Source organism: Heterocephalus glaber, unplaced genomic scaffold (genome assembly GCF_053883595.1).
Source record: "Heterocephalus glaber isolate CG9 unplaced genomic scaffold, H.glaber_assembly_v1.0 deba00001757, whole genome shotgun sequence".
In the NCBI taxonomy this organism is placed as follows: domain Eukaryota; kingdom Metazoa; phylum Chordata; class Mammalia; order Rodentia; family Bathyergidae; genus Heterocephalus; species Heterocephalus glaber.
In genome coordinates this window covers 670,000-742,088 of record NW_028258454.1, presented here as the reverse complement: position 1 = coordinate 742,088, position 72,089 = coordinate 670,000, and the positions used below count along the sequence as shown (strand labels likewise).

At 40.0% G+C, this 72,089-nt stretch overlaps 1 non-coding gene and 1 pseudogene across 1 annotated transcript; both read right to left on the bottom strand.

Annotated features, from left to right (window-relative positions):
• Nucleotides 1-17,453: 17,453 nt before the first annotated feature.
• On the bottom strand, nucleotides 17,454-17,566 carry LOC147821230 (small nucleolar RNA SNORA70; annotated as a pseudogene).
• An 18,426-nt stretch (nucleotides 17,567-35,992) lies between these two features.
• LOC147821229 (U6 spliceosomal RNA) lies at nucleotides 35,993-36,099 on the bottom strand. Its single transcript, XR_015447418.1, has one exon. It is a non-coding gene; the product is annotated as a U6 spliceosomal RNA (small nuclear RNA).
• Nucleotides 36,100-72,089: the final 35,990 nt, after the last annotated feature.

Here is a 72,089-nt window from a genome sequence, read left to right as displayed (position 1 = left end):
TCAGCTTTGCATCACTGTAACAAACACTTGAGATAAACAGATTATAAAAACCAAAGGTTTAATTTTGGCTCACAGTTTTAGAGGATTCCGTCTATGGTCAGTTGATCCTGCTTCTCTGGGCAAGGTAGAATGTCTGGGTGGGAAGGCATGGAAGAGCAAAATTACTTACCTAATAGTCAGGAAGTGAAAAAGAAAGAGAAAGAAGGGTCTGGGAACCCACAATCCCCTTCAAGAACAACTCCCAGTCATCTCAAGACCTCCCACTAGGTCACTTCTTCAAGTTTCCTCCATCTCCCAGTCACAACGAGCTGAGGAGCAAGACTCCAGATGTGGGCCTCTGGGGGACATTTAAAATCCAAACTATAGCAAGTATAAAATAAAAGGGAAAATATATGGGATGAAGAAAATTGAAGTTCTTTAAAAAAATTTTTTTTCCTGTACCGAAGATTGAACCCAGGAATACTCTACCCTTAAACTAACATCGCCAACCCTTTTTACTTTTTATTTTGAAACAAGGTCTTCCTAAGTTGCCCAGGGTATTCTTGAACTTATGATCCTCCTGCCTCAGCCTCCAGAGTAACTGTGATTGTAGACATGTCCCACCATGTCTAGCTAATTTTTAATAGAGAAATGGGTAGTAGAAAAAGAGGCTAAGGAGGAAACAGAGTCAATAGGAAAATCCAGTGAGTACCAGTTCCTGACATTGCTCCTGCCTCTTCTGAAGTGTGGGTTCGAGTTGTAGGGGTGCCTTTTAGTTGAGGAGGGTGAAAAACCAGTGGGAACTTCTCCTCTATTCTGTCCTGGACATGGTCCTCAGGGCTTCTGAATTGGTCTGACCCCAACAGTGACTCTCCTTGCTCCTTCACTCACTGTGGTCCTGAACGAAAGCAGTCTTCCAGAGCCCTGCAGGCACAGGTCAAAGAAAAGTGCACATCTTGCTGTCCCCACCCCATGGGAGAGTGGATGCAGAAATGAGTGAAGAAGAAATAAAATAAGGATGGGGGTACAACGTCCAGAACCGGAAACCATTTGCTAACACCTTCTTTTCATGTCCTCTGCACCACAGCATAAATACCTGTGGCAGGAAGTTCATCTCCTATAAAGTTGCTAAAACTACCCCATATGTAATTATATATTCTTACTGTATCGGTTCAAATTTTTGCAGAATAAAGTATAACCTAAAGAGAAGCCAGAAATAGTTCTTGGTTTCCATTGCCAAATTTCTTTGCAAAATGTAAGTGTGTGAGAATTTAAAATTAGATAATCAGCTAACAAGTATTTGCTGAGTATCCTGTGTTCAGGGCCTGGCATACTTTCCTGGAAGCAATGAGGACAACATCCTAGCCTTGGCTGGCACCCGAGGGCTGCTGGGCTGAATCTGGGCTTGTGTTCATGACTTCAGCCTCCTTCTCATCAGTCTGTTAGCCAGACAATGTGTCTGGGGAAGGTGTGCTCTTCCTGAATCCTTCTATAAAAACATCCAGGTGTGTTTGGATTTTTTCCATCTTTTTGAGGTTTTTAATGCTGTGGTTCATTTCTACCCCCTGAACTCAATTTCTTCTGCCTAAGATCTGACTGCACCCTATGGAGCAGCAGATAGGATACTCTGGAAAATCTTGGAGTGGCATTTTGAGATCAGTTTCAGATTTTCACATCTCAATTACCATGTATCTCAGCCTGTTCAGGCTGCTATACCAAATGCTGTAGACTGGGTTACTTATAAACAACAGAAATTTATTGCTCACAGTCCTGGAGGCTGAGAAGTCCCTGATCAAGACACCAGCAGATCTGACTCATAGTTGGCCCCTTATTGCTGTGTCCTCACTTGGTGGGAGAAGCAGATGAGCTCCCTCAGGCCTCTTTTGTAGGGGCACTAATCCCATTCAGGGCATAGCCCTCATAGTCTACTCATCTCCCAAGGGTGCTGCCTTTGAAACCATTGCTCTGAGGAGAGTGGCTTTCAAACGTGTGAATTTTGGTGGGACACAAACATTTGGAGACAGCACCATGTGACTCAGTTTCTCCAACCCTTATCAGCCTATCGGCAACGGAGAAGTCTTGTGAACAAAAATAACCCAAGTGTCACTCCCTGTCCCCCCAACCCCAACTAAGGTAGGATATTGAGTCCCAAGTGCACTTCTAAGTCTTATTCTGTCATAATTTTAATTTTATTAGTATGTATTTGCAGTGCATTATTATTGCATTCATCCAGGGGAGTTGGTACATGTACAGTCTTAATTCTTTCTTTTTAATCTCCTTCCCCACCCCCTCCATCTCTTGTAGTGTCTACAGCATCTCACACAATGCCACTGTGTCCTTTGCTCTCCCCTGGCTTCCATTTGACCTTCTCATTGTGAGTCCTCTTGAGGCCTGTGTGCTACCATCACTGGTGACCTGTCAGTGGCAAGTGTGACCTGGGCAGGAGCCTATATCCCCTCCTGAGCCTCAGGCTGAGATGGACGGACCTGCAAAGATGTGGCCTTCTCAGGAGCTCCCTCTAAAGGGCCAACCCTGTACTTTGTCAGAGCTGTACTTCACCTCTGGCCAGGGCCCCAGCACGTTCCACACAGGCCTAGAAAGAACACCTACTTTCGGCACTGGGCCCTTTGTCGTTACCTGCCTTTGGAAACAATGTGCTGAGCCCCTTTCTGAATTTCTGCCTGGAGTCCCTTTCTCCACAAGACTAGGACACAGAACCCTGGCACTGCCTCCTTGGTTGGGTCGGAGGCTACTGTGTAACACAGACACCATGCTGTTCTCCCAGAAGGATGGGAACTCTTTTCCCGCCCTTTTTAGGACAAATGATGCTTATCCAAGTCATCTGCTGGGAAGCCTGCCCATCACTCAGAAGTGATACCAGTGCTTTATCTTGCTGGAGCACCAACCTTGGAATCCTGCTCCTGGTGGAAAAGGAATTCTGTGATCATTAGCAAGGCATTTGTCCATCCTGAGCCTCTGTTTTTTCATCTATAAAATGTGACCTTCCCTGTTCATGTTCATTTGTATCAAATGAGATCATTGAACACCACTATCTTCTAAAAAGGGTAAAGTGAATTGGAGGAAAAGCAGGAGTTGATTGCTTTGTTGTCCTTCAGTCTGGAGTGGCATATTTGTGGGAAACATGGTTTCCCTTTCCCTAATTAAATCTCATTGGTCTTGCTTAGTTTTTGTTAAACCAAAGATTAAACTTTATATAATTTACATGTGTATTTTCATATTTATGGAGAGACTAAAGTGTCACAGATGTTGGAAAAACAGAGAAAGACAATAACAAGATATTGGGTAGGTAAAGTTAATGAGTTCACTAGTTATTGAAGCAAAGCTATAAGGCAGATGGGCCATGGGGTTGGCTAATAGGAGAACCAGAGCCATAATTTCATCTGTGGCTACAGCTCAGGCAGACATTACAAATGGATTATAGTTTTCTGACTAAGCTGAAACTTGAGTCACATTTCTTCTCGACATAATTCTTACCAGTTTGGATTGGAGTTAGTATGGTAGAGGAAACTGATTTTTTATGCTTGAAGGCTTGAAGAGTATAGTTAGATCAAGAAAGTCCACCTAACAACAGTAGCTGGGAGCTATGATCATTAAAAAAAAAAAAAAAAAAAAAGCTATGTGGCCATATGCCAGAGGAAAGTGCTTCTTGAGATGCTCAGGTAGTTGGTGGTGGTTTGTGGAAGGGCCAGGACTAAAAGGTCAAGATGGAGGGAGGTGATCAGAGCTTGTGCTATAGGACTAAGCTATGCCTCTGTCCCCTGAAGCCTGCCTACACACACACACACACACACACACACACACACATTCAGCCCCAAGCTGTGTCACATATTTATATATCTGGATATTTAAATTTAGATGTAGATTTAAGTTAATTAAAATGAAACGCCTTTTAAAATGTGGTTCCCTAGTTGTATTAGCCACATGGCAAGTGCTCAGTAGCCACATGTGGCCAGTGGCTACTGTATTAGACAGCACAGATGTAGAGCATTTGCATCACACGGAAAGGTGTCTGTGCAACTGAGGCAAAGCCCACAGTCTGCCTTCTAATTCTGCTTCACAGCCCACATGACGGACTCACCCTGTCCTGGTGGAAGTTAGTCATGCTGATGCATTAGGAGAAACTAACCTCTTGCCGTCCTCCCTCACCTATGCAGACAGAAGGATCAGAGAGAAAACACACAATTTAGAAAATCAAAATTGTTTTTCTTCTACCCAAAAGTTACAGGAAGAACAGATGGCATTTTTAAAAAATGAAAATCTGAGATCAAAGAGAAGGAAAGAGCCAAGAATGAGTCTCAGGGTTGCTGTTGATTTTTCCTGACCACACAGCCAACTCCACATGATCATTGTTGTTTCTGTTAAATACACAAATGTTCTTAGTTTGAAGATTTGGGTTGTGGAAAAAAATATTACTTTAACATTCAGTAGAAAAGGAGATACTTGTTTTCACCCAAGTATCTTACAATCCTGTGCTTTCCATCCTGCCTGCTTGTCAGCTGTTTTGTGTATGAGGCAGAACAGATAGCTTTGACCTTGGAGCTGCTCCTTGGGGTTTTCTACAGATGGCTCTCAATAATAAGGTGTTTGCTCATTTGTTTCTAGGTTCTTTTATTTCAAAATAAAAGTGGAGCCAAATTGACCCACAGGGAGAAAACAGATTAAGCAAAACATGGTATCTCTTTAGATTTCTTATCCTAATGCACTGATTCCATCTCCCCGTGAAAGTGTCCCACCAGGATTCTGGCAATCACAGAACAGGGCAGGCCAAGAGGACGTTAAGCAGAGACATTAGTTCTGGGCAGGCACATGCTGAGGGCTAGGAAAGTGAGCTGAGGCTGACAGGACAGAGTGAGAGTCCAGGAGGTCAGCAAGAGGGTGAGCCTGAGATGTCTCAGTAGGTGAGATGGCACCTTGAGTCCGGCACAGGGCACTTCCCCTCTAGCCTTGTCCTTCTTCGGGTGGCTTCCAGCCTACTGGGTTATCTGGGGGTGGTTCCTGCCCTGATGGGCCAAAAAGAGATGGAGTCTACGTGTATTGAGCTTAAGGACATTTAGGATCATTTCCAGTATCCCTTCACAGAGTTTGAAGACACACCTGTGTGCTCGCTCAGCACAGACCCCTGAAGCCTGAACCCCACCTGTTGGTGCCTGGTCACCTAAGATATTCAATAAGCCTCTAACCTCAGGAAAGTCTAGGAAATACTCATCTACCCATTGGCTGACAAAGTGGGATCACAGAGCCCTGAGATCTCTTCATGACTCTTTCGGGCTGCCGAATTGGTAGAGTGGGGATGATGGGGGTGAACTGAACCTGTGAAACTCAATGTCCCCACTTCCGCTGACTCCTCATAATGAAAAGATAGCAGCAAATACTGATAGGAACCCTCTAAGTGCTATCCATGGACAGTCTCATAAATTTTTAACTCCATGCAGTAGGTATTATTATGATCCTTCTTTGATGGATGAGAGGCTAAGGCTACTTAGATAAGTAGAAAACTTCCCCAAGGTCACACAAGTAATAAGTGGCAGAGCTGAGGTGTAAATTGTAAAGCTCCTTACCATCGCACTACTCTAACCTTGAAAAAGCTACACTTATATTTGTCATGTATGTTTTTGGATGTCTGTTGGATATAGTTTTCAAAATAGGCTCCATTGCTTTAAAAAGTTTGAAAACACACATCTAGATGGATTGTCTACCTTTTATATCAGGAGAATCAAAAGTCTAGAGAGATAAAATAATTTGTGGCCACAAGGTCACAAATGGGGGTTGATGTCTTTCCCCAGAAAGGCCAGCTCTCATTTGCGAACTCTCCTGAGCCAGGAGAGTGCCTGGCCCAACACTGCACCATTCCTACCTGCAGAGAGGAGGCTTCTGCCGATCTCCCAAGGCTGTGGAAATCATCTGCTGAGGAATTATGGCTCCTGCTGAGGACTGGATCCAACATGAGGGACACTTAGCCAAAGGAGAAAGCAGAGGTCACAGTTTGGTGTGGCTAAATGTATCTTGTTACCAGGCACCATGACTTTGTTGGCCTGGAGTCCTCTCCTGAGTCTGACCTCTTTCAATCCCATTCTTCCATGCCTGGGTGGCTTGTGGCTTCTTGAACGACTGAACTGTTTTCTTCCTCATGTGGCTGTGTTTCAGATGCTGGTGACATTTATTTCTTCTCTGGATGGGCTCATCAATCACTTAGAGATGTTTTGCAACCAAAGGGCAAATGTATTTCTCAGGGGAGCAGCCTCCACCCCAGCACCCCCAAGTCAAGGCCAGGTCAGAAAAGGGCTTGGAGAGCAGCCAGCCCTGTCTTCCAAAACCAGACATCTGGGAAGTCAATGAGCTCTCTTTCTGGCCCCCCCGGGGTCAGACACCTGTAAGATGCCTGTGAGTACTGCTCCTGGAACATGATTCTGCCAGACTGCTGTCACTCCAAGAAGGGAGGATTATAGCTGCACACTTCTTCTGTGGGAACCTCGCTGAGCCTCCAGGGTGATTTATTTGATTGTATTTCCAAGACCCAGTGTTTTTTTTTCCAGGGTACTGTCAAAATTATTCTTCTGTGTTGAGGATTCCATTTTTTTTCACTTGGCTGAAATGGATTCACATAAAACACATTTGAGAGAAGCCCTCAATCTAGAGGATGCTCCTTGAATGATGTGACCGTTTGCACTCCTTTCTTTCGGAGAGGATTGGTCAGATGGGAGAGGCTTGGCTTCTCTTATGGGGTTTGGTCCTCTCAGGTTTCTAAGAAGCTGGATCCACCAGGTAGCCTTTAAATATTGCTTCTCACTGCATGGCAGATGGGTAGTTGAGAATTTCTGTCTACATCTTTCACAATAGCTATGCCCTTGATATGTCTTAGCAGAAAATCCTGCACCAGGCACATCTGACCAAGGCAGCCTGACATTCACATTAAGAGGGATCCTGCAGCACCATGCATCTGTCCCTAAGGTCCAGGGAGAGAGATGAGTGGATAAAATGAGGGTGGGAGGAAGCAGTCTGAATGGTGACAGCACAGAGTGGTAGATAAGACCATCAGACTTCCAAGCCACTTGGGTTTGAGTCTTGGCCATGCCACTTTCCAGCTGTGTCCCTGAGTGAGTTTTGGTGGCTTGTTCTGAAAATAAAAACTAATGGAATTGCTAGCATTAAGTGAGTTAATAAACATGAAATATTTGGGATGCATCTGGTAATAGTGTGTGCTCAAGTGTTAGCTGTTATTATTTATTCCGTGTTAGGAAACACTTGTGGGTCCCCTGGCCTAGTGTGGGGACCTGACCAGTGAGGGTTTGATTTACTCTAACTGATTTTTTTCACTGTTGGGCCTCCATGTTTTCCAGGATCCTGGAGGTGGGACAGACCATTCTAACCTGCCCTGAAACATGGGGCTCAGTTTCCAAAAGGCAAGGAGGCTGGAAGGAAAATGATTTCCTCAGGGTGAAGAGCCTCATGTTACACCCAGTGAGAGAGAACCAACCAGAGACCAATATTAAATCCACACAGGAGTTTACTACCGGCCGGACCGAGCTGAGCATCAGACTTGAGCTGAGCAATGGACTCGAGCCCTGACTAGGGGGAGATTGACATATTTTATACACCTTTGAGGTCAGCAGTTTCTAGGCCCCCCTATGGGATAGAGCTAGTAAAGCAAGCAAAAGGTACAGAAGCGGAACATCCTGCTGTTAGAACATTTGTAAAACAATAGTTGTTTAATTGTTATTTCTAAAGAGATTTTCTAAGGGGAGGAGATTTTTAAGCTTCCTCCTTCTGAGTTCATCTAAAGGGCAGGCAGGTGGGTCGTTCAGCAGCAATATGGAGTCTGTCTTGTTAGCTAGGGTCCTTCACCTCACACACCTGCTCATGCCTTCCACCTTTTCAGAAGGGATTGTTCAGAGAAAGAGAAAAGAGGCCAGTTCCACCCAGCCCTGGTTTGTGAAGAGACCCTGCCTCCTTCCAGCCCTTCTTCCGCTCCTCCACTCCCTGGGGCAGAACACCTTGGTGTCTCTTTCAGCCTCCCCAAGAGGAGGATGAAGGACTTTCAGATAACATCTACAGATGGAAAGGATAATAACATCTGGCAGGCACGAGGTAGGGCTCTGGCTTGTGACTGTCCTTCTGTCCCCTGCAGGCCACTCACTCCAGCCTGCGAAGTCCTCAAGCAGAAAGAAATAACCAAGTCCTGGCACTGTGCATGGGTCCAGCCAACTGTGTTTATGAACCGCAGGGGGCATCCCTGCTGGAGTCTGTCTGTCCTGAGGGTTGGTGCAGCTGTCTAATAAAAGGCCATTTTCATAATCAATGTTTAGTACAAACATACATTTTCATTTATAGAAACAACGAAGCTACCTGCTATTTAAAGGCCCTCTCCTCCTCCTCTTCCTCACCCAGTGCTGAATGTTCCCACTCACTCTTCAGCTGGCTCTGTCTGTCAGAGCTCCAGTTTCCTCCCTGGGAAACGGGACTCTCTCTGACCCTCCATGCCATGTGCCCTGCTTGTGATACTCTCCCTGGAGTCTAGGATAACGATCTCCCCCACAAAAATAGCATTAGTGAGTGGTCATCTGAGGAGGAACAAGGTGTACCGAGCCACCAGAGGGTGATCGGGTGATGCATCTCCTCAGTCTCAGCTCCCTGATTCACTCCGCACCAGTTCCCACTCAGCTCTGGCTGAGTCAGGCTCTGAGAGGGAGGGAGAGGAGCACAAGGAGGGCCTCGAGGAAGGAGCCAAACTCGGGCACTGCCAGCCTACAGTTAGCCAGACACTTTGGAGAGGGGGCATGTTGGTTAATGGAAGTTTCCAGTTAACTGTGAATGAAGCCCAGAGCTCTTTTGGTTTTAACTGCATTTAGAAAAGCTTTCCACAAATGTTAGTTCACTTTCTTATCTCTTTTACAGATGAGAAACATGGACTATTAGAGCATCTCAAAGGGCAGCAGTCTGAAGATGAATACCAACTCACAATAGAAGGAAGTCTTCCCATTTAGGGGAAATAGGTGCTAAATCCTCTGCTTAGCCTAAAAGCAAAATCCTTGGCATAAACTTTATTTTTTTCAGGATTTGGGATTGAACCCAGAGCCTTTGCATTGAGCTGTATCCCTAGCCCTTTCACCACACCCAGTTGGCTGATTTATTTTAATCATGAATTGCTGAGAATTTTTGTTCAAGCTTAACTGCACAGTACACTCCTATTTATCCTTCAGATGTCAACTCAATATCCTTTGCTCCATGAAACCTTCCTGATTACTTCTTCCAACAGGCACTTCCCTCTCTGCTTAGCATGCTTTGTTTAAATAATTTGTTAACATGGAATGTAGGGGGCAGACGGTTGAGGAAGGGCTTACTCTATAGTCTGTTTGTTAAGAAACTGAGCTCCAAGTCTTTGCCTTGTGGTAAAAATCAATCCCAAATACTTGCAAACCCTCAAAAGCAAGAAAACAAGTCCTGTTTCTTCTTGTGCCCCCAGCTCATGCCCCAAAACAAAGAAGAGAATTAAGGAAGGAGAAAAGAGGGGGAAATTCTATAAACAAGTCAGAAAAGGAGTTATAATTTACAGGCATGGTAATTTAATCTTTTTTTTTTTTGCTTAAATTCTTTTATTGGTACATTTTAGGTACACAATACATTTACATTTATCTTTGGGTGTTTGTACCTGTACATGATGTATCTTGGTTCTTATTTTTTCCCCATTCCCTGTTCTCCCTTTATCCCCTCCACCATTCCCTATTGACAAAGACTTTGTTTCCATTTTTTCCTTTTCTCATAATTTTTCCTTTCTCTTCTTTCCTTTCCCCTTCCCCTCCCACTTCCCCTACCCCTTTGTAACTTTTCTTCCTATTTCAAATTATCAATTATTCATTTTAATCCTTATTTATACTTTCAGTTTCTCACACCAGAGAGAAACTATTTGATATTTACACATGTGTGTCCTATTTATTTCACTTAAGAGTATGGCCTCAATAGGCATCCATTTAGCTATAAATGTCTCTAGTTTCTCATTCTTTATGGCTGAGTAGTACTCCATTTTATAAAAAACCCCATATCTTCTTTATCCAGTTTCCAGTTGATGGGCACTTGGGCTGTTTCCAAGCTTTAGCTATTATGAACTGTGCCACTATAAACATGGGTGCACATATATCACTGTGGTATGGTTCTTTTAATTCTTTTGGGAAGATCCCCAGCAGGGAAATAGCTGGGTCAAATGGGACCTCTAGTCCTAGTTCTTTGAGGTATCTCCACACTGATTCCCACCATGTGGTAATTTAATCTTAATTCTGAGAAGACTCAATCCATTTCTGTTTCCCTCTCATCTGTAAAACAAATGCTTCTTCTAGTATTTATGAGTTTTGCAACAACTCTGAAACATGTTTTTGTTTGCCACAAGACAATACATTCTTTAAATATACCATAGTGGACAAGGATGCAGTGGAAATTTAGGAAAGATAATCAGTAAGAGCTAAACAGACAGTGTTATATCTAGAGAAGTTGAGCCTAAGGATAGGTTTTAAACCAATCAAAAGATAGATGGTCTATTCCACTCAACATTTGCAGAGTTTCTATTTGGTAGGCCATAATAGAAGGTCATAGGAACAGTTCTTACTGGTCCATGACTTGTGAAGAATAGAAAATCAGAAGTAGAATAAAATAAGGGGGAAGGACATTGGCCTTGCATCCAGTAGCACAGCCTGGTTGTGCCATGTCTCTGAAGTAGGATACAGCTGCCTGGCCACTGGGCCTTGGAGCATTCACAGTGGAGGACCCATAAAGGACCAGGCAGGGTTTTTACTGGTGGATTAGCTCCACCTATCCTGAGTTCAGTGGAAACCTCCTGTCCTTCCTCTTCCCTGGGCCTCCTGCTGGAGTCTGCCCCCAGCAGCCTCATTTCCACCTAGCCGCGATGTCAAGTTTTAGTTAAAGCAAGGGCCTGGTGATCCTTTTAACTATTTAGGCTCTTCAGGGAGGCCTACATGTTGCTTCAGAACAAATAAACCAGCAGCCCTCTTAATCCATGTGTTTCACAGAATGGGGTTGCATGGTCTGGCCTGTCACAGGGCTCACAACACCTTATCCTTTAGGGTTCCTGAAGTTGTGTGTATACCAAATGTGGACCAGCTACTCACCACATCTGCCAGTGGGGTGAGTAGACTTGCCCCATGGGCACAAATCAGGACACTGTAAAGACACTTCCTCTGCAAGCCCTCCTTCTGGACTTGTAGAACTGTTCTTATTTCTTCTATATTCTCAGTATCTTGCACAGAACCTGAAAAAGGTAGGTTCTCAACAGATGATTCCAAAATAAATGTACCCACATTTCTCTGAAAATAAGACTTAACTAGAGACCCAAAATGCCAGCCCCAATCAGCCTATGCTTACCTTACTTGCCTTAAAGAGTAGCCACTGAGCAAGAGAATAGAGAGGTGTAATCTTCTGCATGACACTAGTCCTCACCATGCTATGACCAGCTATTAATTACAGGTGAAGTTTATTTTCTGGTTGGGTCTTATTATCAGGGAAATAAGATAATAATTATATCTTCAGGATCCAATTATGACTGGATAAAGTCTGGCCCAATGTTTCTTTGCTTCTTTACAGGGATGAGATCATTAAATTTCCCCCCAGTTCCCAATAACTTGCCTGTTACTCGGCTGCCACTCCTCAGCAGAAAGGCAACACCTTCTCAGGGCAGCAACTCAGAGCTCAGGAGCACTCTTCCCCCAGGCCTACCTTGGACCTAATTTAATTCAGCCCTTCTTCCCTCTTTGTTGGCTGCCTTCCTCCATCCCTCTTTCCCTCTCTCTCCTTTCTAATCAAGGTGACCAATTATCTTGTTTGCTCAAGTCTGAGGAGTTTCCAGGACACAGGCTGTTCAATGCTAAAGCCAGGAAAGTCCTAGACAGATATGGATGGGTTGGTCATACTGTACACCCTTTCCTTTCCAGAAACATTTAATGAACCATGGTGTGAGACTTGGGGGACATATCAGGAATAAGACACAACTCTGCTCTCAGCAACTCGCATTCTGTGGCAGACAAGGTCAAGATGTTATGGCAGGCAGAGGAGAGGCCCCGTCTCAGCTGGAAGATAAAAGAAAGGATAAGGCAAAGTTAGAAAAGCCTTCCTTCCTTCAGGAAGTGATATTAAAAAGCATCAGAATCAGAAAGTTGTTCAGATTAGTCACATTTCTTAAGGGATAGGAGGTTACTCTGTAACAGTAGCCACTTATGCAGGGACCGTAGTGTTCCTGAGAAATCAGAGGGGATTCGTGTAGGCTGACCGTGTCGTAGAAGAGGTAATGTTACTACAGTAAGGCAAGTAAAGACCTAGACCCTGGCAGGCCGTGTTGATTGACTTTTTTTTTGGTACCGGGGATGGAACCTGGGACATTGTGCTTGCAAGGCAGGCAGCAGAACCTCTGAGCTAATCCTCGGCCCATTTTGTTTGACCTTCTTAAGGGAAGCAGAGTTAATTACAGAACCAAATTCCCTTTCCTTGGAAGTGAGGAAATGTTCATTGCATTTCCTCCCCTCCTCATCAGTGTGGTCTCTTCCTGTTCTTATGTCTACCTACCCCACATCAAAAACATATGTATGTATATGGGGCTAGGGATTTAGCCTGCAAGTGCAAGGTCCCAAGTTCAATCTCTGATAAAAAAAAAAAAATCTATCTATCTATCTATCTCTTGGCTGAGTCACAAGATATGAGATCATTTCAATTCCTTTCTTCTTGTACCTTAAGCCTTAATTTCCACTACTTCTTGAACTCAGAGCCTGCTAATGCTGGGGTTGGGAGTCACTGGTGCCCTGTGCCTACCATTTCAGATTCTGAGCTCCACACTGGTATGCAGGCCATCTTGAGAGCAAACTCAGGGTCTTCGAGTCCTCACTTCCATCCCAGTCAAAGCTCTGTTCACAGCTGCTTCTTGGTCAATATTCATACTCTGCTCTTGAAATCATGATAAAATCTGGACTTTCTGATTTTTCAGTCTTTACAGACTCCTTGCCCTGGGAATCTTTGCTAGCCCTGGTGGTTGCTTCCTAATTTGAATGCTATGGCCATCTTTCAAGTTTGTGGTGGGCTAAACTACCCACCACAGGTACATGTATCAGTAGCACTAAGCATGGTACCACTTGTGTCTCTCCCTCATGTTAGCTTGGCTGTCCAGTGCAAACTGAATAGAGTACTCCCTGGTAAGTTTGTTCATTTCCACAGAGCAGTCTGCATTTACTTATGGTTCAAGACCTTTTGAGATTCTCTAAATTTGACTGGGTCTATTACTTCTATGTAGTACTGAGTTCAGGGGGCAATTAAAAGTGATGGCTTATGATCAGATTTAGAATGTTTATCCTATTCCCTATTATTATTATATTCAAATTTAGGATTTTTATTCTGCTCATTAGATTTTAATTTTTCCATATTCTACATCTACCTACATCTTAACAAAGTATTCTGCTCTGTATTAGTAGTCACTTTTTTGTCACTGGGACTGACACTAGCAACTTAAAGGAGGAGAGGTTTATTTTGGCTTACAGTTTCAGAGGAGGGTTCAGTTCACAATCAGCTGGTGCTAAGGCACAAGCAGCATGATGAAAGGGGATGGGAGAAGAAAGCTGTTCAACCCATGACAGCCAGAAAGTAGAGAGAGAAGGGAGGAGATAGGGATAAGAATGTACCCTTCAGTGTCACAACCCCAGTGATCCACTCCTCTAACCAGGCCCCACCTCCCAACAGCACATACAGCTACTAAACTCATCAGTGGACTAATCCACTGATCAGTATAGTGTCCCCATGACCCAATAACCTTTCAAAAGGCCCACTTCTGAACACATAAATCTTTTGAGGGACATTTTAGATCTGAACCATAACATCTGACTTGCACCTTAGAGAAACATTGGTATGAACAGAGTGAGATGTCTTTATCCGGTAAAGAGATGGGTTCCCATGAATCTTTTATAGGGTAGCAGGTAGTTACATCTGTGGCCCACCAGCTTTGATGGTTGCATTATCTAGGATTTGTTAAGTGGTACTAGCAGAGCCTAGTTCTATAGGAGGTGGGGCTGGGTTCCCTGTTTTCTCAAGAGCCAGGAAGCTCCCTGGAGCCCTACTCTTTTCATCTGTACACATAGCTGCTGGTTCTCTGGAATAGCCCACCTTGCCAAGAATGAGGTCACCAAGCCAGAAGGACAACTTGGACTTGGGCAGGTGCTTCTTTCCAAGGTACTACACCAAGAGGCCAAGGAGAAATGAAAAGGTAGGGAACTTCTATACTATGGGACCTGTTCTACCTTCATTATGAAATGCTGCCCTCCTATAGGAGCCTCCCTTTCCCTTTCACTTTTCTCTTTAGCTGAGTTCTGTAGTAATTTCTTATAGAACTTCTTCCTAGCAGATATTTTCCCCAGAGCAATTTCAATGTCAGTAACCTGTTCCTTATGGATCAAAGAATTCATCAAGACTCTGAACTGGGTTTGTGATATCACTACTATTATGGGCAAAGACTCTGTCCCAAAGGGACAATGCATATAGCTTCTCTTTTTTTTGAAATATGTTTAGCTGTGATTAGAACTGAGAGGGCAATGAAGGAAAAGATTATGCTGAAGTCATAAGGAAACAGGTTTATCTCCTGACACTGTAGCACAAAAGTATGGAACAAAGGGCTCCCATGGCCTGGGTGAAGTCCAGCATCAAAACTAAGTGGCTTTCAATGAAAATAACTAAAACTTGTGCTTTGGTGACATGTTACAGTGGCAGTATTGGTGATGATGATGAAGAGGAATATGTCACTTGTGGTACTTGGTTTGAATGTTTGACCAAATGCTTTGTGCATTGATTAGGTTACTGACACCTTTATACCAGGAATGTCTGACACTTTCATGGCCACTGATATCTTGGATTGATTGGTAGCAGCTGCTTAAATCAAAAGAATTCTGGAACTGCATCCAGGGTCATCTTTAAACTGTGAAATAGTCAATTAGTGGTGTTGGATATTGATTAGGAAGGAGGGGACAGAGAAGCCAGGATTTCTTATACTTAACCATCCACATAGCTTAAACTAGAGTTTATTTGTACCTTTCTTCATTTTGCAAGGAGGTGAGTCATAGTAGCAGTGGGCTCTTGTGTAAGGCTATTGATGAGAGAACATCCTTCATTGCTCGACAACTTTCTGCGGGGTACTCTGTCTTGTTCTCTGACTACATTATCTTTAATACTTCAGCAGGACCCAGTCAGTGGCCTTTCTCAGAGAAACCTTGGATCTTATCGCCCACCCTTCTCCTTGCTTTAGGGTGGGTGCATAACCAGTTTTTCAGCAACTGGGCTGATGTCATGATGATTTCAAGTGATTTGGCCCAAAGACAACACCTACTCCCTGAATAATATCCATGAAAACTTAACACAGTAACTTGAGTGAGTCACATTTTCCTTGTGGATGTGATTTGCAGATGTCGAGATGGAACCTCACCAGTGTTTCCTTTTGAAATGGAACTTCCAGAAAGCAGCAGTCAGACAGCTGACCATCCTTCCCAGAAAAAGAAAAGCCTCCTATAGACTAGCAAGAGTGCTGCATGCATGCAAATGAGATTTCCAAAGAAATAAAAATGGCAACTTAGAGAATGAGGACAGAAAATGTATTTTGAGGAAAGATTAAAATCCACAGTATGCCTGACCAAGAGATACCATAACTTACATTTTAAAAATCAAACTATATTCTCAAATACTGACTTATTTGATTCTCTTAATGGCCTTTGGGCCTGCACCAATGTGAAGACATAATCTTCTGTTTTATAATTGGAAGGAGGGAGGACATCAGTGGTTTTGTCTCAGGTCACCTCCCCAGTGAATGATGAGGGTGCCCAGGTCTCCTGGTTACTCTTAGTATAGGGCATATGAATTCCACCTTTGTTTCTTTCAGGGAGAAATGCCTCTTTAAAAGAATGAGTATCAAAAATTGTTTTAATTCTATTTTGAAATACATTTGAAGTTTTTTAAGGTTAAAAAAATCAAACTGAGAGGCAGAGGAAAAAAGAGATGAAAAGAAACAGGATAAGACACATACAAAGTACCACATGTGCCCAAGATGGGCACAGAGTAATATTCCCACAGTGTGCCTTGTTAGGGGGGAAAAATATGCTTACATTTTTCACAAATATAAGTAGAAATAAGGGAAGCATTTCTTCTGGGACCTGGTGACACTGAAAATAAAATATGGGCCAGGAACTAGGTCCCGGAGCACTGGCCTAAAGCCAGGGAGATACATTGTTTTGGTGGTGTAATCTTTAACTTGCAGGGCCAAGCTCTTTCCCTGGCTGTCATCTTTCTTTTGGTGCTATAGTGACTGGAGAGCACATAGAATCCAAAGAGTAAGGGATAGCAAAACTGGGTGAATGGAACCCTAAACCACAGCCCGGACTCTCAGCCTTCCCATACATTCAGTCATCTGGGAAACAAAGCATGTGTGAGTTAGATCCCAGAGTGATTCTAAGGTACCACAAGGTTAAAACCCTGATTTAAGAGTTTTGCTTGAAAAGCCTTGTTGAAGTGAGTTAACGCCAAGACTGGGGAATGCCACCCAAGCTTTCCCCTGGAGAAGAGGTTGGAAACCAAAGATGGAGAGACGCCAGGGGCCAGAATGCAGGCCCTGTGGTGGCCAAGAGTGGCCTCTCTTTGATTGCAATTCTGTGGGGAAAGGTAAAGGGATTGTTGAGGGACTTCACTGGAAAGCTTAGTGTAAAACATCATCTTCTGGCCTTTTGTCTTAACTTATCTGTATTCCATATGAAACATTCTGAGAGGTAGAGAAGAGGGAGAGCCTCCCTCCATTTCGGTTTTGGTGCCCCTGGGCCTTACCTAGCAGGAGTATGGGAGGAATTCTCACTGAAGGAGCATACTTCTATGTGGAACTCCTAAACTGGCCCTCCTCTTCAAGAAAGAAAGCAACTTCCCATGAGTAGGACAGCCATATGATGGCAGAGGTGACCAGAAAAGACTGGAGAAAGTAGCCAGAAAGAGAGCCAGAGCAAGGCCGCTCTCTCTGACAACATGCAGTTGATGTGGTCATGACATAGAGGCCACTACAGTGACAGAGGACAAATAAATTCCTGGGTCTTTAACTTGTCACCCATTAAAAGCATAATTTGTAGTTTTAAAAGTAGTCTGTGGATGTATTTGACCCCACAGTTTCTGAGATGAGCCATTTGTCAGCCACCATGTCTTAAAATCACCCACATTAAACTTGGTAAAACTCTACTTCTTGGAGACCTGGATATTTTGGCAGCCAGAGAACTTAGAGTTGATCCTGTGTCGACCTTGACCACATGCTCCTTGTTCTGCAACGTGATGCCAATAAGCATGACAAGTTTGCCAATCGGGATCCTGACCACTGTACCACAGATCTCTCCAAAGACACCCATCTGCCTGTCTGGCCCCTGGGTCAGGGAGCACAAGGTTGAGACACGAACGTCCATTGATGACTCACAAAATGACAGCCTGTGTGTGCTGCTGAGGAGGCTGATGTTTGCAGACATTTCACATCAGTTCTCCATGAAGGAAGGAGAATGGTGGGCTTAATTGGCAGCAGAGTCTAGAGCAGTTCTCAAAGCAACATTTAAAATTAAACCCTTGGAGATACAGGGCGGGAGGCCTACGAACAAGAGATCTCACAGGCTGATCTCATCCTTCGGGTAAAGAGACAGCAGTCTCAGAAGGGGGTCAAGGGACCACAGCACTGGCTGTCTCTGCTTCTGAGAAAACATAGCTTGACACCCAGGGAAAAGATTCTGTGATGCTTACGTCCCTTCTGAGAGGCCTGTATCTTTCTGAAATTGAGTGTCCAAGTAGGCCTGAGGATAGGATTTTTCTACTGATGAGAAAATTGTTTCCTCAAGCAGTAGGTCTTGAGTAAGCTTTTGGAGTGCATCTGGAGCCTCAGAAAGCTTGCCACCCTCTGAACAAAGCATTCTGCACCTACCTTTAAGAACAATGACTTGAAAACTCATGTCTCCTTTGCTCAGAGTTGGGCTTTTTCTCCCCCTAGCATATCAAAAGTTTCCAGTCTGCATCTCTCCTGCTCTGATGCTGTTGATTAATCACATTCCAAGGGAGAGCTTGGAGCCTGGCCTGGCCTGAGCTGTCAGTGAGAGGAGGCAGATATATTGGTCAGGACAATTATAGAGATGGGTCAGGGTATTAGAGGCTTTGGCTGCTTGCTGCAAGTGCTGGCGATTAGGTTAGAATCCTTTGGACAAGTCGTGCAGGCTGAATAGACTCACTTCAACAAAGGGAAATAAATGACAACTTTAATCAAGACTAAGCCTCATTGCCCAGCCAGGCGGCAGCGTCAGTGCCTAAGAATGTCTGTTCTGCACGGCGCTGGTCCAGCTTGCCTTAGGAGACAGGGCTCTGCACCTGCACGGGACGAGCGTGTGGGCAAAAGATGGAGGCCAAAGAGGAGAAAATCTAGGTCAGCTCCTGTTGCTTTCTGAGGATTTCAAGTTTTTTGTTTGTTTTTGCACTTCCGGGGATGGAACATAGGGCTACACTTCCAGCCACAAAGATTGCAGTTGTGTGAAGTGAAGTGTACTTTTCATTTGGGTCAAGATAACAGCTTGGGCCCAAGTTTATGAACTTAAGTACTTTTAGGTAACCTCAGTGCCTGCTAAGGATAAGTGGTTAGTCCAAAGGTCCAGCTGTGTTTGGGTTGACCATGGTTTTTAAGCTCTGTTTCCCTCCAAGGCTCAGCTGATGGGCCCTGGCCTTTCTATAGAATAAGAAACTTGTCAGTGTGGGCAGGGGCTGTGGCTTGGTGACCCTCCTGCCATGTGCTTCTCCTCCTTTGTTTCCTACAAAGAGGACTTGGTCTGAAGTTTGTATGCTTCTTTGATGGAAGCACCAGGACCTTTAGAATAATCAAAAACATTTATTCCTTCTGGTTGGGGAAATCAAGGGAAGCAAATTGACCTCTGTCTTTAAAGAGAGGTAAGATGTCAAGTTTCTCAAACCTGATGACATCTTGGAATTGTAAATGGGAAGCAGTTAAAAATAGTAATATCTGGGCTCTGCCCAGAGATCTCTCACTGAGTTGCCTGAGGTGTGTCTTAGGCATCAACTTCATCTCTCCAGGTGAAGCAACATGTGGCCAGAGCCGAGACTCCTGCTAGCAGGCCTCAGCTGGAAGGAAGGTGTGGGGTGTGCATGTGTACCTCTCTCCATGGTGTAGACTTTGACCTCCTGCAGAGCTGGGCAGTGCTGAGCATCCTGCCATCTTCTTCTGCAGCTGTGGTACAGGGGAGTTCTCCACAATATTTTAATATGTGTGCTTGGATGCATGAAAAATAGCATCATTCCCTTAGACATCTCATCCCCTTGAGGCAGGGACTACTATTTTAAATATGCTGCAATGCAGAAGCCCTTTGAGGAAAATCAGGGCCAGCTGGACCTGTTGCGATTACACTCAGGGCCATCCTAACTTCTTAAGGAATGTCTAGACAGAAACACTGTCCAGACAACCCAAAGCAGAAGGTGTTTAGGATGGAGATCTTTGTTTTTGTTTTTGATCTAGGTTCTGAGAAAGAAAACAGAGAAGCCTTCTCCTAGGCAGATTATCTGGTTCTGTGACTCGCAGGGGAGAATTCTCTCATTATCTTGGATCACTTGTCTGAATACTTCTGGAAGGATTCTGTGCCATTATCCCCCATACACATTATGATTCAAGTACCTATAATCTGAGTGCTCTGATAAGAAAGGTTTATTAAGAAAACTAATAAAATCTCCAGAAAAATACAGAGGTAACAAGAAGAACCAGTCAGCAGAGTTCAGAATGAAACCTTCCAATACAAGCCACTGTTTCTAAACAGCACTCTTGTCCATGGAGTTTTACTTTAAAAGAAAAATAAAAACAATATTGAGAAGCATTGTGATTTTGAAAATTAGCAATGAAGGATGACAACCAAGAGTATGATGAAACTGGATGGAGCTTCACTATTCAGTGCTTAAATTTCTATGAAAAGTACATTTCTTTACTTCTTCTCTCCTCTCTTTTCTTTTCTTTCTCTTTTCCACTCTTTCAAATAAACTCTGATTGAGGTAAGAAGCAAAATTCACAATTCATGTTTACATGAGGTCACAATATAATAGTGATGACAGGAAACTGCTGCAGAAGCTGGCACAGGTTAGCATGTGGAGTGTCCTGAAGCAGAGCGGGAGGGAAGGAGACAGCGAGGTCTAAAGGCGAGAAGCATTTGTAGAGGAACTTGGAACAGGCTCACACAGTCTGAAAGGGCATTTAGGGCCCTTTTCTGCAGAGTTGCTCATGGAATCCTTAAACAATCAGGCATTTCATGACCTTTCTTAACTGTCGTCATTCCATTGCCAGGTAGCTCAGGCGTGCAATCAGACAACAGACAAAATCTGTATCAGTCAGTAGCAATCAGGACTGCGCTGGTTATGAAACAGACTTGTTTGAGTGAGTGAGGTAATTGAGTGTCCAGACAGGCTTCAGCAAGGATTGATGCAGGGGTTCACACGACCCCATCCACCTTCTGTCTCAGGCTATGTTTCCTCAGGCTTAGCCTTACTCTCAGTAGGCCTTGCAGATTGACAGCTCAAAGCTCCAGTGTGCTCAGCAGCCCAGGTAGAGGACAAGGCTATTTCCTGCTTGTCTTTGCAGCTCTCCGTAGCCTGACTTGAGTCAGTGTGATCCCCAAACTCATCACAGTGGCTGAGGATGGACCTGACTGGTAGACAAGGGCCCTGGGACCACTGCAAGTGTCTCTGTGGGTCGTCCCCAATGCAAAATTAAGGGACCATGACCAGAAGAAGGGGCAATGGGCTCTTAGCGGTTACAAATAACTGACATCTACTTTAGTACAAAGCATGTACTTCTATAAGTCAGAAGCAAGAAAGTTCACAGTGAAAAATAAAGGAGAAAAATGAAAATTCCCCAGTAATCACACCACACAGATGCAATGAATATATTTGCATTCACATTTTTTTCCTGTTTCCAAGCTAAAATGTACCTAAAATGTAGACAGTTTTTATCTAGTGACCCCATTCTTTGTGCTTTCCTTAGCTACACAACAGGATAAACTCTTTTCAAAAAACAGTCCTTCAAGTGTTTGAAGATGACTTTCATGTCCCTGCTAAGCCATTTTTTAATCCAGTGTTCCAATGTGCAACAGTTGTCCTAGTTCCAACTGAGTTGGGACAGTCATCCATGGAGAGTTTATGACCCTCGACCATCCCAGGTCATGGAAGTGACTCTCCTCAGGGCTTGCTCCAGTTTTTCCAGATCATACCTCAATCCTTGACTAGTATGGATGGGCAGCAGGAGGAAGCCACTTCCCTTGCTCCACACACCATATCTCTGTTCATGTAGCCTACCATGATATCATTCTCTTGGCAGCTTGGACCCTCTGCTGGTTCAGATGGAACCTATTAGGGTTATATCTATGTGCCCCCCCCACCAAGCCACATTTGCTCATAGATGGTGCTTTTGAGAGGTGACTGGATCATGGGTGTGTGATACTGGATTAGTCCACTGGTGGGTTTAGCATATTCTGGGTGTGGATAATGGATTTACTGAGGAGAAAGACCCATCCTGAATGGGGGTAGCATCAACCAATAGGCTTGTAGCCTGGATGGACTAAAAAGGGAAAGAAGGAAGGCTTATTGTTTTCTGCCTGCACTGCCATGAACTGTTTCTCCTCTACTATGCCCCTCTGCCATGCCACTCTGCCTTGTAGCCAGATGACTGTGGACTGAAACCTCTACAAATTGTGAGCCCAAATAAACCTAACCTTGTTTAACTTGTGGGTGTCAGACATTTTGCTCCAGCAATGAGAAAGTATCTAAAATAGAGCCCAAAGTTCATCCAAACTCCTAAAAGCTGAGGTCCTCCCTAATAGTTTGGGTCTATCCCTTTGAATTCATACTTTGAACATCAATATCTGGTTTTTGCCAAGCTTTTTGGCTGGCTGTTTTGTTGTGTTTTTGCATTTGTTCCAGCCTGAGAGGTCATTTAGAACTCTCTCCTGCCATTCACACATCTGCTTTCCCTACAAATGGTGGGCCAGAGGCATGTCACAGGTGGCCTGATCAGACCAAGAGCTGCAGCTCACCTACAGTGTTTATTTTGAGTGGTATTGATCTGTTAATCAGAGCTCTTGGATTATGATGATAAGACCAGTTCAGTGAGCTGTAACTCTGGGCCATGCACTCTGTACTTCTCTGTCTTGACCACTAGAGGCAGGAAGATAAGTTACACTGGGTTAAAAGTGGATAGAATTTCAGTGCAGATAAGGAGAATGTTCTAGGGGCCAGAGCTCCACAGATAGGACATGAGATAGGGGAAAGGCAGCCCCTTGGAGAAAGAAACCCCCGGAGCTGAGGACGGGTAGGGAAGAAACAGATTGTGCCAGATTCCTGAGAGCCTAAATGTCATGTAGAGGAGTTGCCCTTTTGGGAATTTGTGAGGAGCTTCCCATGCAAAGATTCTAGAGCAGAACCTGAGAGGTTCTGAGAGGAAAACTTTCCCTGCAGGACACCCAGCTTCAGAGAAGAGAAGCTGGCTCAGAAGAACACTGGAGAATCCAGATAAGGGCAGGTAAGATCCCCAAGCCAAGATGTAACGGTGGAGTGGATGAGCACAGGAGAAGGGAGAGAAGGCATTTCAGAGATCAAGTCAACAAGACTTGGCAATCATGTGTGTTGAGTTAGTTGGGAAGAGAAGGCACAGGGTGTAGGACAGCAAGAAAGAAGGACTAATGAAGGGTAATCCCAGGGCTTCAGGCTAGGGGAGACTCAAAAATGTGAATGTCTTGATCAAAATTAGAATAGTCAGAAAGAGTAATTGATATGGAAAGAGAAGAATTGAGAAAGAAGCATTTGATTTTAGATAAGTTAGAGATACTGAGGGGATTCTAATGAAGGTGGAATTGTAGGTGAGAATTTGGATTAATGTATTGAAATGAGAATCAAAGCTACAGAATTGGTTGTGTTTTGTATAGAAGAGTGTGTAAAGATGGATGAGGGCTCTGGATCGGCAAGTTTAAATTACAAAGCAACCTACAGTGCAGATTTCTATTACAGAATTACACGTATGGGACAGGAGAATAACAACAACAAAGCATTGAAGGAGAAGGAAAATGTAGGGGGAGACCTAAGCAGATCATAATGACTATAATTAGGATTCTATTTTTTTTCAAGTTATGGGAAATGCAGTTCAAACTGGTTTAATAAAAAATGAGTATATTCTTCCACTTGATGGGTAAATCCAGGCTAGCCCAAGCTCAGAAGCATTCAGGAGCTTAAAGATGTTGACTTATTTTTGCTCTTCTCACTTCATTTTGCTTTCCTATGTTGGCTCAGGAGTCTTTACCTTACGGTGACAAAATAGTTGTCAGGAGCTCTACTCTATTTTCTCCAGCAAGAGGCACAATTTCCCTCCCAACAGTTCCAGGGAAGGTCTCTGCAGAGGGCTGACTAGCTCTGGTGTAGTGGCCATTGCTTGCCCCCTTCTAAGCCAGTCTCTGTGGCCAAGGGATTCTTACCCGCTGATGCTTAAACTAAGCCAGCGCTCATCTCTCAAGTCACAAGTAGAGTGTGCAATACCTAAATGACATGGACTGAGGACAGGAAAGGGGTTGGTTTCCAGAGGGAAACTGGGGTGCTCTTCCAAGAAGGTGAAATGGAAGCAACAGAAATGATGACTCTCCATGACAGAAACCAAGGGAAGAAGCACAGGAAAGAAGTTGGAAGTGGTCAGTAGTGCAAATGATCAGGAAGATTGGTGGAGATGGGAAGTGAATGGCCAGATGCTAGACAAGATCACTGAGTCATTTGCGTCTTTAGAAGGGCAGAAATATGGGAAGAAATCAGATTTTAGTGGATGAAGGGGTGAGTGGGAATAGAAACACTATAATAGTTTGGATTTGTTGATTTAAAGGAGTCCATCGGTGACACCAAGAGGAGAAACTAGCTCGACCCCAATTCTGTCCCAGTGAGACCCTGTGAGTGAGGCCCTGAGTAACAACTCCCAGGCTCTGTTCTCAGTAATCTCAAAGCTTAGGACAAAAGAGGGAACTGTTAGTGAATAAATGATGGGGAGAAAGAGCAGTTTATGACCCTCAGGTTTTAGAATGGGAGGATACACTGAGAAACTGAGATGAGGACAGAGTTGTCACAGAAGGGAGAGGGATGATGTGAATCCAGGGGTTTCAGGAAAGGCTTTCAGGGGACGTGGTACCTGAGCTGGGTTTTGTAGGATGAATGGGAGTTCATTTTAGGAAGCAAAACAGGGAAAGAAGTGTCAAGGAGAAGGCAAGCATTTCTTTCAGAGGCTTGTGGGTGCATGTTGCTGGAGTGCACAGGACAGAGGCAGGACGGGTGATGAAGAAGGGCTTGTATGATATGCTGAAGGACTGGGGCTTTGTCCTGTGGGTGGTCAGTAGTAGAACAGTTTTAAGTCAGTCAAAGACAGTATCAGGTTAGGAGGTAGGAAGAAAATCTGGCATGGTAGGCAGAGAGAGGCAACAGAATCAGAGGGGTCAGTTCATGTGTTCATAGTGGTGGGAAGGAGGGATACAGCCCAACACCACAGCAGGACAGGGTGAGGGACACAGGAGAAGGGTCATCAGAAACGGGGAACGGATAAGATTTCATGATTCTTGGATGGGGGAGTGGAAAAGAGAGAAACTTTGAAGACAAGGGACAGGGCTCAGGGAAGGAGGCCATGTGGAAAGAACAGTGGGAGGAGGCAGCCCCCAGGGAGGCAGGACACTGGGCCTCGACAGGTGCAGGAGAGCCCGGCTGAGCACTCAGTGGGGAGTTAGGACAGGGAATGCCAGTGTGAACCCAGAGTGATACTGAGGAGGGCAGGAGAGGGACTGGATATCGGCGATCACCTACTGCGAGCGTACAGGCTTCAGGTTCCTGAGGGAAAGGAGTCATGAGAACCAGTCAGCCACGGAATCCTGTCCCTCCTAGCTGCTCTTCTGCTATTTGCTTCACCAAGGTCTTCAGCAACTCCAGCAGTGGTTTCAGGTGTAGCAGGCTGGTCAGACCCTGGATGATCCCAGGAGCTTCTTCAAACTGTCACCCATTCTGGCACCTGACATGGGATGTCTAGAGCGAAGCCTGAGCATGAGTGTTTTTAGGAAACTTCATGTAGGATGTTCTGAAAGACTTGGTACCCACCTCGCAGTTAAGAATCCCTGAGATTCAGGACTGAGCCCTGGCATTGTGACAGTGTGGGAGAAGCTGGGGGTGGAACGGTTTGGAGAAACTAGTGGGTGTGAAATGACTCAGGAAAGGAGGATAAATTGAGGGGGAGGCTGTGGGAGCAGATATGGGAAAGATCCGTCTTCTCACTGATGATGGATCCACCTCTCTGGGCCATTTCCAGGCTGATGCCAGCCTCCCAGCCTGCCTTTTGTGTAGCTCCTCCCTTTACTAGTCCCCCACACCCACCCTGTGTCCACTTTAACCTGTGGCAGCCAGGGTAGTGAGTTTGTTAGCACAAGAGATCACAAAATCTAAGCGCAAAGACGATAACCAGGATTTCTGAAATATCACATCTAGAGGCAAGCAATGAAAAATGGGGAGAAAAGCCCCAAAACTGTAGGCAGTAGAAAGGCTCTGAGGAGCTTCGAGTTGCAGCAGTTTGTGTGAACACTGCCCTCTGCTGGCCACAGTCAGACTGTGGCCACCTTTGGTGGAGAGGACTGGAAGTTGGTGTCTGAGCCGCTGTAGGTCAAGTCACACACCACCATTAACTTCACTGTTATGACTCATTAGGTAAAAACTTAGCCTGAAAATTTAGGTTTGGAGATTTTCCAGTTAACCATACTCTGATAAAGACAGGCCCTGAAAAATTGCCTTAGGAAATACTGTGATGTGCTTGTAATGCTCATCTGGAGATAAGTTAAACAGAGATAGAGATTTTTCCTGGAATTAATTAATGAAATTTCAAATGATGCCTGATACTTTTATGCTGTTAATAATAATGGCCAACATTTATCAGATATTTATAGTTCTTGGCACTCTTTGTACATTACATCAGTTAATTTTCACAACAACCAAGGAAACAAGAACTATTAGCATTCATACCTAACAGATGAGGTAACTGAGGTATAAAGAATCTAAATACCATGGTCAAGGTCATCAAGCCTTAATTCCATGGCAAACTATGGAATTAAGCCCAGGACCAGTCTATAGCTTACTTGTTACAATCATGTGAACTGCTTCATCACATTCACTTTGTAGAATTGCTCCAATATACAAGGTGTTTATTTTCTTTTAATGGTTCCAAGCAGGCTTTTTTGAGACGAAATGCTGCTCCCCTTTCATACGCTGTGTTGTAGGGACTCAGACCCCTTACAACTTCGGGTTCCACCATTATCTGGGTCTGGTCACTTTCAAACACATCTAGCCAGCCAGAAGAGAAAAGGGCTTGGAGAAGGCACTCTTGCTTCTCATTTTAGCTACTTTCTTATCACTGGGACAAAGTACCTGACACATGCAACTTAAGGAGAAGAGGTTTATTTTGGCTTATGTTTCAGAGGATTCAGTCCGTGGCTGACTGGCTCCAAGGCAGAAACAGGATGGTAGAAGGGCGTGGGGGAAGAACGCTGCACACTTCATCATAGCCAGGAAGCAGAGAAAGGAGGAAGAATCAGGAACAAATATACACTTTTCGCTGAATCAGCCCACTGCAGACAGTCAGGTCTGTGCATGGCCTACCGAAGTCCTGAGTCACACAGAAGATGTGGAATCACCCCACTGCTGACAGACAGGTCTGCCCATGCCCTACCGAGGTCCCCAGTCCCACAGACCATGCCAAATCAGCCTGCTGCAGACAGGCAGGTCTGTGCATGGCCTACTGAGGTCCCTAGTCACGTGGAACATACTGAATCAGCCCACGGCCTGGCAACAATCCACTGGACCCCCCCACCCCGCTCCTCTCTACAACCACCTGGTTCCACACTACAAAGATGCAGAGGACACCAGACCACCAGACCACGGTACTGAGTCCTGCTGCTCCTGGCCCAGAGGAAGGAGCTTCCAGGCCACCATCCCTCCCACTGCTCCCGGCCCAGAGGTAGGGGCTTCTGAGCCGCCATCCCACTGCTCCTGGTGCAGAGGAAGGGGCTCCCCAGCCACCATCCCTCCCGCTGCTCCAAGCCCACAGGAAAGGGCTTTTGGGCCACCATCCCTACCGCTGCTCCTGGCCCCTGTCCCACATCTCCTAGCTCAGAGGAGGTAATCCATGCAGGCACTAACAGCACCCCACCCCAGTTGAAATGAGACAACATGTAAATAAGTCCCAAAACTAGACTTCCAGATCACCTACAGCAACCCCAAAGGGAAATGAGATGGAACACTCTGATACTCAGCCACCTGAACCCACTGAACTGGCAACAAAAGGGGATCTGGAAAAAAGGAAATCAGAAATAATTTCTCAGAGAGTGGGAGAAATTGTGCCCCTAGTGCAAGACATGATTAATAAATCTAGAGAGGAGCTCAGGAACATGATGGAATCCCAACATAGGAAACAAATGGAATCCATAAAACAGATGCAAATAGATTTCTAGGACATGAAAAACTCCATTGAAAGTCTACACAGCAGAATGAGCCAATGTGAGGACAGAATTTCAGATAGAGAAGATAAGATGGCACTTAGTGACCAGGAAAAGAAAACTTGCTTCAAAATTATAAGGGAACATGAGAAATCAATCCAGCAGCTGCTAGATGATGCAAAGAAGAATAATATAAGACTGATTGGAGTCAACGAAGAAACAGAAGAGAGTGCAGATGACATAAAAAAATCTCTTCACAGAAATAATGGCAGAAAACTTCCCAAACAGGGGAAAAGAGCTTGACATACAGATAAGTGAGGCATATAGGACTCCAAATAGCCTTGATCAAAAACAATCTACACATAGGCATATAATTGTTAAGATTCCAGAAACTCAACAGAAGAACAAAGTTCTCCAAGCAGTCAGAGAAAAGAAACAAATCACATACAAAGGAAAGCCCATCAGAGTCACAGCAGACTTCTCAACACAAACCATCAAGGCAAGAAGAGCATGGAGTGACATATTCCAAGCCCTAAAAGAAAACAGCCTCCAACCCAGATTGATGTACTCTGCAAAACTATCTTTCAAAATAGATGGAGAAATAAGATACTTTCATGACAAAGAGCACCTTAGGAACTTCATGAATACCAAACCAGCACTCCAAAGAATTTTACACAATATCCTAGGAACAGACATTGAGGATCACAATCCCAGGAAGCAAAGCAGAATGAACCCATCTGGCATGACAAGAAATTAAATGGAAAGGGTTAGAACCCAACAAAAAGAAAAAGTCATGCCAATGACAAGTCAATACATTTCAGTTATAACCATCAATGTTAATGGTCTCAATTCACCAATGAAAAGAAATAGACTGGCAGAATGGGTCAAGAAGCAAAATCCAACAATATGCTGCATACAAGAAACACACGTAATTCAAAAGGAAACTCATGGACTGAAAGTTAAAGGGTGGAAAACAATACTCCATGCGATGGGAACCCGAAAAAAAGCAGGAGTAGCTATCCTCTTTGCAGATCAAGTAGATTTCAAACCAACACTGATTAAGAGAGATGAAGAAGGACACTATATCCTTGTAAAGGGAAGAATCCAAGAGGAAGAGATGACAATCATAAATATCTATGCACCAAACACTAGTGCACCCAACTATATAAAACAAATACTAAAGGACATGAAAAGTCATATATGCACTAATACAATTGTAGTGGGGGAACTCAACATCCCACTGTCACAAATAGATAGATCAACTAGACTAAAAATAAGTAATGAAATACTAGAACTCAATTGAACTCTTGAACAAATGAACTTAACAGATGTTTACAGAGTCTTCCACCCCACAAAATCAGAATACACATTCTTCTCAGCTGCACATGGGTCATTCTTCAAAATAGACCACATACTCACACATAGAACATGTTTAAGTAAGTGCAAAGGAATTGAAGTTATTCCCTGTATATTATCAGACCATAGTGTGATGAAATTGGAGATCCATAGCAAAAGAAACTCAAAAAATTTCACAAAAACGTGGAAATTGAACAACACACTTCTGAATAATCAATGGGTCACAGAGAAAATTAAAGAAGAAATCAGACAGTTCCTTCAATTAAATGACAATGGCAATACAACATATCAGAATCTATGGGACACAATGAAAGCAGTCTTATGAGGGAAATTCATAGCAGTGAATATGCATATTAGGAAAACAGAACGAGCCCAATTAAACAACCTGATGCTGAACCTCAAGCTTCTAGAAAAAGAAGAGCAGGACAACCCCAAAGCTCATACAAGGTAGGAAATTATAAAGATCAGAGGAGAAATCAATGCAATGGAGACTAAGAGAACGATACAAAAAAATCAATGAAGCCAAGAGTTGGTTCTTTGAAAGAATCAACAAAATTGACAAACCCTTAGCCAACCTTGTCAGAAAAAGGAAAGAAAAGGCCCAAATCCATGCAATTAGGAATGAAAAGGGTGAAATGACAACAGACCCAGCAGAAATCCAGAGGATCATCAATACCTACTTCCAGAACCTATACGCCAATAAGATGGACAACACAGAAGAAATGGACAGATTCCTAGATACATATGAATTACCAAAGTTGAACGAAGAAGACCTAAAAATTCTGAACAACCCAATATCAACCAATGAAATTGAAAATGTAATTAAAAATTTATCAACTAAGAAAATCCTGGGCCCTGATGGCTTCACTGTTAAATTCTACAAGACATTTAGAGAGGAACTGCTGCTACCACTGTTTAAACTCTTCAATGAAAATTGAAAGGGAAGCAATACTCCCAAATTCATTCCTGGAAGCAAGCATCACCTTGATCCCCAAAGCAGAAAAAGACCCAACCGAAAAGGAGAACTATAGGCCAATCTTACTAATGAACATAGATGCAAAAATCCTTAATAAGATAATGTCAAACAGAATGCAGAAGATCATCAAGAAGATCATACACACTGATCAAGTGGGATTTGTACCAGGGATGCAGGGAAGGTTCAACATACACAAATCAATCAATGTAATACACTATATCAATAGAGCCAAGGACAAAAATCATATGATTATCTCCATAGATGCAGAAAAAGCATTTGACAAAATCCAACATGCATTTATGATAAAATCCCTACAAAAAATTGGAATAGATGGTCTCTACCTCAAACTGATAGAAGCCATCTATGAAAAACCAACAGCCAATATCATACTAAATGGTCAAAAACTGAAATCCTTCACACTAAAATCAGGAACAAGACAAGGATGTCCACTATCACCACTCTTGTTCAATATAGTTCTGGAAACATTAGCCACAGCAATTAGACAAGAGAAAGAAATAAAAGGAATAAAGATAGGTAATGAAGAAATCAAATTGTCGTTATTTGCAGATGACATGATACTCTATATAGAAGACCCCAAGAACTCCACCAAAGGTCTTCTAGACTTAATAACCAAATTCAGTCAAGTAGCTGGTTACAAGGTCAACACACAAAAATCAATAGCTTTCCTCTACACCAATGACAGACTCACTGAGAGAGAAATAGGGCAAATAATTCCTTTCACAATAGCATCCAAAAAACTGAAGTACCTAGGAATCAACCTAACAAAAGAAATCCAAGACCTCTTCTCTGAAAACTATGGCACTCTGAAAAGACAGATTGAAGATGATATCAGAAAATGGACAGACATCTCCTGCTCCTGGGTAGGAAGGATTAATATAGTGAAAATGGCCATCCTTCCAAAACTGCTATATAGATTTAATGCAATTCCAATTGAGATCCCAGCAGCATACTTCATAGACAGTGAGAAAACAATCCAAAAATTCATTTGGAACAAGAAGAGACCCAGAATAGCAAAAGCAATTCTAGGTAACAGGGACATGGCAGGGGGTATCACAATCCCCAACCTGCAACTCTACTACAAAGCTACTGTGATAAAAACAGCATGGTACTGGCAAAGAAACAGACCTGAGGACCAGTGGAACAGATTAGAAGATGCAGGAACAATGCCAGACACACTCAGACATCTCATCTTCGATAAAAGAGCCAAACACCCTCACTGGAGGAAAGATAGCCTCTTTAATAAATGGTGCTGGAAAAATTGGGCTTCAACTTGCCAAAGATTAAAACTAGACCTGTATCTCTCACCATGCACTAAACTAAAATCAAAATGGATTAAAGATCTAAATATTAAAATAGAAACTCTGAACCAGTTGGAACAGAGGTTAGGTAGAACCCTTGAAGACATCGGTGTAGGAAAAGATTTTATGAACAAAACCTCAGTTGCCTGTGAACTAGCACAAACAATCAACAAGTGGGATCTCTTCTTATTAAAAGGCTTCTGCCTAGCAAGAGAAGCCACCAGCAATGTTAAGAGACAACCCACAATGTGGGAAAAAATCTTCACCTGCTCTTCCTCAGACAAAGGTCTACTATCTCGAATCTATAAAGAACTTAAAAAGATCAGACCTCCCAAATTTAAAGACCTGATCCGATAATGGGCATCTGAAATGAACAGACATTTCTCAGACAAAGAAGTAGAAATAGCAAATAAATACATGAAAAAATGTTCAACATCACTGGTCATTCAAGAGATGCAAATGAAAACAATGCTGAGATTCCACCTCACTCCAGAAAGAATGGCTGCTATCATGAAATCCACCAATAACAAATGCTGGCGGGGCTGTGGGGAAAGAGGAACCCTGCTCCACTGCTGGTGGGAGTGTAGACTGGTGCAAGCACTGTGGAAATCAGTATGGAGATACCTCAAAGAACTAGGACTGGAAGTCCCATTTGATCCTGCTATTCCGCTGCTGGGGATCTTCCCCAAAGAATTAAAGGAATCATACCACAGTGATATATGTGCACCCATGTTCATAGCAGCACAGTTTGCAATAGCTAAAACTTGGAAATAGCCCAAATGCCCATCAACTGGAGAGTGGATAAAGAAAATGTGGGTTTTTTATAAAATGGAGTACTACTCAGCCATAAAAAATGAGAAATTAGAGACATTTATAGCTAAGTGGATGCACATTGAGGCAATACTCTTAAGTGAAATAAATAGGACACACATGTGTAAATACCGAATAGTTTCTCTGGTGTGAGAAACTGAAAGTGTAAATAAGGACTCAATGTATAATAGGTAATTTGAAATAGGAAGAAAAGGGGCAAAGGGGAAGGAAGTGGGAGGGCTAGGGGAAAGGATAGAAGGGAATGGGATTAATATGAGAAAATGGAAAAATAGGAACAAAATCTTTGTAAATAGGGAGGACTGGAGGGGTTGAAGGGAGGGCTGGGCAAGGGTGAAAAATAAGAACCAAGAGAGACTATGTAAAGGTGCAAATTTCCAATGATGAATGTCATTATATTGGATACCTAAAATATACCAATGATTAGAATGAATAATCGATAATGCAAAATAGGAAGAAAAGGCCCAAAGGGGTAGGGGTAGTGGGAGGGGCAGGGGAAAGGAATGAAGGGAAAGGAAAAATGATGAGAAATGGAAAAAATGGAAATAAAGTCTTTGTAAATAGGGAAGGGTGGAGAGGGTGAAGGGAGGGCTAGGAATGGGGAAAAACTAAGAACCAAGATGCATTATGTAAAGATACAATTCCCAATGAGAAATGTAATTGTGTTGTATACCTACAATGTACCAATAAAAGAATTTAATAAAAAAAAAGAAATTTAAGAGTATGTATGTAGGATTTTTTTTTTTTTTGAAAACAAAACAAAACAAAAAAGCAAAAACAAATATGCACTTTCAGGTCACATCACTGATGACCGACCTCCAACCAGGCCCCACCTCCTTCCAACACATTCAGCTGTGAACTCATCAGTGAATCCACTGATGAGTGTAGCACTCCCACGATCCAGTCACCTTTCAAAAACATGAGAATTTGGGGAGACACCTTAGATCTAATCTGTAACACTTAAACTATGGCTTCCGTTCCTAAGGCAAGAACTAGTCTGTTGGCCACATTTAGATGCAAAGTGGCTGGGAAATGTCATCTTTGACTGGCCAGCCCTTTCCAGCATGAACTCCATACCACAGAAGAGAGAGTAGAGATTTGGGTGACCACCGTGGTGGAATGGTTCACTGACTGAGATCTCACTTGTGAGTCCTGCCTTAGGTGGACCCCACAGCAAGATCCAGAGGCTAAAGTTGTCAGCAGTAAGTCATTTGTAAGGCATTTTTCCTGTTGACAGAGCATGTTCACACATATTATCTCATTTAATCCCCACAATTCTTATGAGGTGATAATTACTCTAATTTTACAGGTAGGGAAATAAGGCTAAGTAGACAGGTGGTTTGCCCAAATTCCCACAGATGAGTCAACTGATTTATTTGCATAGTCAGATCCTAGAAATAGAGTGGCTGTTGACAAGTTTAGGTTGAGCTTGACCAAACATTTTATAGGTGGGTGTGGGGGAGGGATAAACCGAGCTTTGAGTAGAAACGGGTGCTCACAGATCTGTGACTTGAGAAATGACCATCACTTATGAAACCTGAAGACTGTTTATCCAGATTTTTCCAGGGACTCTAAAGTTGGAAGAAATTGAGGGACAAGGGTAGCAACAAAAGAGTGATGAATAGAGGCAATTGGAGAGACAGCAAGTTTCTCAAAGTATCTTCCAATCCTCTCTCTTGATCAAATGTCCCAGAACATACAGTATAAAAATGGGCTTGGGGGTGAAGGGAGTGCTGGGAATGGGGAAACAATAAGAGCCAAGATACATCACCCAATGTACATTGGGTACAAGCACCCAATGATAAATGTAAATGTATTGTATACCTAAAATGTACCAATAAAAGTTTAAGCAAAAAAAAAAAAAGGGCTTGAATTTATTGTAATGATTTACATTGCAGACTTGATTTGCTGTTGGCCCTCTAGCACGTGCTTGATTGTTACAGACTTTTCCTTCTTGGAGGTTAGGAGCGATGCTTACTTTGTCTCGCACCCACTTCTGGGGCCACTTCAGTCTCAGTGTATTAGCCCTTGGGTAATAAGGAGGGGTTATCATTATTTTAATTCTCACTACGCTTTCATTCTAGGCTAGTTTAAATACTTAAAAATTTTATTTTATATTTTATGGTGTAATGTTAAAAGTATATGAAAAAGGAAATAAATATATAAAAGTAGTCATTCAACAACTAAATCAAGATATTAGCATTTTCCAAATATATTTGTTAAGGATTTCTAAATTAATTTAATTAAGTTTGTAGAATATAATTTGTTTGCTTTGTTAAAATGAACATTCCTTAGACTAATTAAGTTTAGTGGAGTTTATTTGAACAAATCAAAACAAACAAAAAGGATTTGCAAAGTCCCAGAACCAGAGCAGGTTCTTTTAATAATGCTTTTTAAGGGCTGGGGATTTAGCTCAGTGGTTTCGCCGCCTGCTGTGCAAGCACAAGGTTCGGAGTTCGATCCCTGGTACCAAAAAAAAAAAACCCAAAACAAAAAAAATAATGTTTTTAAAAAATTTATTTTCTAATTGACTCATAAAACCATAAAATTATACATATTAACAAAATACCATGTGATGTTTCAATAATGTACACATTGTACAATGTTTAAATCAGATCGGTAATATCTATCTCATTTATCATATCTTTGTAAGAAAACTTACAAAAAGCTTTCTTTTAGCTTTTAGAAATGTACTGTATATTATTGTTACCCTGCTGCACAGTAGCTCACCAGAACTTCTTGTTCTCATCTAACTATAACTTACTACCCTTTGATCAGTCTTTTCCCATTCTTGTAACCCCCTACTTCCCACCAGATTCTGAGAACTATGGCAAACAACATGAGATAGTATTTATGGAAAAAAGGCAAGAACTAGAAACCAGCTTAATTGGCTACAGCATAGTCAATCAGCCAGTCAATAGGTTTAGTTTTTGGGTCCAGTACAGGTGCCTGGTCCAAATCCATGGGTTTGTATCTAATATTAACAAGTTTTTAAGTTATTTTGTATTTGCCAAGTTATGTTTACAGTCTATCTTGGTGAATGTTTCATGTACACTTGACAAGAATGGTCATTCTGCCTTTGATGTTGATGATAGTATGTAAATACTATTCAAGTGAAGTTGGTTGGTAGCATTATCCAAGCCTACTATATCCTTGCTGACTTTATGTCTACCTGTTTTTTTGATTACTGAGAAAAGAGTGTTAAATCTCCAACTATAATTATAGATTTGTTTCCATTTTTTCCTTCCATTCTTTTTTTAAATCCTCTTTCCCTGCCTTATCTTCTCCCTCGCCCTCCCTTTGTCCTTTTCCCATTTGAACAGATTCTGCTTCCCAATATCTATCCTCTGTTTTGCTCCTTATTTATCCTTTGAGTTACTTTCTTTCTTTCTTTTTTTTTTTTTGAGTTTTTAAAGTATTTTTAATATTTTTTTTAAACAAGGCTGGGAAAAAAGGGACAAAATGCATTGGAATACAGAAGACAAAGTTTAGAGAAGAAATGCAGCACTTGACTCTCCCCCCCCCCCATTAAGTTTATTGGTACATTTTAGGTATACAATACAGTTATATTCACCATTGGGATCTTGTACCATTACATGAGTCTCTTGGTTCTTATTTTTTTCCCCTTCCCTTGCCCTCCCTTCACCCTCTCCACCCTTCCCTATTTGCAAAGACCTTGTTTCCATTTTATTTCCTCTTCTCATATTTTTTCCTTTCTCTTTTTTCCCTTCCCCTACCCCTCCCAATTCCCCTGCTCTTTTAGACCTTTTCTTCCTGTTACACAATATCAGTTATACATTTTTTAAAATTACAATATCAAGATCTAGGAGACATTACCACAGATTTTACAGAATTTAAAAGGATAAAGAAAGCATATTACAAAAATAGCACTTGACTCTTTAGCGGGGAGATTTTATGATTAGCTGAACCAAAGCCCACCCTTGCTTTGATATAAAAATATGGAACGCTTCACGAATTTTAGTGTCATCCTTGCGCAGGGGCCATGCTAATCTTCTCTGTATCATTCCAGTTTTAGTATATGTGCTGCCAAAGCAAGCACCCCTTTGAGTTTCTTATAGAAGAGAAACAAAGCAATATTTAAACTTTTGTGCTTGATTTATTTCACTTAAAATTATGGTTTTGAGGTACATCCATTTACCTATAAATGACTGAAGTTTATCCTTCTTTATGGCAAAGTAGTACTCCATTGTATATAAATATCACATTTTCTTTATAAATTCATCCATTGATGGGCATATGAGCTGTTTCCAAGATTTGGCTATTACAAATTGTGCTGTTATAAATGTGGGTATGCATGTATCACTGTGGTATGATGTTTTAGAGTCCTTTGGAAAGATGTCTCAAAGGGAAATAGCTGGGTCCAGTGGAACTTCTAGTTTTAGTTTTTTTGAGGAATCTACGTACTGATTGCCATAGTGATTTATAGTCCCACCAACAAAGGAGAAGGGATCCTTTCTCCTCACAGCCTTGCCAGCATTTGTTATTGATTGATTTTTTGATGATAGCCATTCTTTCTGGAGTGAGATGGAATCTCATTGTTAATTTGCATTTCTCCAGTGACCAGTGATGTTGAACATTTTTTCATATATTTATTTTCTGTTTGTACTTCTTCATCTGAGAAATGTGTATATTCTCGATTTTAGTCCTTTGAGAAGCTGGTAAAACAATTTTCCAATTCTGTGTATTGTCTCTTCACTCTGCTGGTGGTTTCTTTTGCTGTGCAAAAACTTTTTAATTTGATGTGATCCTAGTTGTTAATTCTTTGTAATATTTCCTGAGTGGTCAGGTTTTTGTTGATAAAACCTTTACCTACACCTATGTCTTCAAGTTTTATCTATTCTCTCTTCCAGCAGAATAAGTGTTTCTGTTTTATGTTTAGACCTTTGATCCATTTTGATTTTAGTTTAAGTGCATGGTGAGAGATATGGGTCTAGGTTAAATCTTTGGCATGTGGACAGCCAGTTTTCCAACATCATTTATTAAAGAGGATATCTTTCTTCCCATGAAGGTGTTAGGCCCCTTTGTCAAATATAATGTAGCTGGGTGTGCTTGTTTCTGAATCTTCTATTCTGTTCCACTGATCATTAGGTCTGGTTGTTTTTTTGTTTGGTTGTTTGCTTTTTGTAGCATGCTATTTTTATAAAGGTAGCTTTGTAGTATAATTTCAAATCAGGGATTGTGGTGCTCTCTGCCTTGCTCTTGTTTCCCAGAATTGCTTTTACTATTTTGGCTCTCTTCTGATTCCATATGAATTTTATTGTTTTCTTTTAGGGCTTGAAATACTTCACTCTGAAGTCCCTTTGACTCAAGGGTTTGTGTTGAGAAGTTGCCTGTGATTCTGATTAGTTTTCTTTTATAGGTGATTCTTTTTCTTAACAGGTTTTAATATTCTGTTCTTGTGGTGAATTTATGGAATCTTGACTATTATCTCTTGGGGTAGTTTTTTTCTGATTATGGCAAATCAGAGTTCTATATGCTTCACTGGTAATGTATTCAAATTCTTTTTTCATGCTTGGGAAGTTTTCTACTATATGAACAGATTTCTAATGTCTTTTGTGCCATCTTCTGATTTTTCATTGATTCCCAATTAATCTTATGTTATTCTTCTTTGCATCATCTAGCAGTTGTTGGATTGATTTTTCATGATCCTTTGCTATTTTTAAGAAGTCTTTTAATTCTTGATTGCCAGTCATGTGCCTGTCTTCTGTATCTGATATTCTAACTTCACAGTGGTTGATTCTGCTGGATATGCTTTCAATAGAATTTTTAATCTCTTGGATATCTGTTTGAATCTGTTTTATGGAATCCAGTTCTTTCCTATGTTGGGCATTCATTCAAACAATTGCAAAGAAACCTTACAAAGAAACAAAAACAAGCAATCTGAAAAAACCCCAAATGAACAGCCATAACAACAACAGCAGCAACAACAACAACAACAACAACAACAACAACAACAACAAAGCAAAGAAAGAAAAGGAAGTTTCTCTGTGATTTCAAGCCCATGGTTTTCTTCTGGGGTCTACAGTTTTGTAGCAGTGTCCATTTCAAGGCATGACTCTGCTCTTGCTGATAGACAAAGGAGGCAGTTACAGCCCAGATCCATGCTGGATAATCCCAGCAAGCTGGTAGTAGGATTAGGGCATGGTGTTGGGTCTGGTATTTTCGAATCAACTACAGTTCAGGCTTAGCCTGAACTCTGGTTGTGGGGTTGGGGATTCAGTCATTTAATTTATAACACTCTGGGTGTCTCTTGCCATCCTGGTCATGGTTCCCTAACCATGGACGTCTCCTATAATTTTCTCTCACCAAGTCACTGTGGTAAGTTAACACTGAGAGCCCTGAGATGGAGCTGACCTGAGGCTCAGTTAGCCCCTAAAATGACATCTGACCAAGCACACTTTCCAGGGGACACACAGTCACTTGGTTTGGAGTCACCCACCAGCTGTTGCTGTACATAGCATCCACTGGTCTGCTCCAGTGGTGCATTTCTCCTTGGAGGCCTCTGGAGTCACTTGCCCTCACCATGTCTCTATAGATTTTATCTTCCTTTCTCATGCCATGAACCAGGAGCTGGAAAGAAATTGCAGGTTGCCTCTTTCTTTTCTATATTGTGGTCTGTTTTTTAAATTTCTCTGTAGGTTCCAACCTCTCTCTTTCTTTTCTTCCCCAAGTTGTTATTTTCCAGGGTATGGATTTTGAATCCTGGAGCAGCTGCTTTGTTGCTGCTTAGCATGTCACTATCTCTCCAACCCTCAAATGTTTTTTTAAAGAGGCTTAAAAATTCAAAATATGTATGTTTACATTTAATCAGATAGTGACCATTTCTGGTTTTCTTTACATCCTTGTACAGATCCAAATTCCTATCTGGTATTATTTGAGCTTTAAAATATCCTCTTTAATTCTTTTATTGCTTCTGGCTAGAAAAAGTTCTACCCAGTTTTAGTTTTCCTAGAAATGTTTTTAGTTTTGGGGGGTTTTTTTTGGTACCAGGGATAGAACTCGGAATCTTGCACTTGCGAGGCAGGTGGCAGCACCCTTGAGCTAAATCCCCGGCCCCTGTTTTTAGTTTTCGTCTTTGGTTTTGAAAGATATTTTTTCTGAATATAGATTTTAGATTAATAATTATTTTTTCTTTTAGCACTTTAAGGATGGCATTCAATTTTTTTTTGGTTTTATTGTTTCTACTGAGAAATCAGTAGAATATTTGCCTCAGTACCGCTATATCTAATGTGTATGTGTGTGTCGTGTATTTCTGGCTGCTTTAATATTTTTTAACTTATTTCCAACAATTCAATTATGATTTTTTTTTTTTTTTGTACTGGGGATTGAATTTAGGAACTTATGGTTGCAAGGCAGGAGCGGTGCTGCTGAGCTAAATCCCTGGCCCTGATCGTAATGTATTTCTGAGATTATCTTTATTGCATTTGGGTTTTGCTGAACTTCTTGGATTCATGAGTATATAATTTTTAAATCAAATTTGGAACAATTTTGGTCACTGTTTCTTTAAATATCACTTCTGAATACCATTGCCACCAACTTTTCCTGCGACTACAGTTATACAAATTGTCCCTCAAGTCATTGAGGTTTTTTTGTTTTTTAAGACCCCCCCCCTCGCTTTAGACTGGATAATTTAATCTGGATAATTTTAATTGCTATATCTTCAGGTATACTTATCTTCTTTTGTGTAGGGTCTAATCCCCATTAAGCCAACCAGTGAATTTTTCATTTCAAGCAAATCACTACTTGGCTTAATACCATTTTTCCTCAATGATTTAAAATTCTACCTTTATCATGTACTAATTCCCACAGATGTTTGTATTTAATGTACTTTCTATTCTGTTACATTGATTTATTTGTGTATTCATGGTCTATGGATTTTTATTATTATAATTTAATATATGCTAACATATGGTAGGGTTAGCTCTCTCACAACACTTTTGGTTTTCTTTCTATTCTTATTTATTATTTCCATAAGAAGTTTAAAGTCAGATTATTCAATTAAAAGAAAATTCTGTTGATATTTTAAATTTTATATTTATAGGTTAATTTAGAAATAATTAGCGTTTTTCTCATGTCATCCCTTCCTATGCAGGATTTGTCTTTTCATTTTTCAAGTCTTTTTTGCATCCCTAAATAGCATTTTAGTTTTCTTCATATAGATCTTAAATATTTCTTACTATATTTATTTTTGGGCATCTTGTGTTTCTGTTATTGTGGCTATTATAAATGCTATCCTCTTGTTATTATATGTTCTAAGTGGTTATTGATTTTACACAGGAAAACTGTTCATCTCTATGTTAGTCTTGTCCCAATTACTTTACTGCATTCTCTATTGTTTCCATTCATTTGCTCATAATTTTTTCAGGTACACAGCTTAATATGTAAAAAATAGTCTTTTATTGAGTTTGGATGTTCTATTTTATAATGTTCTGGTATTGCCTGCATTTTATTTTTTCTCTAGTTTTAAATACCTTAAACATACTCATTTAAAAACCTTTTCATATTGTGCCATTATCTGTAGTTTATGAGTATAAAATCTCCCTATTTCATGTGCTGGCTGCATTTCAAAGTAGTTCCTTTCTGGAAAGAAGGGAAAGGAAAAATTATGAGAAAAGGAAAAAATGGAAACAAACTCTTTGTAAATAGGGAAGGGTGGAGGGGGTGAAGGGAGGACAGGGAATGGGGAAAAAATAAGAACCAAGTACATCATGTACAGGTACAAGCACCCAATGATAAATGTAAATGTATTGTATACCTAAAATGTACCAATAAAACAATGTAAGGGAAAAAAATCAGGAGAACAAATTATCAAACTTAGAATGAAACTATCAAAGTAGTTCCTTTTTTCATATAATTAGACATTTTACTATGAGCTCATTTTTAGGAGAAAAATTTTGCGGTGAGTCCCAGGGGCTTGTTTTGTGCAGGCATCTGTGTCATTTGGTTCACATTTCCTTTTGTCGGGTCCATTCTTAGATAATTTTTATGTTTATTTTTTGACTATAACTTCTTTCACTTATGGTTAGGAGAAAGTTTGACTAACACCCACATGTGGTGCAATTTTGGAAGTTTGATTTCTGGAGGTTTACTCTCCTCCCTCCCACGACATTGGGCAGATGGTCAACTTCCTGCCACATCCTTAAGTCAGTGGGCAGAGTTTTTCTAGTCCCTATTTCATGGTGGGAACAGCTTTTTGGCTTTTAACTTTATTCAAAGACTTCAGGCCTGCTTCTTATCACCTGCAGGATTAAAGCCTAATCCTCTATTCCTCTGGGTCTTTTTAAAAATTCATTAATTATATTGGTACATTTTAGGTATACAATATGAAGACATTCACCATTGGGAATTAGTACCTTTACATAATATATCTTGGTTCTTATTTTTTCCCCATTCCCCTGCTCTCCCTTCAACCCCTCCACCCCTCCCTATTTACAATGACTTTGTTTCCATTTTTTCCTTTTCTCATATTTTTTCCTTTCCCCTTCTTTCCATTCCCCTCCCCTCTCCCTCCTCCTCCCCTTCCCTCTTCCCCTTTGGACCTTTTCGTCCTATTTCATATTATCTATTATACATTTTGAATCACTTCTCAGCCTTTTGGCTAAGATCAAATGTATTATACATTTTGATTCTTATTTATACTTTCAGTTTCTCACACCAGAGAAAGTATTTGGTATTTACACATGTGTGTCCTATTTATTTCACTTAAGTCCTATGGGTCTTAAAACCCATCTTCTATGCCAGTATATGTTTCCAATATCGCTATGACCATTTGTTTTTAACACCTGCTCAATTTTATGGGCTTGAATATCTATTTCCTTTTTGGGACAGGGTAATTTTCCTTGCTTATTATTGAGTTTGACTATAAAATGGTGATGATTATAACAGCAGCAACAACATCTTGTTATTACAGTGTATCCAAAATGTACATGGGTTTGCACTATATTGGTAAACATCCTACATCAATTCAATCAGTGCCATTGACCGATATTTCCTGATGAGCCATTAAATAATTTGGACTCATGTCTGTTCTTGTCACACAGAGAAATACTTAACCTCAAGTATCTTAGATTCTAAGTTCTAATGTTCACTCCACAACTTTTCCTACACTCTCCCTTCTATTCCTTCATATAACAGTATTTTTTTTTTGGTGCTGGGGATTGAACTCAGGTTCTTGTGCTTGCGCAGCAGGTGGTGAAACCACTGAGCTAAATCCCTGGCCCCATATAACAATATTTATTGAGCATCTATTTTGTTCCAGGAACTGAGGCTGTCATCCAGCATATACAACTTCATAAAGTTAGGTCAAAGCTTTGAAAGACGTCACTTCCTGTGGCCTAGGGTCAGATAGTAATTTTAATGCACTATGGTAAGTACTTAAAGTAGATATAGGGGCAGTACATTTGTAGGGAAATGTTTAAAGGTTCTGTATATGAGTGTGAAATGGAGATGACCATGTGTCTGTGTTTTCTTTTATGTATCCTAGGAATAACAAGGAAGAGTAGGAAAGTAGGCAATGGGAGGGTGGGAGAGGGAGAGCATTGTTCTAGGTGTTGTGGTCCTTGGCTACTGGTTTTTATTGCTAATCAGTGTGGCAGCTCTCAGTCTACCTGAGGTTCTGGGTCAGCAGTTCTGGAGTGGGTCCCAATCATCTGCATATTTAGGAGCATCTTTAGGTGATTTTAATGTAGAATTAGAATTCATGACTGATATTGAAAACAATATCACACTGACTCCTATTTTTCACTTTATTTGAAAATAAATTTCTGTTAATCTCTAAAAATACCAACTTTTCCACTCACATGTATGCCTTGTTTGTTGTGTGCATCTCCACACATACAACTCTGTGTTGTAACCAGTGGACAGAGTGGGAGAAATCTGAAGTTGATGGGGCCATTATATTCTTTTTCCAGGACTTCTATAAGAAGGTATTACTAACTGGGTAACTTAGACCCACAGAAATTTAGGAGCTAATTACATGACTTTTGGATAACTCATCTTAGGCTTGCTCCTCAGTGTAAATGTGCCTCAGTGCCCTCCACTATGAAGTAAAGCAGATAATTTCCAGATCCAGAATTCTAGTCCAACACTTCATAGTTGCCCAAGAGAAGATTCTTTCGGTAACAGTTGCCCTTGTTGCATTTGTTATTAATACTATTATGTAATCTCACTGAGTTTAGAGGCTTAGATAGTTTTTTCCTGAGAGAAAAAGTGTCAGTAAGCTCAAATGCAAGCAGACTAATTTTTCTATCATCCAGGGTTGTAATTAAGTAATGGTAATTGATGTAACAACTCAGCCAGTTAGATGACCTGCTTTTACTCCCCCAGTTGTTGCATTCTAAAGTGATGAGGCTGAGTTTCATGATCCAGGGAATCTACCTTATTAACTTATAGTCACACTTCAGGGGTGTGTGTGGGCAAGCACAGGAATGTGAATAGTAATTGTCAATGAGCCAGATTGGAGGACAACAGGGAGGTGCTCAGAGTTGAAGGTTCCAAATGTTTCTCATTAATTATGTTCAAAACAAACTATCAGCCTAAAAATCCCAATTAGGGAGCAGCACATGGCTCACACAGCCGTAGTGGTAAATTTCCTGATGTACTGGTTTTCATTTTGGGAATTAGAGTAGTGCAATGGAAAAAATTCAGTCTCTGGAGCTAGGGAGACTGGGTTAAAAATCTGGCTCTCCAGCTTACCAGCTTTAGAACAGTGAGCAAGTTATATGGCCATGTGGTGCCTCAGCTTCCTGGTCTGAAATACGGAAATAATGGTGATAACCACATCAACTTCACAAAGCTACTGCACAGATAAGTCAAGAAGTCTTAGATGTAAGTATCTGCACCAAGACAAAGATTTAATTCCTTGCAACAAATGTCAGAGAAAGTTGAGGCGAACCCCAGCCTTCTGTTGATAGGCAGGGGATGTATGTGTTGGCCATTCCTGAAGCCCTTACCCAGCACTGCCTGGTCTTTCTATATGGAAAGTTAGCCTTGTCTGAGGCACAAGCCACTTCTATGCGGCCAGGTCAATGAGGACTAAACTGAGCATCCTAAATAAAGAAAGTCTCCAAGGCCAAACCAAAGGCTGTTGGATGAGGCAGTGGATTGATAGTTCTCTTTCCTTCATCAGCTCTGCCCCTCTTCTCTTTTGGTCCCTCTCTTGCTTCCTCTTGTTCTCCTCTCTCCTGCTCCTTGTTTCCCACTCCAGGTCAGCTCTTCATTTCATCCTCCTTTCCCATGGGTATTACTCAGCCTGCAGATCACCCTCAGGGTCTGGGGCCCTCAGCAAGCCTGACCTGAGTTTCTGACCCACTGTGTTTCAGCCTTGCCTCTCTGAAGTGCAGCCCTTGTCCTTGGCTCTTCTTTCTTTTTCTTCTTCTTCCCAGGAGATGGCAGGGACTTGTCTGAGGATGAGTCTCCTAGATCCCAAACTGAAAAGACCTATCCTGGCTAGGAACGGGTGGGTGGCTGCTTGGGTTTGCTGTTCCCCTGGCAAAATCTTTTCTCTCACACACATTTTGCTCAGGGAAGCTTTCAGAACAGAGACATGCCAAATTGGTGTCACCTCTTGTTCACCAGGACTGAAGAATCAAGTCCTTTTTGGTTTTAATTAAAAGAACATGGAGAGCAGGGCAAACTGCAGAAGTAAGAAACAAGAGGAAAGAGATTAAATCCATGTTTTGTTCACATAAGAAAGTTTGATATTTTGAGACCATTGAGTTGTTATTGAGTCCTCCTTGTTATCTCTGAGAGAAGGAGAACAAAACCAACTCATTGAGAGGAGATTGATTAATATATTTCTTTTAACGAATTCCTCTTAGCAACTAGCTTTAGGTACTTTCATTTTTCACTCAAACAATTTTTATAAGGCTCTGAAAATACAAGATTTTCTGGTCACACATATCCTTCCTGTGTTGTATGTAGTTATATACACAGAACTATGTGTTACTTCAGTGGAGAAATCTGAAACTTATGAGAAACCAGTGGGGCTACTATATTCATTTTGTCATGCTGCCATAACAAAGAACCAGGAACTGGGTGCCTTAGAACAGGTCTCACAGCTCTGGAAAATGGAAGTCCAAGATCAAGCTGTTTGCAAAGCTGTGGTCCCTCTGAAGGCACAAGGGAAGAATCTGTCCTTGGCCTCTCCTAGTTTCTGATAGTTCGTTGGCTTATGGTGGCATAACTCCAATCTTCACATGGCAGGCACATTCTTTGTCTGTGTCTATGCCAAATTTCCCCTTTAATATAAGGGTATCTGTCATACAGGACACCCTACCGCAGCATGACCTTGTCTAATTATATCAACAGAAACTCCAAATAAGGTCATATCCTGAGATACTGGGAATTAGGAATTCAATATATGAATTTTTTGGAGTGGGGAGATACAGTTCAATATATGACAACCACCCCTATGTCCTACAGACATGATTCCACAGAACCATGGTGGTCTGCTGTGCATAACCATTCCACAGCTCCGCTTATAAGTGCTCCCTGCTACACATTCGACAGAAGTACCCTGATGCAGGTTTCTATGTGCTTAAAATAAGGCCAGGGTCAGCGACATGGGCTGAAACATGCAGGACTACATAAAGATTTTGTATTTTATCCTAACAATGGGGAGCCACTGAATGTTGACAAATGAAGGGTGATCCAGGCACTAGAAAGATCATTCCCAGTGTAGCAGTGAGAAGTGGAATGAAGTTGGGACAAGGCTGTTGTAATTATTTAGGAAAGTGCGAGACCTGGCTTGCACCTTAATAGTGGTAATGTGAACTCAGAGCAGATGAACTGGAGATATAGCTAGAATTTATATGTCGAAATACCTAAACAAGAGGAACTTAAAGTATATGCTGTTTAACAAGGGAACTGCCAGTTGGGGATTGTTGGCAAGGAAAACTGTCATTTGGGTTTCTGGAGATGGGTACATTAGTTTTGGAACAGAGTGTTTTGTTTTCAAGTAAGTCACCAGAATAAACAATCTAGTTACACCAAAATAAAGCAAATTGTTCTTGATATAAATGGTATATGCGCTGCTGAAGCGAGCATTCTTGAAATAAATGGTGAGGACATCACAAACCTAAGCATGGAAGCCGTAGAATGAGATAGGAAATGGTAGAGTTTGAGAAACATGTTCCTGAAGTAAGAATTTTGACTGAATTATAGGTATTCCCAGATATTAGTTTTGTTATTTATTTATTTTTAAAATTAATTATATTGGTACATTTAAGGTACACAATATAGTGACATTCATCATTGGAAATTTGCACCTTTACATAATCCATCTTGATTCTTATTTTTTTGCCATTCCCCTGCCCTCCCTTCAACCCCTCCATCCCTCCCTATCTACAAAGATTTTGTTTCCACTTTTTCTTTTCCCCTACCCCTCCCATTTCCCCTTCCCCTTTGCCCCTTTTCTTCCTATTTCACATTATCTATTATACCTTTTAGTCCTTATTTACATTTTCAGTTTCTCACACTAGAGAAACTATTCAGTATTTACACATGTGGGTCCTATTTATTTCACTTAAGAGTATTGCCTCAGTGTGCATCCATTTGGCTATAAATGTCTCTAGTTTCTCATTCTTTATGGCTGAGTAATACTCCATTTTATAAAAAAATATATATTTTTTTGGTACCAGGGATTGAGCTCAGGTCCTTGTGCTTGTGCAGCAGGTGGCAAAACCACTGAACTAAATCCCCGGCTCACATTTTTTTTAATCCAGTCTCCAGTTGATGGGCAATTGGGTTGTTTCTAAGTTTTAGTTATCACGAATTGTGCTGCTATGAACATGGGTGCACATATATCACTGTGGTATGATTCTTTTAATTCTTTGGGGAAGATACCCATCAGGGGAATAGCTGGGTCAAATGGGACTTCCAGTCCTAGTTCTTTGAGGTATCTCCATACTAATTTCCACAGTGGTTGCACCAGTCTACAGCCACCAGTAGTTGAGTAGGGTTCCTCTTTCCTCACAGTCCCACCAGCATTTCTTATTGGTTGATTTCATGATGGCAGCCATTCTTTCTGGGGTGAGGTGGAATCTCATTGTTGTTTTCATCTGCATCTCTCGAATGACCAGTGATGTTGAACATTTTTTCATATGATTATTTGCTATTTCTACTTCTTTGTCTGAGAAATGTCTGTTCATTTCAGATGCCCATTTTTGGACTGGGTCTTTAAAGACCCAAGTATTAGTTTTCTATTTGCTACTGCAACAAACTACCACAAATATAGTAGCATAAATGACACAAATTTATTATCTTACTGTGTTATAGATCACAAGTCTGGCATGGCTCTCACAAGCACAGTCAGGTATTAGTAGGGCTGACTTTCCTTTTGGGGGCTGTAAAACCCTACTATCCACTTCAAAGACCACTTACATTTCATGACTCATGGGATCTCTCTTTGCTTTCAAAGCCAGCAGCATTGTATCTTCCTGGTTCTACTTCCACCATCATACGTCTTTTTCTGACCCTCTCTTTTGATTTTCCCTTCTACTGTTAAGAACCTTTACATTGGATCCCACTGGATGGTGTAGGGTACTCTCCCTACCTTATGGTTAGCTGATTAGCAAGCTGAATTCCATCTGAAACCTTAATTTCCATTTGTCAATGCTGGCATGTATTCACAGGTTCTGGGATTACAATGTGTGTGTCTTTGGACACCATCATGCTGCTTCCACATCTCACGTGGTGCTGAAATTAGTACAATGCTGAAACAAAGGGTTGAAAAGTACAGTTGTCTTATCTGGGCTCTGGTGATCTGAGAGTGAATTAGAGGGGTTTCTCTTGAAAGAAAGAAGGATTGCAGGGCCCATTGTGCTGGTGCAGCATACACAGATCTGAGGTCAAGAGAAAAGCACAGTGCTTCCTGTTCTCCGGAGCAGATGAGTTGGGTGGTCTGGATTCTGCTAGCTGATCTGTCCGAAAGATTTTTCTTGAGGTGGGTATAGCCTGAGGGGAAACAGATACCATTCTGAAACTGGAGTTTTAGGAACTGCAAGCCCGAGGAGGAACACAGTGAGTGTTATTCCTAAGCATTCAGGAAACACTGCCACCTGTCTTGTGCTGAGGAGTTAAGCTTCCAGGCATCAGTAATATTTCTAGTCACAGTAAATCTATATGTGGGGCAAGTACATTCTGGAGAAATTAGTTATAAGTGAGTGTGAATTGATCCAGGAGGCTTCAGGTGTAGCCACAAAACCACAAGTGGCCAGAGTGGAATGATAAGTGTTCACTTGGGCTGGGATTCCTCAGGGTTTCCCAGAAATGGATGGCAGACTAGCTGTTCAGCTAATCCCAGGCAGGTGGGATACTGAACAGGCCTTAATTTTCTACTACAGGAGCAAACATCTGGGTTTTAGGTGGAAGATAGTCTCCAGGATTTAGAGGTGATGGGATATGGGACATGATGGTAGAGAGGGAGTCTGGTATAGATGCAGAAGGGATGAAATCTTGGTCCCTTGGGGATGCAGTTCTGAGAGACCTGAGAAAGAAAAGATGCAGCCATTTGGTCTTTGGAGTTGGAGCAGTGCACTAAGTAGAAAGAGGATCCCAGAGACAATTACCTGTTAGGGTGTTTAGCACTGGAAGAGCCTCTAGGTCTTCTGGATATGGGATTGCCCCATCAATCTCAGGCCTTCTTGGGGAGGAGGCTCAGCTATAGGAAAATAGGGAAAAAATACTCCTTAATTTTCTTGTGTGATCCCAGGGAAGATGTTTCTATAAGAAAAGACTTTTGTTCTCAGGGCCTTCTCACCTTCCCACTGTACCGTATCTACCTTTTTGGCCTTTTCCTTCCATTTGTGTCTTTCTCTTTACTTAGATTTTCTGTGTCATACTTTTTGATTAATCTTTTTTTAATATGAAAAAATGTTGTTAAAAGTCTTAGTCTCAGATTCTAGCCCACTGTTGTTCATAATGTTATATGTTCCTATAATTTGATGGTCTAAAATGCTTCTCCAGGAAAAGATCCAAATGGTTTTACTATTGCAACAGAAGAGAGATGGTAATGGGCTCAATGACAAAGAAGTTCTTCTGACATCTGTAATTCCTATTGCTTCTGGAGTAGCAAGAGCTAATGCCAGTGCTCAAGATTGCTTCCAAAGGGTGTTTTATTTTAGCCAAGCCTTTCCCTTAGGGCTTGGCTAGTTGTACCTTCACCTCTAACTCACTCATTCAACTGTGTGCTATAAGTTTAAGGAACTGAGTAAAGACAGTGAAGCTTTCAGGAAACAGAGCTACTAGGAGGTAATTTGTGAGTCATCCCAACCTTCAGAGGATTGACTGAAAATTCTGTTAGAGTTCAAAGAAGGTAGAGGGAACTGTAAAGGAACTGCATAAACTTAATTTTTTAAAAGAGACAGAATCTGCTATGGTGCCTGGGCTGGCCTTGAACTTCTGGGTTCAAGTAACTGAGTTCCTGCTTCAGCCTCCTGAGTAACTGAGACTTTTTGAAATCAGCTCTTGAAGGATTGGCTTCAAAGGTTTAGGGTACTTTAGATAGAACAGGAAGGAAGCATAAAAGATATGGTAAATAAATGTGGGATATGATGTGCATGTGTGTGTGTACACATGTATAGGCAAAGTCTCCCTGTCTTGTTCCTTAGCCATCCAATTCTTTCTCTAGAGGCAGATTTAATGCTAAAAAGTATTTGACAGAGAGAAGCTCAGCCGGTCCCAACACCCAGAAGGAAGCTCTCTGCCTCCATCCAGGCTCCTAGGGCAGAGAAGCTCAGCTGGTCCCAGCACCCGGAAGGAAGCTCCCCACCTCCAGCCCAGGCTCCTAGAGCAGAGAAGCTGGGCCAGTCCCGGTACCCGGAAGGAAGCTCCCCCACTGCCATCCCAAGCTCCTAGGGCAGAGAAGGTGAGCCACGTGGGTACCAGAAGCACCCCCCCCCCATGGAAATGAGAAAACACATAAACAAGCCTCAAAAACAAACTTCCAGTTCACCTAGAGCAACCCCAAAGGGAAACGAGATGGAACAATTTGATACTCAACCACCTGAACTCTCTGAATTGAAAACAAAAGAGGATCTGGGAAAAATGAAATCAGAAATAATTACTCAGATAACAGCAAAGATTTTGCTCATGGTGCAAGACATGATTAATAAATCTAGAGAGGACACAGATAAAAAAATAGAGGAGCTGAAGAACATGATGGAATCCCAACATAGGAAACAAATGGAATTCATAAAACAGATACAAACAGATTTCCAAGAGATTAAATCTCCATCGAAAGTCTGCACAGCAGAATGAACCAATGTGAGGACAGAATTTCACATATAGAAGATAAGATTGCAATTAGTGAGGAGGAAAAGAAAAATTGCTTTAAAATTGTAAGGGAACATGAGAAATCAATCCAGCAGCTGCTAGATGATGCAAAGAAGAATAACATAAGACTGATTGGAGTCAATGAAGAAACAGGAGAGAGTGCAGATGACATAAAAAAACTGTTCACAGAAGTGATGGCAGAAAACTTCCCAAGGAGGGGAAAAGAACTTGACATACAGATAAGTGAGGCATATAGGACTCCAGCTAACCTTAATCAAAAAATATCTACACGTAGGCATATAATAGGATTCCAGAAATCCAACAGAAGAACAAAATTCTACAAGCAGTGAGAGAAAAGAAATAAATCACATACAAAGGAAAGCCCATCAGAATCACAGCAGACTTCTCAATGCAAACCTTCAAGGCAAGAAGAGCTTGGAGTGATGTATTTCAAGCCCTAAAGGAAAACAGCCTCCAACCCAGATTGATGTACCCTACAAAACAATCTTTCAAAATTGATGGAGAAATAAGATACTTTCATGATAAAGAGCACCTCAGGAACTTCATGAATACCAAACCAGCACTCAAAAAAAATTTTAGACAATACCCTAGGAAAAGACAATGAGAATCACAACCCCAGGAAACTCAGCAGAATGAATCCATTGGGCATGACAAATTAAATGCAAAGGGGGAGAATCCAACAAAAAGAAAAAGTCATGACAAGGCTTTTAAAACGTTTAATTTCATCTCCCTAATGAGTGTATAATTCAATCTTATTATTGTACTGATTAGTATTTTTCTGATTCTAGAGTTGCACACCATTCCTTGTGCTATACTGGCTATTTATCATCTTCTTATGTCTACATTTTAATTGGGTTGTCTATTAATGAGCTGTAACAGTTCTTTATATAGTCTGGTCATAGGTTATATGCAAGGTAAATATGGTCTGTTTAAGGACTACTTTTCATTTTAATGATGTCATTTAAAGTTCTAAATATTGAGGGAATCTCATTTATCACTTTTTTTCTATACATCATGCCTTTTGTATCCTAGGTAGTTCTTGCCTACCCTGAATTCATAAACATTTTCCCTTATAATTTCTTCTTAAAGTTTCATACTTTTAGGCTTTCTTATTTAGGTTCATAGATCCCTTCAAGTTATTTTCATGTATGGAAATAAAGGGTTGAGGTTAATTTTTTTATATACGGATACCAGGTGTTCTAGTGCTGTTTTCTGAAAACACTATCTCTTCCTCAGCTCTTGAATTGAGTTTATATTCTATAAAATGCTAATGTTAAATAATCTTTCAAAACTCAGTGGACCATATATTTGTGGTTCTATTTCTTGATTCTCTGTTTTATTCCAATGATCTATATGTCTTTCCTTACACCAACACTGCCTTGATTACTGTAGCTTTAGAAGAAGTCTTAAAATTAGGTACTAAACATCTTCCAACACTGTTTTTGTTTTTGTTTTTAACTTCTCTAGGTCCTTTGTACTCATACATAACTTTTCAATTTCAATATCCAATTCTTCATTTCTAGCAAGTATACACAGACCTGAATTTTTATATATACCTTGTGTTTTCTGATCCTGCTAAATTCAAGTACAAGTTCTAGGGGCTCCTAGAGATTTCTTAGTATTTTCTCTGTAGATGATCATTTCATCTACATATAAACATTTTGCTTCTGCCGTGCCCATCCTATCCTAGTTGTGTCATTTTATTGCCAGACTATTTTGGTGGGGCCTAGGTTTCAAAGTTTAATGGACAGATAAAGAGTAAGCATATCTGCCCTTGTTCCCCACCTTAAGGAAAAAGCATTGTATCTTCTCCATTCATATAAGGCATTCTCGCTGGAAGTATGGAGTACATGTCTTTAATCTGCTGAGAAAGCTCTGTTCTACTTCTAGTCTCCTGATAGCTTTTACCATGAACAACTGTAGAATTTAGTCCAATACTTTTTATCCAACTAGTGACAGGATCATATGGCTTTTTCCTTTCCTCTGTTAAAATGATGACTTTTGGGGGTGGATCTTCCAATGCTGAACCAACACCGCCATCCCTATAACAAAACCACTTTCTACATCTTGCCAGATCTGACTTCTAATAGTTTGTTTTGTTAAACAAATTTCTATCTATGTTCATACTTTTTTCTTCTATTATCTTTATCCAATTTTAGGATTAGCACAATGTTGAGTTCCTAAAATGAGTGGAGACGTGTTCCTTCTTTTTTCTGCTTTAATTGTTTGATATAATTTATCAGTTAAAATGTATATGAGCCTGCTGTTGTCATATAGGTAGGTTTTCAAGCTAGGAATATACTTTCTTTAATAGGTGCTATTCAAATTTTATATTTCCTCCAGAGTTAGTTTCATTAATTTGTCTTCCAAGGTACTTCTTAGAAGTTGTCAAATTTATTTCAAAACAGATTTTTGAAATATGCTTTCTATATCCTTTTAAATTCTGTAAAATCTGTGGTAATGTCTCCTAGATCTTAATATTGTATTTTAAAAAATGTATAACTGATATTGTGTAACAGGAAGAAAAAGTCTAAAAGAGCAGGGGAATTGGGAGGAGTAGGGGAAGGGAAAAAAGGGAAAGGAAAAAATATGAGGAGAGGAAAAAAATGGAAACAAGGTCTTTGCAAATAGGGAAGGGTGGAGAGGGTGAAGGGAGGGCAAGGGAAGGGGAAAAAAAATAAGAACCAAGAGACTCATATAATGGTACAAGATCCCAAAGATGAATGTAACTGTATTTTATACCTAAAATGTACCAATAAACTTAATGGGGGGGGAAGTATTTGACAAACACAGAGCATCTATCTACTTGCCTCCCTATGGATGGATGGTTGAATGCTCTTTTAAGAACAGAAGTACCTGGGATGGAGATTTAGCTCAGTGGTGCTGATGCCTGTCTTGCAAGCAGAAGGTCCTGAGTTTGATCCCTGGTACCAAAAACAAAACAAAACAAAAAACCCCCCACAAATAAACAGAAGTACTCAAGATGCATGTTTCATTGAATTCTCTGGTGCACTATGTGGCAACCTTTTCCAACCACCAAATCCTCACAAAAAAGACTTCACTCACCATGTTTCCAAGAGGGAGAACATTGGAGACCAAAAGTAATTATATAATGGTAGCCGCCTCTCCCCAATTCAAGAACCCACAAAAATCTTGAGGGGAGTTTGGGCTCCCACAGATGCATGGGCTGTGGGTTTGAGCCAACAGGACCAAGAGCTAAGAAAAATGGGAAGCCCAGCTGGCCTGTGGGCTACGGAGTAAATGGAGAAGAGATTGGCTCATGTGGAGACCAGGGCAGCCAGACCAGAGGCAGGGCTGCTCCCGCCCCAAGCCGATGTGTAAACAAGGTGCTCACGGGACCCCAGAAACAGTCCTAATGGCATTGACAGAGGCAGGGTTTGCAGACTGTGGGGATGTAGTCTGAGCACACACACATGGACTAGAACTTCTCGGATGGGTTTCCTGACCAGAAAACTCCCACATGGAAAGGTTATGAGGGAAAGATTCCAATTTTTCTTCCCCTGCTGTGAAATCAATTAAAAACAGGATGGATACAAAATGGATTTATAACCTCCACCTCCTGGCTTCCTTTATTTCTGGGGATGGGCCAGCTCTGAATGGGGAGAGACAGGATTCTCATGGTCTGAAAATTCTTCAGCAGTTTAAATAACAGTGACCTATTGCTCCAGCTCTCCTCAGGGGACCTGAGGCTGGAGGAGGCGATGTCTCCTTGGAAATGGACAGATAAAGGAGGATCTGTAGAACAAGGAGTAAGGGGGAGGGCCGGTGTCCAGCCTCGGCTTTGCTGCCCACAGTTTTGTTCAGAACTTGTCTACCTTGGGGGAAACAAAGCATTTAGTTTTAAAGGAGAATTTATTTCCCACAGAACAATTCGAAAGGCTTATTATACTCACACATCATTGCTTTATATGAGCCAACATCAGTAATCTTCATTCTTGCTTTGATCTACAAAAAGTGATAATATGTAACTTTTATTGAGTATCACTTTCAGTCAAACACATTATTAGGCACTTTTCTTAAATGAACTCTAATTCATATAACCAGCAAAGATTAAGTAATATTTACCCCAATTTAAATATAAGGAAAATGAGGCTCAGAGAGCTAAATAAACCACCCAAGATTAAACAGCTAGTAAGTGGCAAAACCAGGATCCAAACCCTGACTCTGCTTTTCACTGCCCAGTATGTTACAGTAATAACAACAATACTGCGTGCCAGATATTTGGCATATGTTATCTGAAATCCTCATAAACAAACCTGGGGGGAAGGTTTCCAAGCTCTTCTTACAGATGAACAAGTCATAGTGAAGGACATAGTTCAAGGTCCTAGGGCTGACTTGGTAAGGTCTGGCCTTGGACACAGCTCTGTGGATTCTTTGATGTCAGTATTCATGTTAAGCTTGTCATGCTACCTCAGGGGCACAGAAGGTCCTCTTGTCCCTAGGTGCTTCCAGTGGGTGCTCTGGGACCAGAGAGGGGCCCCAGCTTGTTGTCTCTAGTTAGCTGAGGCTATACTGGGCTGTGCACAGAGCCCACAAGCAGCCTCTGCCAACACACATTGCTCTCAGCAGCATGTAATGTTTCCTAGGGCCTTGGCTAAATGGGCAGAGGCCTTTTAGACATCTTAAGAGACATGGTTCTAAGCATCTCAAATGCAGCAACAGACTTTTTTGTCAGGGTGTAGTGCTGCATACCATGGAACTGCCTCTGTTTTTCCAGGTGAAAAGTATTAGCTGGAATGAATCCATCGTTTCAGAATCTGGCAACCTAGAATCTCATTTACACCCCCAGTGCAAAGTCATATGACAGACTTCCTCAGGACCTCTCTGGTCCTCAGACAGCCCTTATCAGCTGTTCGGCAACTCTGTCTTCTCTGAAACTCTATTTTTGAAGACAAAGCCTCACTCAAAATATATTAGGGAATCTTGACATCCACATCTTCACTCACTTGCTTCCATATTCCCCTCATCCTGTAGCTCGTGGTTCATACACAATAACAATAGCAATGCAAGTTTGGGCTGGCACTGAGAAATAGCTGAAACGTTTTCACATCTATTATGTCTTCAGGGTTCTTATTAGCCCAAGGAGGAAAGATTGTGTACATAAAGGTTTTTAGGAAAGGAATATAAGACCACATTAGTGTCTGCTAAAATGTAGATTCCCATGGATCCCATTGTCTCCATCTCTTTGCTCCAGTTAGGAATAGTTAGGGAAATACCCACTGTGACTCAGAACATCACCCTAGTTTGCAATGTTTCCCTCAAAGGGCCCTCTAAATTTTCTGAAAACTCACCCTGAAAATCATAATATCTGTAAAAATGAAGCTTATATCTGGAACAATCCATTTCAGAAACAAGATTGTCATACAATTTGAGCTACTTCACCAGAGATTAGTCATTTATTCATTCAAAAAATCCTTATTGAGTGTCTTTCAGGGACCAGGTACTGCCAAGTACTGTGGATTCTGGGGAAAACAGTGTAGATAAAGTCTTGGCCCTTTGGAGTTTATAGTAGGTTGAGGAAGTCAGATAACTAAACAGGAAAGTATTAAAGTTTGTGCTGTGGGAGCAGAGAACAGGGAAGCTTAGGCAACTCTAAGGTTTGGGATGGCTTCCATGAGGATATGATGTTTAAACTGTTCATCCTTCTGGATGAACAGAAGCTGGTCATGTAGTGAAGAAGTGAGGATGAATCCTCCATATGTGGCAGCCATGAGCATGAGCCTCAAAGTCCTCCAAGATCAAAGGACTTGATTGACTGGGCCAGAGATGTGCTCTGACATCTGTCACATTTTTGCTGAGTCCCTGCTCCCCTCAGGCAGCTCTGCCATGACCAAATATGGCATGGGTGCTTGGAAAGCACAACTCCCCTGATAGCCAGCTTTGGCTTAAGGATGGCACTACAGCATGATGAGCTTCCATAAGTGGTCATGACAGGGTGTTCCTCCCAACCTTCCCCTCCTCTGTCCTTCATTTGGAATCAGACTTGCTCTGTGCTCTTTATCCAGCTCTCTTTTTTCTTATGTGCCATAGGTGTGAATGACATTGTCCAGGGAGGGTGAGGTGAGCCAAGACACAAGAATAGACAAAACGAAAGGAGATCAGAGCAAGCCCTGCAAATTCTCTCTTTCCAGCAGCAGGAGGAAAAGTCAGACACTAGAAGCTAACAGTTTCCTCAAGGGATTAGGCAAGACCAGAATTCTGTCTCTTCCTTAAAAATTCCAGAGCAACTTTAATTGAAAGCATCTTTTTTCAGGATAGAGTCTCAAGTGTTCCAAGTATAGAGAAATGTTTCCACAATCAACTTTCATTCTACTTACAAGAGCTTTGTCTTTTCCCTAAAATTTTTGTCCATATAGTGTTAGAAGAAGCTGACTCTCTAGAGTCTCATCTTGGCAGGGCCAGCCCCAGCCTTGACTAAGAAGGAGCTCAGACCGGACTAGTCAAGTGACAGGTGTGTTACTGTAGCAATGAACACTTGCAGACCCTTCTAATCAGCATCCCAGCCTCAGATTCTTCCAGCCTGCATGGGGAGAACCTACTGCTCTGGCTGCCATGAGTCACTGGGCAGATCTAGTTCTCATTGCACATTAATAAATTGATTTTCTGGTTTAATTTAAACAACAAATAAAAGAATAACATTAACATCAAGGGAGATCATCAAAGAGGAAAAGTTACAAAAAAGCAACATGCAGCTTGTGGGTGTGAAGTGAGGGTGGATTTTGGCTTTTAGGTAGGCAAGGCTACTCTAGGCAAGGTTTCAATGGTGCCTTTCAAATCCATTCTTTATCTGTGTGCTGCCTGGGGGTTAGGTAGGAGTACCAAACCTCTGCAATCATAAAAATCTGAAAAAATGGCCCTGCTGGTGATTACTTAAGGATGTATTTTTGGAAGAGTGAAAGGAAATACTATACATCTTTGCCCAGTTTATAGCCTATAAATGGAACCCATTACTCCCATAAGATGTTCAAGATGTAAATTAAAATTGGGTTCCAAAAGAGGCCACATAAAGTCATGTCATGATCATTAGGGTCAACCTATGAAGACCAAGTCACCATGTTTCCACAGAAATGTTCTTGGTGCCCCTCCAGGGGAGCTGGTGTTCTAACCATTTCATGTTCCTAAGTACTTTTAAAACATGGAGTTTTCTTTCTCTGTGCTATGTCTTTGCTACACTGTTCCTTTGCTACTTTTTTCTAGGGCTGATAAACTACCATGCAGTCCTTGCTATCCAGTTCAAATGGAAACTCTTCTAGGAAGCCCACCCTGAATTTCCCAGGTCAAGGGTGGTCACTTCTTTTTCTGCATCCTCACAGCATTCTACACAAAGCACACATACAAAACCTTCACAATAGTACTGGAGTTATTTATCTGCACAACTGGACAATGACATTTTCCAGGACAGATTGTGCCTGATTCATGTGATCATAGCACAGGTCCACACAATTGTCCTTATGAAGGAAATGCAAGTTGAAGGAGTGAATGAATGTGTGTTGAGCTATATCAGCCAATGACAACTACTTATAGTGTACATTATATTCTGCATGACATTCTCAGACTCTTTGCTTGTGATAACAGTTGGGCAATACTCTTCTTCTAGGATAGATGTCTGTTTATCTCAGCTAATATACATGATTGTCTCCAAAGCATCCATCTGTGTGACTGAAGTAAAGTAGTCAAAAGTCTTGTTGAGATTTTAGTGTCTTTAACTTTAACTATGTCTCTCAGACAAGTGCGGTGGTTCCCCAGAAATCTGGTCTAGTAATATTGCCAGTGAACATTCCAGTGATTTTGAGATGTTTAAAAAACAGACATATCACCTTTCAGGCTGAAATCATTGGGAAGTGCATTTTGAAGTTGGGATTCCTTCCAGGTTCTTAGGTTGTGAATGACACACAGTCTGTGGAAACTTTATGAGATCATCAACATGCTGCAGTCCGAAAATTTCAAGAAGTGTTTAACCACAAATCAACCAAGTGTCACATTTGCATGTTTAGGAAAAAAACCCCAGCAAGCCAAGGTCCAATGATGAGAATGCTGCCCAAGGGAAACCATTGTGAAAGACCTGGTCAGGCTCCAGTGTGAAAAATTTAAAGATAGCAAATTGCAGGTGTGGATAGAAGGAACTCTGGAAAATAGGGAAAGTCTGAGAAGCATGAGGATCCTGCTAGTCAATTAAACAGCCAGCTCTAGAGAAAAACCTTCTGGAAGTTGGATTCCAATCACAACTTTAACACTTTAGAAAATCATTTGAAGAATTCAGGAGTGAATCCATCAGATCCTGGGCTTTTCTTAGTAGGTTTTCTTTTTTTAAAATTATTGCCTCAATTTCTCTGCTTATTATTGGATTGTTCAGACTTAAGTCTTCTTGAGTTAGTTTTGGTAATTTGCATGAGCCTAGGCCCTCCTAGCCTTTAAAGTTTGTGTTGAGATCTCTGCTGCAACCCTAATGGGTTTGCTTTTATATGTGCTATTTTGCTTTTCTCTGATAGCTTTTAAGATTCTCTCTTTTTGTTGAACATTTGGAATTTTGACTAAGACATGTCACTGGAGATTCTTTTTTCACCGTGGTTGATGCTCTGTAAGGTTCGCTTACCTGTATGTTGAAGTCTTTCCTCATACTTGGGAAATTTTCTATTATAATTCCTATAAACATATTTTTTTATTCCACATGGGTTGTCTTTTAGTTTCTGTCTAACTCTAATCAGCATTAAGTTGGTCATTTTAGCATTGTCTAGTAGATGTTAGATTATTTTTTCCTCTTCTGTTAAAGATTTTTGAATTCTATAAGATTTTGAAGACATTATGACACCTGAACTCCCCAAACTCCTCAATAAAATTGAAAGGGAAAGAGTGCTCCCATATACATTTCTGGAAACCAGCACCACTCAGATTCCCAAACCAGACAAAGACTCAACTGAAAAAGAAAATTACATGCCAATCTCCTCAATGAACATAGATGCAATAATCTGTAATAAGATATTGGCAAATAAAGTGCAGCATATAATCAAAAGGATCACACATCATGACCAAGTAGACATCATCTCAGGGTTTCAAGGATGGTTCCACATATGTAAGTCAATAAATAGCAGTAAGAACAAAAATCATGTGATCATATCAGCAGACACAGAAAAGGCCTTTGACAAAATCCAAAACCCCAAACATTCATGATAAAAACCCCAAAGAAAGTAGGTATAGAAGAATGTTACCTGAATCTCATAAAACCCATTTATGACAAACCAATGGCCAATATCATATTAAATGGGGGGAAAACTGAAATCTTTTCATCTAAAATCAGAAACAAGTCAAGGATGCCCACCATCACCACTTCTGTTCAACATAGTACCTGAAACATTAGCTAGAGCAATCAGACAAAAGAAGTACATAAAAGGAATACATATAGAAAAGAAAGAAGTGGGCTGGGGATTTAGCTCAGTAGCACTATGCTTGCCTTGCAAGTGCAAAGTCCTGAGTTCGATTGCCAGTACCGCAAAAAACAAACAAACAAACAGAAGTAAAATTATTTGCAGATGCCATGATCCTGTACATAGAAGACACAAATTTTACCAAGATTTTCTTAGAATTAACAACCAAATTCAGCAATGTAGCAGATTACAAAATCAACACACAAAATCAATAGCATTCTTGTATTCCAATAATAAACTCACTGAGAAATAGGAAAATAATACCATTCACAATAACATCAAGAAAAATTGAATACCTAGAAATTAACCTAACCATGGAAGTGAAATAGCTCCATAATGAAAATTATGGTACCCTGAGAAAGGAGATTGAAAAGGACACTAGAAAACTGAAAGATGTCCCCTGTTGCTGAAAAGGCAGAACCAATATTGTCAAAATGGCCATTGTTCCTAAACTGATATATAGACTTAACACAATCTTAACCAAAATATCAATAGCATTCCTCACAGAGCTGGAGAAAACAATCCTAAAATTTATATAGAACTAGAAAAGATCCAGAATAGCAGAAGAAATCCCTGGAATAAAAAACAGAAGTCATCACAATACCTGACTTGAAGCTATACTACAAGGCTATGGTGGTAAAAACAGCGTGGTATTGGCACAACACAGACATGTGGATTAATGAACAGAATAAAGGATGCAGAAACAATCACTGACATCAGCTATCTGATCTTTGAAAAATTGGGCAAAAATATATGTTGGAGGAAAAATAGCCTCTTTAGCAAATAGTTTTGGGAAAACTGGATATTCATATGCAGAAGTTTGAAGCTGGGCCCATATCTCTCACTATGCACTAAATTAAAATAAAAATGGATCAATGATCTAAATATTAAAAACAAGCACTAAGAATTAAAAGAATCATATGATAGTGATATATGCTCACTCATGTTTATAGCAGCACAGTTTGTAATAGCTAACTTGGAAATAGCCCAATTTCCCATCAACTGGAGCCTGGATAAAGAAGATGTGTTTTTTATTTTATAAAATGGAGTACTACTCAGCCATAAAGAAAGAGAAATTAGAGACATTTATAGCTAAGTGAATGCACATCGAGGCCATACTCTTCAGTGAAATAAATAGGATACAAATGTGTCAATATCAAATAGTTTCTCTGGTGTAAAAAGCTAAAAGTGTAAATAAGGATCAAAATGTATAATTGATATTGTGAAATAGGAAGAAAACATGTAAAGGAGTTGGGGAAGTGGGAGGGGTAGGGGAAAGGAAAGAAGGGAAAAGAAAAAATATGAGAAAAGGAAAAACATGGAAACAAAGTCTTTGCAAATAGGAAAAGGTGGAGGGGGTGAAGGGAGGGCAGGGGAATGGGGAAAAAATAAGAACCATGATACAGCATATAAAGGTACAAGATCCCAATGATGAATGCAACTGTATTGGATACCTAAAATGTACCAATAAGCTTAATGGAAAAAAAACAAGCACTAAATGTACTGGAAGATAAAATAGGTAAAACTCTTGAAGTCTTTGGCATAAGCAAGGACTTTCTGAGCAGAACTGCAATTGCACAAGAAGTAACAATAAGAATCAACAAATGGATTATATGAAATTAAAAAGCTTCTGCACAGCAAAGGAAACAACCAACAAAGTGAAGAGGCAACCTACAGTATGAGAAAAACTTCTGCTCGCTTTTCCTCAGACAAAGGACTAATATTTAGAATATATAAAGAAGTAAAAAGTAATAAAAGATCTAATCAAAAAGTGGACAAGTGGGCTGGGGATTCAGCTCAGTGGTACCGGCGGCTGCCTCACAAGCGCAAGGACCTGAGTTTGATCCATGGGACCAAAAAAAAAAAAAAAAAAAAAAAAGGTGAACAAGTGAAATGAATAGATGCTTCTCAGAAGAAGTATAAATGGACAATAAACATATTAAAAATATTTAACATCTCTGGCCATTAAGAAATGCAAATTAAAACAACACTAAGATTCCATCTTATGCCAGAAAGAATGGCCATCATCAAGAAATCAAATAATAACAAATGCTGTGGTGAAAAGGAACCCTTCTAAATTGTTGGTGGAAATGTAAACTAATACAATTATTGAAATCCATATAGAGATTTCCCAAAAAACTAAAAATAGAAATTCCATTTGATGTAGATATTCCTCTCCTAGATATCTTCCCCAAAGACCTTATGACATTATATTACAGAGGTACATGCATACTAAAGTTTATAGCAGCACAATTCATAATTAAATCTTGGAAGCAGCCTATATGTCCATTGATAGAGAAATAGATAAAGAAAATGTGATATCTATACATAACAATACCACTTGGCTATAAAGAATGATAAATTCAAGACATTTAAAGGAAAATAGATACAGCTTGAAAACATAATGTTAAGTCAAATCAGATGATCTTAAATACCTTATGGTTCTCTCATTTGAGTAATCCAAAGAACAAATGAAGAGCAAAATAAAAGATTGATGAAAGGAAACAAGGAGATAGATCTTTTGTAAATGGGAAAAGGATGAAGAGATTGAGGGTGGAGGGAGGAGGGAGGAAAAGGGGATGTTAAACAATTTAAGATGCATCATGTACATGTACAAATTACCCTCTATGAATGTAGTATTTAAATGTGGCAAACATGAAATAAAATAACAATAATAATGAAAATGGGGAGGGGGAGGGGAATAAAAAGAATCAAGATATATTAAATACATGTACCCACTTCCTAAGATGAATGTTAACATCATGTACTCCAAACATGTACTAATAAAAATCATTTGATCTAAACTTTCTAGGAAATATCAATAGTCAGTTACAAAATTTGTACATCCTATTGGCTTTTTAAAAAGTTCCAGACAATCTTTTTATTTTTATTATTATATGCTTGTGTTGCATAATAATTATATTCATTTTGAGGAATTAATACATGTGATATTTAACCTTCTGTATCTGATTTAGTTTGCTTAGCATTATGGCTTCAATGTGTATCCATTTTCCAACAAATGACTCAAATTTATCCTCCTTTGTGGTTGAGTACTATGCCATTGTGTATATAGACCACATTTTTTAATCCTTTCATCTCTTGATCAGCATCTATAATGTTTCCATAATTTAACTATTGTGAATTGTACTGGCTGCTATAAACATGGGTATACACACATCATTGTAATATGAAGACTTTAACTCTTTCAGGAAGATACTCAAAAGAGGTATAACTGGGTCAAATGAAATTTTATTTTTAGTTTTTTGAGAAATTGTCATACCAATTTCCATAGTGGTTGGTTGTACTAGTTTACATTCCCACCAACAATGTGATTCCTTTTTTCATATTCTGTAGGTTTTCTCTCCAATTGGTTGTTTCCATTACTGTGCAAAAGCTTTTCAATTTGATATGATCCCATTTGTTGATTCTTGAAATTATTTCCTGTACAACTGACATTCTGTTCAGGAAGTCATTAGTTATGCTTGTGTCTTCAAATGTTTTACCTATGTTTTCTTCCATCAGATTCAGTGTTTCTATTTTTATATCTGGGTGTTAGGTCCTAAGGTCATATCTAGGTCATTTTGATTTGATTTTTGTATAGGATGAGAAACATGGGTCTAGATTCATTCTTCTGTACGTGGATAACCAGTTTTCCTAGTACCATTTGTAAAGAAGCTACCTTGTCTCCTTCCCACCCTTTCTCTTCTCCCTCCATCTTTTTATCCCTTTCCCTTTTCAGAAAGATCTACCTTTCTGCTTTCTATAATCTATCTTTTAGTTTGCTCTTTATTTATTTCTCATACAAGAGAAACCTTGCGATATTCAAAATTGTGTCTCTGACTTATTTCATTTAACTTTATGATCTCAAGGTGCATCTATTTTCCTACAAATGACTCCAGTTTATCTTTCTTTATGGCAGAGTATGTACATGTACCATTGCAAACATATGCCCCCCTAAAAAAAAAGAGTGAAGAGCTGGATGGAAGAGTGAGGAGGTAAAGGAAAAGGGGTAAAAAAAGAATTAAGATTTATTTTGTACATGTCCCAATTGTACCCAAGGAATATAAACATTATATACTACAAATATGTACTAATATAAAAAGAGGCTATCTTTTCTCCACTATTTGTTTTTAGCTCCCTTTTTAAATAGCAGATGGCTAAGGATACATGCAGATGTTTCTGTGTCTTCTGTTCTATTGCACTGGTCTATATGTCTATTTTCACACCAGTGCTATGCTTTTTTATTACTGTAGTTTTGCAGTATAACTTGAAATCTGGGATTATAAGGTCTCCTGTTCTATTCTTTTTGCTCAGGATTGTTTTGACTATTCTGTATACTATGTTAATTTGAAAGCAAATGTAAAATGCTTTGAGGAGCCAAATGCACGTGGTCCCTCATTAAAGTGCTATTGAGTAGCTTGTGTGTTTATGGTCATCTGCTGGACCTTAGAGCTACAGAGAGGAGTAGGACTCAGACTACCTCTGTCCTCAGGGAAGGACAGGTCTCAGAAAAGTATCACAGTAATGGCTGAGAAGGTTTTTCTGGGACATCCTGAGGATTCTACTAATGCACAGTAAGAGACTTGATATGTTTCAGAGGGCAGGGAAGATCACCCTGAGGAAATGATTCTTAAGCTTATGCTTATAATGAAGGGGTAGGGAGAAGAGTGTTCCAAGAAGAGGTGTTCATGTGTTTGTGTGTGTGTGTGTGTGTGTGTGTGTGTGTGTGTGTGTGTATGTGTGTGTATTCTCAATAGCTGAAGATTCCCAAATTGCTGAAATACAGAGCAAGGGAAAGCATGATGACAGAAAGCTTGAGAGACAGGCAGGGACAATTAAAGATATTTAACCACTGAGATGTGAATATAAATTCATAAATAATTACATAAAGCCTCAATTTAAAATGTATTTTATTCTCTAAATATACTAAATTATAAATATCATTTAATCTCTCCCTATGATATTTAAGAAGTAGTACAAATTGTTCATAGACATGATATTTTTGTTGTTGTTTGATGTACTTGTTACTAGATAAATGATTCCTCTGAGTCATGATAAAACTTTTCCAATGACTTTCCCATGAAATTTCTGGGCAGTAAGTAATGTGTAGACTTAGGAAGAGGAGAAAAATTCACTTAACTTCAATAGTGTTTCTAAAGATGTTTAATTTTCTCTCAATATTAAGTGATCTAACAGCAATTACATTAACCCAATTTCTTAGCCCTTATAATACTGTCTTATATTTTTATCTATTTGATATCTCTATATTGATTTAAGTCATGAAAATTACCTATTAAACAACATCCTTTGGTTTACATAATTCTTAGACTCGATAAGAATTCCAGTTGGCAGTTAAACACTGAGCTGGGAGCTTAGAATTTTGGCTCAGATACTTAGGTTTTAGATGACCTCTTGCACTCCAGTTTTCTCATTATAAAATGGAGATTATTATATATATATATATATACACACACACACACATATATTCCTCAATTGATTTAATACACATTTAGAATAGAGCAGATCTGGCACATTTTTAGAAATAAAATAAATACTTAAATGCCCAGGGAAGGTGAGCATCCTGGGTATGAAGCAAGTCCTTCTACTAAATGAAGAATTCAAAAGGGGTCAATTTCATGCTTGTCTCCAAAGCATCCCCATAGGTACCAAGATTTATCAAGAGGCCAAAGATTGTCTGGCACCTGACTAAAATCTGTAGGGACCATATGAGCACCCACTCATCTGCTCTTGCACTTTTCACCATAGTCTGCAAAGCCAAGTCCAACAGAGGCTGAAGTTCTTAGGTGTGGCTAGGTGAGAGGAGACAACTGGTCTATGGTCACGGCCTTGGAGGGCCCTGGGGCACCTTCCCCTCCATCAGAGGTAACACTATTCCTTTACTTTGAGGTTTGGAAACACTGTGGCTAGGGGACTTCATTGGGACAAATCCTAAAGTTTGGAAAACATAATGGGGTGCTATGCTGAAGGGTATCAGAATGACCCCCAAGCAACACCTACCTGTGATTGGGACAAGGATAGCACCCAGACCTAGTCATGAGCCCTACCTCTCATAGTGGAAGACAATGGTGTGCCCAGGTGTCCACACTTTTAGGAGAAAAGCTACAGTGGTAAGAATTATATGGTAATGGCACTTAAATAGACTCATGGATCAAGGGCATGGACTAGATGATATGGAAACAATCCCAGGTGCATTCAGTTATCTGACCTGTGCAAAAGAAGTCAAACACTTGTGCTAGAGGAAAAATAGCCTTTTAAACAAACAGTGCTAGGAAAACTCGCTGTAAACATGCAGAAGATTGAATGTAGATCCATATTTCTTACCATGTGCTAAACTAAAACCAAAATGGATCAAATCTAAGTCTTACAACATAAACACTTAATCTGCTGGAAGATAACATATGTAAAGCTGAAAAAATTAAAGACAGAATACCATAATGATACATGCATACCATGTTTATAGCAACTCAATTCCTAAGAACTAAGTTCTGGAAATGGCCTAGATATCTGTCACGATATGAATAGACAAAGACAATGTCATATGCTCTCTCTCTCTCTCTCTCTCTCTCTCTCTCTCTCTATATATATATATATATGTGAATTTTATTCAGTTATAAAGAAGAACAAATTTGTATCATTGCAGGAAAACATTTGGAACTAGAGACCAACAAGTAAATCAAAATGACCCAGTCTTAAAAAGTTAAATATTGCATATTTTCTCTTATATAAGAAATCTAAAAGTAAATTTAAATAAATAAAAGAGATGACAGGAAATTAGGAGGTAGAGTTTTCGAGATGGAGAAGTGAATAAGGGGAGGGGGAAGAAAGGGAAAGTAGGGTAATGAGGATGAACTTAATCAGAATATGTCACATGTATGTGCAATATACCAAACTGAATCTCATTATTCTCTAGAGCTAAGATACACCAATAAAAAAGACATATGTTTTTAAAACCTCCTGACCTATTTATTTATTGTTTTACTTATGAATTGAACTGCACAGGGGGATTTGGGATATTCACTAAGGTATGTGACTAATTTCATGTAATTACACTTCTGTCTCTCCAGAAAAACATCCCTGTCCCTTCGCAATCTCTAAGCTAGTTCCTGTCTCTACAGATTTCCGATTACGGTTATTTCATATCAATGGAATAAGATAACATGGTTTTTGTGTCTGACTTCTTTCTTTTCCCGTGAGGTTTTCAAGGTTCTCTCCATGTTATAACAACAATCAGTACTCCATTAAAAAATAATATTTCATTGTATAGATATATTCTATTTTGCTTATCTATTTATCAGTTGATGGATATTGAATGATTTTCAGCATTTATCTATTATGAATATTGCTGCTATGAAGATTTGAGTACAAATTTTATTTGTATGGATGTATGTTTTTCAATTTCTCTTGGGTGAATACCTAGCAGTAAAATTGGACCTTGTAGAATCTCTATGTTTTATTTTTTAAGGAACTATCAAACTATTTCCCAAAGTAGCTACACAATTTTAGATTTCCACCAGCAATGCTTTGAGGATTAAAATTTCTTCACCTTTTTGCCAACATTTGTTATTGTCCATCTGTTTTATTATAGCCATATTATTTGAGAAGTGGTATCCCAATAAGTTTTATTTATTTATTTATTTCATAGCCTGGATATGTTATTTTATTAGGAAATGTAAACTGATGATTTTTTACAAAAATAGTATATGCTTGTGATACATACTAATTACACTGATCTTGGGGAACTGGTACATGTACATACCGCATCTTGACCATTTTTACTCCTTTTTCTGTCCTCCCTTGTTCCTCCTTCCTCAGACTGCTTTTCCATCTCTACAGAATTCTCCCTATTTCCTATCATCTCTCTTTTATTTTGTTTTTAAAATTATTTATATTTGGGGTTTCTCATATCAGAGAAACCATGCAATATTTAACCTGTGTTTAATTTACTTCCCCTAGAACTATAGTCTCAAGATCTACCCACTTTCCTATGAGTCATTCAAATTTATCCTTTTTTAATGGGTGAGTAATACTCTAGTACCTCATTTAAAGAAAGAAAAGTAAAGGGTTGGGGATTTAGCTCAGTGGTGCCTCCACCTGCCTCATAAGCACAAGGTCTTGAGTTCAATCCTGGGTACAAAAAAAAGGGAAAGCATAATGAAGTTTAACGCTGCATTTTACATTTGTTATCTGGAATATTTCTAAAAGTGAAACTTTCCCCCAAAGAACTATTTAATAATGCCCAAATATCCTGAGTTCATACAAAAAGTTAGGATTTATTCATTTTATAAATAATAAATTGGTTTCTTAATATTTTCCTAAAGCAAATGATGTCTTTTAAAAAAATTGTAGTTTCATGTTCACAAATTTTGGTTTGATTTTTCAATCCATTATAGTTGTTGTTGATTCTCAAATCACTTTTGGATAGAAAGAACTTCTGGTTCGCTGTTGAATCTTTTGCATTTTTCCTCAGTCATCTTTGATAACTCTTTTGATTTTTGGTTTGATAGAATGTTGTAGGATTATCTTGTGGATTCTCTGCTGCATTTCCGGTGTCTTCTGTTTCTCAAGTGACTGGGATATCTGTTAAGCATGTATTTTCTTTTTTATGAACAGAAAAGAGCTGTGTGTGTTAACAATAAAGATAATGTGGAGAATTTGTAGTAATAATATCAATTCAAATTCAAAACCATGGATATTTTATTTAACCTCTCCAATCTTGATTCTCCTTATATTCTTGACAAATGTCTTAGTTCTCACAGACACGATCATTCATTTGCTTTGTTTCACAATGCATTTAGAATAACAATATCAACAGTACTTCCAATGGTAGAACTACTAAAAACAATTTAAGACTTCTTTTTTTTTTGTATGCAGCTTTAGTATATATCCTTCTAGAAACTCCTGAGTTATTTATTCCTACTCATCTCTTGGTTAGTTGTATTTCACTGCTGAGTATGAATTGTTCATATTTGAAAATAATGCCTGTAGCCATTATGTATGATTGACAGGTTCAATTGCACTGGGTATCTTAAAATCTCATACTTTAAACCTCAGAAACTATTTCTCCACTGTCTTCTGTAAGAAAAATTTCTGTGAAATTTGGAGACCAGCCTGATTTTTCCTTCTTTTAGTGACTTGTTTTTAATGACTAAATGTTTGAAGATTTTTTTCATGTTAAGTAACTTAATCAGATGGTGCGTTGATATCTATTGCTTTGTGTCAGTTTTCAGATCTGTAGAGCAAGGCCTTAAGTGTACACCTTTTAACCTTTCACGTCAAGGACATTTTCTCCCTCCCTCTCTCTCTCTCTCTCTCTCTCTTTCTTTCTTTCTATCTTTCGTTTTTGGCAATTCTAAAGCTCCTTCTGCTTCTTAGTTCATTGGACTGCCTAACTCCTTGTGCTTTTGCATCTACCTCTCCTCTTTGAATTGGTGTATATTTCTCACAATCCTCAGGATTTCCAACTTACAACATTGCTTCAGTAATATCTGGTGGAGGTGGAGTGGTCCTAGAAGTGATGCAGGAATGTATCTGGACTTCTGGCATTTTTTCCCACTGTTTTTCAAACTTATAGCACAACTTTGCACTTTTTTTCTTGTTTGGTTAATGATGATAAAGTTTGGGTTCCTTTGCTACCTTTTTATAATGATAAAAATCATTTTGTAAGATAACAGGAAAACAGGTTCTTTGATCTGACTTCACTTTACTTTTTCTCATGGGAGTTCTGAATCATTTTAAAAGCTAGGTAATATTGTATGCATTGTAACATGCATTTTAATTAACACATTTTATTGGTAGACGTGTAAATTATTTACTTTTTGAATTATTAAAAATAATTGTGCATGCACTTAGGGATATTAACAAAAATCTAAATAAATCAAAAAATATACTTTCTCCATGGATTACAAGACTTGTTTAAGATGTCATTTATCCCAAATTGATCTGTAGATTCTATGCAATCTAAATAGCATGTTTGGTGGAAGGTATCAAAATTTATTTGTAAATATGAAGGATGTAGAATAACTAAAAAGATTTTGAAAAAGAACAAAATTTGCACACTTCACTAACAGGATTTAAAGAGTTACTATAAAGATAATATTATCAAAACAATATAATAGTGTTATTGGCAGAGAATAGACATACAGATCAACACTTTGGAATAAAAGTCCAGAAAGACTCATAAAATATGTGGTCAATTTATTTTTATCTTTTTTATTAAGCTATAATTTGCAGGAGGAAAAATCCATCCTTTCTAATGCATAGTGTAGCTCTGTGAGCCTTGACAGATGTATACTATTACATAAGCACCTCCACTATCCACAGCTGTAAACCCAAGTGAGCTGCTCTAATACTCTTCAGGTGTAATCACTTCCTCTGGGTGTCGTTTTCCTATTGCTTGCAGTTTTTCCCTTTAACATTTCTCTTGGTTCCAGTCTGCAATGAGTTCTTTCAGAATGTTTTCATTGCTTCTTTTGGAAGCCATCATATCTGTTTACTTGTTTCTTTTTAAAGATAACCCTTTAAAAATCAGTATGAAGGTTCCTAAAAAAACTAGAAATAGAACTACTCCATGAGCCAGCTATACCACTTCTTGGTATGTACGTGAATGTATTAAAGTCAGCATACTACTGTAGGGATACTTGCATACTCATGTTTATTGTGGCCCAGTTCACAACAGTCAAAGTATGGAAACAGCTTAGGTGCCCATTGAGAAATGGGTAGATAAAGAAAATATAGTTATGTAAAAAAGTGGAGTATTATTCAGCTATAAAGAGGGACAAAATAACTTTTGTAAGTATATGGATGGAGATCATCATGTTAAGTAAAATAAAACAAATTCAAGAAGACAAGTATTAAGAATAAAAAAGGTGAAGTCACAACAGATCCAATAGAAATCCAGAGGATCATCAATACCTACTTTGAGAACCTGTATTATAATAAAATGGAAAACACAGAAGAAATGGGCAGATTCCTAGATACATACAAATTGGTAAAGTTAAATGAAGAAGATATAGAAATTTAAACACCCCAATTACAATGAGTGAAATTGAAAATGTAAGAAAAATGAAAATTGAAATTATATTAAAAATGAAATTTAAAAATTAAATTAAAAATGAAATGAAATTGAAAATTTAATAAAAAATTTACCAACAAAGAAAAACCCAGGTCCTGAAGCCTTCAAATTCTTGCAAGACATTTAAAGAAGAACTATTATTGTTTCTCGGCCTTTTGGCTAAGATCAAGTGTAAAGAAGAACTATTGCCATTACTCTTTAAACTCATCAAGGAAATTGAAAGGGAAGCAAGGCTTCCAAATTCATTCCTGGAAGCAAGTGTTACTTTGATTCCAAAACCAGGGAAAGATCCAACCAAAAAAGAGAACTATAAGCCAATCTCCCTAATGAACATAGATGCAAAAATCCTCAACAAGATACTGTCAAAGAGAATACAGAGGGTCATCAAGAGGGTCATACACCCTGACCAAGTTGGATTTATCCCACGGATGCAAGGATGGTTCAACATTCATAAATCAATAACAGTAATACACTATATTAACAGAGTCAAGGAAAAAAACCATATAATCATCTCAATAGATGCAGAAAATGCATTTAACAAAACCCAACACCCATTCATGATAAAAACCCTACAGAAAATTGGAATAGAAGGTCTTTATCTCAACCTGATGAAGGCTATCTATGAAAAACCAATAGCCAACATCATACTAAATGGTCAAAAACTGAAAACTTTCACGCTAAAATCAGGAAAAGACAAAGATGCCCACTATCACCACTCCCGTTCAGTATAGTTCTGGAAACATTAGCCACAGCAATTAAAAAAGAGAAAGAAATAAAAGGATTAAAGATAGGAAAAGAAAAAGTTAAACTGTCATTATTTGCTGATGATATGATACTTTACATAGAAGACCCAAAATACTCTGTGAAAAGACTTCTAGACTTAATTGACAGATTCAGTAGAGTAGCTGGATACAAGGTCAACACTAAAAAAACAATAGCCTTCTTATACACAAATAACAGACTCACTGAGAGAGAAATTAGGGAAGCAATTCCTTTTACAAAAGCATCCAAAAAAATGAAATATCTAGGAATCAATCTAACAAAGGAAGCAAAAGACCTCTACACTGAAAACGACAGCATTCTGAAAAAAGAGATTGAAGAGGATACAAGAAAATGGAAAGATAACCCTTGCTCCTGGGTAAGAAGAACCAATATAGTGAAAATAGCCATACTTCCAAAACTACTATATAGATTCAATGC